This window comes from Prosopis cineraria, unplaced genomic scaffold, assembly GCF_029017545.1.
Source record: "Prosopis cineraria cultivar Desert tree isolate PC_DT_omini unplaced genomic scaffold, ASM2901754v1 PC14, whole genome shotgun sequence".
Classification (NCBI taxonomy): Eukaryota; Viridiplantae; Streptophyta; class Magnoliopsida; order Fabales; family Fabaceae; genus Prosopis; species Prosopis cineraria.
In genome coordinates this window covers 6,366,432-6,428,931 of record NW_026555345.1, presented here as the reverse complement: position 1 = coordinate 6,428,931, position 62,500 = coordinate 6,366,432, and the positions used below count along the sequence as shown (strand labels likewise).

The 62,500-nt window shown below is 29.5% G+C and overlaps 3 protein-coding genes and 2 long non-coding RNA genes across 11 annotated transcripts; 2 read left to right on the top strand and 3 right to left on the bottom strand.

Moving 5' to 3' along the window:
- The first annotated feature begins 26,285 nt into the window (after positions 1–26,285).
- On the top strand, positions 26,286–27,579 carry LOC129293278 (uncharacterized). The gene is made up of 4 exons (XR_008589128.1): positions 26,286–26,560; positions 26,731–26,921; positions 27,092–27,282; positions 27,453–27,579. It is a non-coding gene; the product is annotated as an uncharacterized LOC129293278 (long non-coding RNA).
- Positions 27,580–28,690: 1,111 nt separating this feature from the next.
- Positions 28,691–29,505, bottom strand: LOC129293277 (uncharacterized). The gene is made up of 2 exons (XR_008589127.1): positions 29,366–29,505; positions 28,691–29,266 (listed from the first exon to the last, which is right to left on the bottom strand). It is a non-coding gene; the product is annotated as an uncharacterized LOC129293277 (long non-coding RNA).
- A 928-nt stretch (positions 29,506–30,433) lies between these two features.
- On the top strand, positions 30,434–33,134 carry LOC129293259 (alpha-ketoglutarate-dependent dioxygenase abh1-like). 5 transcript variants are annotated; one of them, XM_054931125.1, is made up of 5 exons: positions 30,434–30,655; positions 30,827–30,869; positions 31,301–31,873; positions 32,045–32,389; positions 32,632–33,134. In XM_054931125.1, the coding sequence occupies exons 2-5, from the start codon at positions 30,840–30,842 to the stop codon at positions 32,905–32,907; spliced, it is 1,224 nt and encodes a 407-aa protein (XP_054787100.1). In that variant the 5' UTR covers positions 30,434–30,655; positions 30,827–30,839; the 3' UTR covers positions 32,908–33,134. The 5 variants fall into 5 exon arrangements, with proteins under 5 accessions (XP_054787100.1, XP_054787099.1, XP_054787101.1 ...); XM_054931124.1 differs by having other exon boundaries at positions 30,827–30,884; XM_054931126.1 differs by lacking the exon at positions 30,827–30,869.
- Positions 33,135–33,904: 770 nt separating this feature from the next.
- On the bottom strand, positions 33,905–41,605 carry LOC129293019 (proline-rich receptor-like protein kinase PERK8). Of its 3 annotated transcripts, XM_054930811.1 has the most exons (10): positions 39,928–41,605; positions 38,409–38,813; positions 37,858–37,944; positions 37,497–37,567; positions 37,127–37,203; positions 36,516–36,663; positions 35,417–35,449; positions 34,735–34,896; positions 34,353–34,608; positions 33,905–34,268 (listed from the first exon to the last, which is right to left on the bottom strand). In XM_054930811.1, the coding sequence occupies exons 1-9, from the start codon at positions 40,751–40,753 to the stop codon at positions 34,375–34,377; spliced, it is 2,043 nt and encodes a 680-aa protein (XP_054786786.1). In that variant the 5' UTR covers positions 40,754–41,605; the 3' UTR covers positions 33,905–34,268; positions 34,353–34,374. The 3 variants fall into 3 exon arrangements, with proteins under 3 accessions (XP_054786786.1, XP_054786788.1, XP_054786787.1); XM_054930813.1 differs by having other exon boundaries at positions 33,905–34,608; positions 38,409–38,738; XM_054930812.1 differs by lacking the exon at positions 35,417–35,449 and having other exon boundaries at positions 33,905–34,608; positions 39,928–41,601.
- Positions 41,606–49,849: 8,244 nt separating this feature from the next.
- LOC129293575 (glucan endo-1,3-beta-D-glucosidase ARB_01444-like) lies at positions 49,850–52,347 on the bottom strand. Its single transcript, XM_054931608.1, has one exon. The coding sequence runs from the start codon at positions 52,285–52,287 to the stop codon at positions 50,020–50,022; it is 2,268 nt and encodes a 755-aa protein (XP_054787583.1). The 5' UTR covers positions 52,288–52,347; the 3' UTR covers positions 49,850–50,019.
- Positions 52,348–62,500: the final 10,153 nt, after the last annotated feature.

Here is a 62,500-nt window from a genome sequence, read left to right as displayed (position 1 = left end):
AACTATGGTTCTGATAAAAAAAAAAAACTCAAACTCCTATTTGCTCATAATCAATTATTTGTATTAAAATCATGGTTTTCTTTAAGTTAATCAAACTAGCTTATCAGAATCAATTTTACTGTTTACTCATTTATTATATGTTAAATAATTTTTATCGTCTAGATATACCCCCCAACTGCATTCCCTTTTTTTTGTTTGCTTTTTTTTTTCTTTCACGCCCGATATTTTGAAGCATTTGCATATGTTGGATTCATTGCCTACCCAATTCACTCCACACTAATCTAAATCCTCACTTAGATAGGCTCTCTTTGAGGAGGTTTCGCATGCCCTTCTTTTATTCCTATTTGCACTGCCATCTTCGTCATTCACATGTTGTTTGCTTAAATCCATTGTCATCTTCATCATTCTTTATTTTCACCTTCCAGATACACCTGAACACTTTTGTTTGTTTGTTTGTTTTTTGTTTTTTGGTATATGTTTAAATTCATTATTGAGTATGAGTTGTATGTATTTCTTTTATGTCCAAAATAAAGAGACTAATTACACTAATTGCTGACAAGATAAAAGGAATAGAAAACCTATATATAATCCAACTTTCAATTATTTCACTGATCTTGATATTTTTGTGAGTTAGTGTGTAAATTTTAATATGATTTTTAAATATTATTTTCATAATTAATCATATATATATGTTAAATATTATATAAATATTAATTGGATCACTATTTTACATATTTTATCTGTTAAATAGAATTTAATAATTTTAATAATATTATATACAATTATATTAATATTCCCATCTTAAAAGACAATATCCTTTATGATAATTTGTATATCTAAAATTATTTTTGATTAAATTATTCAAACATCTTTAATCCTATCAAAATTAATTTTAAAAAAACAATATCTAAACATGATTTCATTATAATATAATTAATTATAATCAAAATCAATTATATTAATCACTTTTTTATAATCAATTATATCCAAATGAAATCTAAATGGGTCCTTAATCCTAGCCCTTCAATCTAATCCAATGTCCCGTGCTCTATCACATTATCTTATATTAAAATAATTCAAATTTAAAATGTAATTCTTTCTTTAGATATATTTTTTTATAAGGAAAAACAAAACTTTGAATTACTGTACTTTGCTCGAGTTTTGATATTAGTTTCTATACTTTTTTTTATGTTTTAAGTCCTTATATTTTTGTTTTTCATTGTTTTAGATATCTCTTCATAAACAAAGTGTAAAGACTTTGAAGGGATCTAAAATAATGAAAAATAAAAGTGTAGGAACCTAAAGTATAAAAAAAATGCAGGAACCAATAACAAAACTCGAGCAAAGTATAAAAACTTAAAGTTATGTTTTTTCTTTTTATAATAATGGTTTAAGTTGATCTTTTTTCATTTTCTAGCTTCAAAACATATTCTAAAACATTACTCTACAATTTTTGCAAGGGAACCTACAGTCTGGTTTATTCAAACCCTAGCATGACCTATTTAACAAAAACCTATAGAGTAAGCCAAATTGTAACTCTCTACAGTCTTACTTATTCGAATTCTAACTTAACTTATTTAAGCAGGGATTTATAGTTTAGCTTATTCAAACCCTAGCTTGACCTATTTAATAAAAACATCTTTAAAAAAATCTAAAGAAAAATTTTTTTGAGAAAGTTTTGAAAATAAAAAATATAAAAAAATCAGTTCAAATCATTATAATAAAAAATATTTCTAAAGTGATGAAATAAAATATGAAAGGATTATTTTTAAAAATTAAATTATTTTAACATGAGATGATGTGGCAAGACATGAGACATTAAATTGGATTGAAAGGCTAGGATTGAGACACTAAGGGTGCGCTTGTTACGCAAGACTGAGCAAGTGAAATTGGGTTTGAGATTGGGTAATATCAAGGTTTTATGTTTAGTAGGTGGGAATGACAAATTTATTACCAAACTCAATCCCATCTAAATGAGAATATCCAGTACCACCTTTCCTTAGTATTCAAAAATCAGTCCCAAGATTAAAAATTTTCAAACCAAATTTCCCTTCACACTGTGCACTCCCTCATCCGAGTCATCTCCTGCCTCCGCCTCTACCATTGATTGTGATGCCGACGTCTCCACCTCCGCTATCCACGGCAATGCTGTGCCCCTTGCCAGCGATGCTGTGCCCTAGGATTGAAAATAGTAGAGAGATTTGGGTTTGTAGATGTTGATTCGAGTTCGAGTTTAGCATTGTTGAGCGAAAATGATTATGAGATTATCCGAATCCATATGAATAAGATTTGACCATTGTGGAGAAGGTGGCTTTTGGATTTATTAATGTGAGAATAACAATTAAGTATTAAAATAATGATTTAATGATAATTAGGTCCATGCAAAAATTTGTCAGAAGATGAATTATAAATATTGTTTGAGACAAAAATTTCAGTTAGAAATTAAAAATTATATTTAAAACTTAAATAATTTATCCACAAATATGGCATTTGAATTTGAATTTATAATTTATTTTTCAAAAAAATGTTAGAAATCTAAGTCTTCGTAAATCCATGTTGTAAGATCTAGTTGTCATCATCTCTTTGTTAGTCCCCCTTGGGCAACATGCAAGGGGAATTTGGATATTTTTTATGGGGTGAAGAAAATAATGTGTTAAAATCACTCTTTTTATAGCAATAATGGAGGCAAAGATGGTGCATCTGGCGGGAAATCTAGGATAACGAGGAATAACGGAAAAGGTAGTTATTAAAAAAACTATCATGAGGAGATTATGGGGGAATGCAGAAATGACGACGCAATTGTTGGCCAGAACAAGGGAGGGGAATCAGGTGGAGGAATCAACTCCCCTTGTGTATCGCATAAGCATCATGAGGAGATCTTCTTAAATATAGTCAGCCCAGGAAAACACCAGCCCACTTCACCTCATATAGTTTGGGCACAAACTAAAGAATAATTGCCTCAAGCACAAAAACCCCGTGAGGAGTATCGTGTGGGCTTTGCCAGCAATGAAGATGATCAGAAGGCAATTGTGCCTGATACTAATTTATCCCCAATGACTAAAGTAATATTTGGGCTTCAAAATATTATTTTAAAAAGATCTTATACTAAAGTTCAAAGCACCATATACCCCAAGCGTAGGAAATTATTCTCAAGTGAGGTGTTCTTGAAAGTCCCAAGAGAGGAGGCCATTGAAGGAGTCTCCTTGAAGACCCAACGAAGTTGCAGAAGAGTCAAACGCCAAATTCATAGACATAGAGGGGAAGACGTGGTTCTTCAACCACGGAATAAAGTCAACTCTGCAATTAATGGGCGAGAGGAGGTTGTATTTCCTCCTAACTGGTTCATGTTCGGCAAAGGAAAGGAAAGGTTGGAAGATGGAGAAGATTACAACACCGGTGGTAGGGATGAACCCGCCACTGGTGCACAATGAAAATTCTATCATGGAACTGCTAAGGGTTGGGAGCTCCTTGAGCATTCAAAAATATAAAGGCAGAGTGTAGCAAACAAAAGCCCCAAATCGTGTTTCTCATGGAAACGAAGCAAAGGGATAGGTATGTTTGGAAGATTCAGAGGAAATGTGGCTTTGATGGGGAATGGATAGTAGAGCCAAGGGGATGTAGTAGGGGTCTCACTTTGTGGTGGAAGTTGTCAATGACTCTAAATATTTTGTCACCTTTGAATGTAATCCATACGTGCGTTTCTTTTACTACTATGGATACACTACACTACATTTATTTCATTTATGGTACTCTGAAGGAACGAGAGCGATTGCAAGTGTGGAAAATGGTTTCGGATATGTCCTATAACATTCAAGACTCATGGCTATGTCTGGGAGATTTTAATGATCTCGTCTCTCAGAGTGAAAAGGAAGGGAGCAGATTGTGAGCTGTAAAGAAAATGTTGGAACTTTCAGAACTTTATTGCTAACTATCTCCTTCTGGATCTGGGCTTTCATGTTTCTTGCTTTACTTGATGTAATAGGAGACAAGATGGGAATACGATTAGAGAAAGAATTGACAGGGCTCTGGGTAATGTGAATTTGCATGATGCTTTTCTAAAACTACAAGTTTTTCATCTGGATTCGTTTGGCTCTGACCATCATCTACTGCTTCAACTTATGTTATAAGATAGGTAAGAATTCAAAGTCTTTTAAGTTCGAAGAGATTTAGACTACTCGTCCAGAACTTTTGCAAATTGTCAATAATAGTTGGAGAGGGCAACCCAATTCAAACTATGATCCAATAAAACATTTCCTGACTAATTTGAATATTTCCAAGTCCTCACTTGTTAAACGGAGTTACAAATCTTTTCCAAATTACAAAAAAAAAAAAAAAAGATTGATCAGCTTCAACTCCAATTGGTCGATTGTAAACAAGGAACCTTAACAGCGGATGAAGTTCGCAGAGTTGAAGAAATTGGGATGAACATGGAAAGGCTTATGGATATAGAGGAGAGTTACTGGTAGTAGTCATCCTGTATTTCATGGCTACAAGCGAGAGATAAGAATAGTTAGTTTTTTCATCTAGCTGTTATAAGAAGACAATATAATAATATTCTAAGAATTAAGAATGAACAAGGAGGGTAGATCAATGATAATGCTGAAATAAAAAAACAGCTTCATGAATTTCTACCAGAATTTATTTACTGTGTCTGCTAATAGACCTATGGAAAACGCTCTTAGTTCTCATGAGTGTAAAATTGATACCAAGGCTTGATGGCTTCTTGGGTAAGTTCTATCACTTTACCTGGTCTGAAGTAGAAGAAAGTGTCTACTATAACATTTGAGAAATTTAATCATGATTAATTAATTTAATGAGTATAGTTAGTGAATTAATGAGGTGTGTGGTCAGAGGGGTTTAATTAGTGTTGTTGGTTTTGATTCAGTCCTAAATGTGGGTCCGGAGTGAAGTTGGGTCATTCGGGCAAGGAAAGATGAAGAAAAATCCCTTGTGCAACATACTGCAGTGTGTCAGCAATCCATCACAGTGCAGAAAGGCATAATTACATGCGTTGAGCCTCTTTATGCCACGCGCCATAGCGGGAGGCTATGTGCGCCACGACACATGGCTAAAAATTAGACTTTATCAGTTTGTGTTCTACGTGTAAAAATAGAAGAGAGGAAGATTAGGAAATGAAGAACATGACTTAGCTCTGCTAGGGCATGTGCATTGTGACCCTTAAAGATATTTTGAGGCTTCCTAACAATTGAGGTAAGTGTAATGACTTCCTTTCTTCCATTCTCTCTTATATTTATGAAGATTTGAGTTAGGGTTTGAGTTGGGAGATTGATTTTCAATCCATAGGAGTTATAAGTTTGAACCCATTAGTGAAAATGAATATAATAAAAGTTGTTTAAGGTATTTAAACCCTACATTAATAATTTTGTGTATGGTTAGTTGAGAGAAGCCATTAATATGTAAAAATTGCAATAAATGAGGTTGTTGGAGGTGTTTATGGCTCATTAATGGTGGTTTATTGATTCCTTAAAGTCAATATGAGTCAATAGAACCTAGTGAACCCATTGGGTATGAATGAGTAGTGTATTATGGGATTAATAGAGTGAAGAATATGGTTTAATATGGATAAATTCTCAAAAATGAGATGTTAATGATGACAAACTTATGAAATGTCTGTAGAGTGACCCTTTGGCACCATTCAAGCTTGGGAGCAGCTTTGGAAGTAATTAGTGTGAGAGAGAAATCTTTGACCTCTCAAAGGTTTAAGGTAACTGAGGGAAACCTATCTTGTATAGTTGCTTAAACTCACGTGGTATTAGTAGAGATGTTGGAATGGGGAACTTGCCTTGGCATCAACTGTTAGAATCGAGAGATAACCCTTATCCCATAGTTGATTCTAGATTGTCCCACTTGTTCTACAAAGGACTCAAACCTAATTAGTCTCTACCGATTCATGAGGAGGTTAGATTAAGGGTACGAAAGCCCATGATTACTAATATTAGGAAAAACTGGATTACACAAGTGAGTGAGTCGACCCTGACCCTGTAATATCCCTCTTTTCTAACCATGATTAACTCTAAATCTTTATTGATTAAGAGATTGGATTAAGGTAAAAACAAGTTTACCAAATTTGTAAATAAATAGTACAGTCGAAATCCCAAGTTTTTAAAACTAAAACCATTCCCACTAATCTTTAAAGGAACAAATTAGAGTTTATAGTTATGCGAAAGCATGAGATCATTTTGAGAATTAGTGCATTCTCAAAAGAATAAGAAAACAAAATGATTCAGTAAAAGTTTGGAGCATGTGCTGTGACTCATAAAACATGCACTGCAGCATGTTCGCCTTTATGCTATGTGCCGCGGCTTGTTGCACCATGCGTTGCGGTGCATTATACGTTCCATGACAGTAAACTTCTGTTGTCAATTTGACAGCTTTTGGGGCAACTTTTAATGCGCTCCATTTCTCCATCTGACGTCTGATTGACACGAACTAGGTGTCTACTGAAAGCTTTTTCTGAGCTCTAACTAATAACTTTAGTTTCATAATCAAATTATTTCACATTTAAAATTTAGACACTCTTTTCAAAACTTATACTTTTTAATAATTTTCACAATTTTACTACTCAACCTCTTAATCTCAAAAACATACAAGGGGAGTTTAAATCATCTATTTCATCAAATAACTTACGAACATCACATAATAAGCCCAACTCTTACTTGAATTAATATTTTAGCCTTATATCAGATATCACATTTCATAAACTCACTCCTTAGAGCCTAAAATACACTTACAATTTCATAAAACACATAATGCAATTAAGAGCCAAAATGAACTATTTCTAGTTGGCAATTCTAATTGTCACATACATATAAAGACTCAAAAATAAATAGGCCTACTAAATGGGATCGCAGTCTTAAGCCTCTAGTTATTTTCCTCTGTCTGATCCTTTTGAATTATTTCTTGTAATATTGAAGATAATGGGTGAGTACAACCGCTCAGCAACCAAAGTCTAACTACCGCATACTAATGCATGTCAATTAATTTGAATGTAAATGGCTAATTACAATAAGATTTTAACTCACAAATCATTCTCTGGAACATAAAATCCACATTTTCAAGCATAAATGTACTTGCTCAACAGATCATGATTAGTGAGCACCATTTCATAGAAGAGAATAACTAATCATATAGTTTATCAACATAATTTCTCATGGAACCAAGTTATACTCGTATTTATCAACATTAGGGTTATAATACATAAAACCATATGCCCTTTTTCACTATATACATGATTACACTTTCCTTATATTCTCCTTATTCCTCTGACATGAAATCGTGGCCTATAGTACACTACGATAGTCTATACTCCAAGGCTTCCATAGCCTAAACACTTGTGAGGGGATTACTCAACTAAGGTTTACCCAACTCACTTGTAAAATATGGTTTCTCTCATTTTCTCACACTATAAGGTGTCATACTCCCTAAACTAGCTTTCTCGTTGAACCAGTGGATAGCTAGCTAGGTTTGACTCCTCTCGTTGAACCAATAGGACAGTTCCTCATTCAACAAGTAGGATAATATGTATATAAACAATACGGGCAAGCCATCAAATTGAATGGTAGCCCTACCATGTGGATTTAATTTTTTACTCCCCTTTTTAGACAAACTCCCACCTCTCATGATCATGCAATGCATATATTATGCAATATTTTAAGGCATGCAATTACCCAATGTCAAGCATGCGCAAATACATCATCGTACACATCTCATACATAAAAATCACATTAACAAATACAATTCAATCATTAAACTCCTCATATTCATTGAAATCCTCAACTTTACTTTTCATTGAACTCCACAATACATAAATCATTGAACTTCTCTAATTCACAATCATTGTACCTCACACATTCACAATAATTGAACTTCATAATTTCAAAATCATTGAACTTATATCATACACATTCATAGAATTTTCAAAAACTATTTTCATTGAACTTTTCCTTTTATAAATCATTGAACTACCTTAGTTAACTAGCTTATAGTGGATTTTTCAAATAATTCATGCCATACTTGCATTTCAATCAATCCCACACATTTTTAGTATCAAATATAAATCAATAAACTAATTAACACATAAAAGTACAAGATAAAATTCCTCTAATTATCTCAAACTATTAAGAAGTTAAAGGTTTTCCCCTCTACTACTCACTCCCAAAGCTTCCAAGAAGCTTGAATGGTGCTAATAAGGTTGCTCTACAAGCATTCACAATATGATTCATCAATATCCATAGTTGAGCAAATTTTTACTATTAACTTAACACTTCTTCATACTTAAGATTCATTCTATACTCGCATAGAAATACTCGTAAGTTTTCTTATCTTCCTTTAACTCTTATTAATTAAATAATGAGAATGTGAAAAGTGAGTGAGCATTGTACATGACATGATTAGTGGGTCAGAGTTCACCTAGAGATAGGAGTAGAGAAAGTTCATATGATATTTCAGCTACCTTTTGGTACATAGGGGTATAGCCTTGTCCCATAATTTGTTGAGAAACTAGAACTTAGCTTTCTCTATCAGTTTATCAAGGATATTACCTAAGGATATACGACACCTCAGAGATTCCAAAGTAGGAAAAGTAGTAGTCCAAAAGTGAGTCATGTGATCTTTGGCTGGGTCACACCTCACAATTAGTGAGCTTGGTAGTCCAATCACACGGATGGAATCCTATTCGATATTATAGCTCATGGTTTCAATCGGAGGAAATAAGAAGGATATAAAGATAGTTGATCATTGCCTATGTGATTGTATGACGTGTCACCTGATTGAGTTGTGGCAAGTCGCATTAATATGTCGGGTTATGGTTACATGTCTAAGTGTCTTGTGACTAAATACCATATGATTAAATAAAAAAGAATTAATTGAGAAAGGATGTGTTGTGATCTATGTAAAACTATATGTTAAGGTATGATTTAAGGAAAATCCACTTTTCATACTTATGTGTTTATTTCAATTGATATACAACTACATAATGTAGGTTTATCTTGATTATTAAGTAGCTATACTCAACCCTTTTCTTTAACATTTTACAGGCTCTAACTCCAATGCAAAAAGGAATAAAGCTCAGGAGGCTTAAGAATTAGTGAATTCTTATCATACGCCTCTACGTTCAACCATTTCTTTTGTGTAATGGATTTACATTGCTAATTTTAGGTTGCATTTCGAGTACACTTGCACTATAGAAATTGTTTATGATGTCTGATTTATATTTTGGGCCTTAAGTAATTGAGTATGGTATGTTGTAATTGTTGATAAGGCTAAAATACTAGTACAAGTGTAGTAAAGTTGTTTTAAGCATGATGTGATTTATTTTAATGCAATGCAATGAAATTACCTCCCCCTTCTATTTTTGCTATCAAAGGGGTTGATGAGTGATTTTGTGCTATACTAGTATTTAAATATATGTAGTGTGTTGTATAGGTAATTTTAAGTCTAGTGAATATTGTCTGAGTATTAGAAATGGCTTTTGGCACTTATTTTGAAATTTAGATACCCTTTAGTATGTGAAAGTTGTAAATAGTGGTAAAATTGTATTTGGGTGTCCAACTTTTCGATGTAACTTATTTTGGAAGTAAAACCTGTGCCATTAGCTAGTATATGAAAAGAATTTTTTATAGATACCTGGATCATGTCATTCGGATGTCAAATGAAAAATTGAGGCACATCAAAAGTTGCCAGATTTTGCTATCAAATGATAGCAGACTTTGCTATCAAATAAATATTTGTTTTTAAAAAAATGTGTATATTTTTAGCAAATATTTTAAATTAAATTTCATACGTTGAGTTTTCCAGATATATAATTTTCTTTAAAGAAGACAAAAACTTAAGGGCATAATTGATTTGTGTTTTTAAAAATTATTTGTTTTTTAAAAATTTATAAAAAAATTTGTTTAGATAAGTATTTTAGATTTATATGTATTCAAAACTGTCATAAAAAAATAAAAACATCTTAGAAATATTTTCATTTTTTTCCTTTTATATTTAAAACACATTATGTTTGATTATTGTAAATTATTTTCGCTTATAACCAATACTATCACATGCCATTATCATTAACCACCTGGGCCCTTTTTTAATTTTAAAATTATTTTCATATTAACATAATTAAACATAACTTTTTCTTTTTCCTTTTTGAAAAACAATTCGTAAAGATTGGTTTACAAAATAGATTTTAAAAACAAAAAAATAGAACAAAACAAAACGAGCCCTAATATCTTCCCTTTTCTTTTTGGATATCAGAACTAAATCTCTTCTTCATTTCTTATAAAACCATACGCAAATTTTTCATACATTACAGGGTTTGAAAAATTAGCACGACCAATCATAATCATAATTTTGTGGCTTAACGTATGCCTTAATATACATTTTATTGTGAGAGATTTGATATAAATTTCGTTATATCAATAGCAAATGATAATTGTGATCTCTTTTTGAAAAAGAACAAACAAACAACAAAAAAATTATCGTTCCAAAAAGTCACACCCTTTTCTACCAGTGATCAAGGAAGAAAGTGAAACCATTGAATTTGTGCGACAGTGCGGGATCTCCAGGCATGGCTGATTCAGTGAGGTTAGTTCTCTCTCATAAGGCATGAGAATGAGAAATAGAGGAAAAAAAGAAGAATAAATATAATTAGAATAAGCAAAATTCATTTTGAAAATAATGAAAATAATAAGACTTCTTTTTATTAAAAAAAAAGACACTTCATATTTATTTATTTATTTATCAATTTTTTGATGTGAACTCTTCTAATTTTTTTAAACGTATTTTTCCTCTTCAGTTATAATTTTTACATAATTTTATCTTAAATTGTCATATAATTTGATATGAAAGAAATATTCCTTCTGTTAAAAAATATAAAATATTTTTTGAAGAGTTGGATATTAAAAAATATAAGACATTTATAATCTTTCGATGTGTAATCATTATTTTTTTTCAAAAGTATCCCTATTGATGAATGACTTTATATTTATTGTAAAGCATTTAATAAGGATAAATATAAAAAGATAAAGTTAATTTGAAAGTTGGTAACTATTTTATTAAGGGTAAAATTCTATTAAAAATGACTTACATTTTTGAACAAATAGAGTGCTTATGTTTTATTAAAAAAAGTTTAAATGAGTTGATCCCAAGACTTACTAAGATTAAAAAATGCCTTTGAATTAAAAAAAATACTTACAAAGATACTTACAAATTACCCACCAATATGGTTCTAGCATTTACAGTAGAATTTGAATGAAAAACTTTGTAGATGATAGGTCAAATCTTATTAATTAGACTAACTTTTATTAGTAATATAATTCTTATTACTATTAGATTCTAAAACACAAGTGACAAGGGTAAGGAAAATGTATACAATAAAACAATCTAATAAGTGAAAATTGAGGAAATGAAAAAATATGACATGTAAGTGTAAAATTAAAATTAAAAACTTTTGTTGCAATACAAAAGTTTAAAGAATTAAATTTAGTTGTTTAGGAGAAAATGTCATTGTAACAATGCTCCTCCCTTTATAAGCACAAGTTTTTATGTTCATCAATTCTGTGAATATTTTAAATATATTATTTTGTATAATAAAAATTATAAATTATTACAAATTAATATCCTATTTGGCATTTGTATATTTAAAAATATATTTCACTATCATAATTTAAATAATTTTTAATTTATTAAATTTATTTTTTAAAAAATATATCCAAACATAAATTTTATTATAATAATTGATTTTTATTAAATTAATTTTTATCAGATAAACTTTTGACAAATTGATATTATCTAACGGAAAACCAAATACGCACCGAGAACATCATTAAGGTTTTAAACTTATAACCACAACTTATCATGTGAGACTCCTGATGTAGTTTACATAGCATCAAGCGGCGGGACTTGCTTAAACAACAACATAAATTAAAGAATCTTTAGTAAAAGGGAAATTATTTTGTAAAATTTATAACCAAGCAAGATAATCCATTGCATTAGCACACAGAACATCTTATCATATAATATTGTAAAGGATGTCAAATTAATGTAGATCTACAGTTGAATCTATAATAATTTGACATTTTTTTTTAAAAAATTATATTTTAAGATTTATTTGTTTTCATTTCATAAATGAAAATATCATATGGGACCCTCACTAAATAAATGTGTGGGATCTATAGTTAAAAATAAGTGATATATATAAAATTTATAGTAAAAATAATAGGTACGAGATATATAATAACATCCCTGGTCCAAAAAGGAGATATATAATAAGATCTTATTCTTAGTCTTATCTTAATACATATATATCATAGTAAATTACAATCATTGTTTACTGTACATATACAGTAAAAATAATTTTACTGCAGATCTACAGCAAACAATGATTATACTGTTTTTTAAAATCAATTTTCTAAAAAGAATCACATTTTAAAAATCTTATTTTTATTTTTTATTTTAATTTCCTTTTAAATTTCACGTGAGCATGTAAATTTTTTAACACGTGGTTAAAATTAAATATGAATCATGTTAACTAATCAAAGATGGCGAGGGTGTTAACCTTTTTTTTTTTTTGGTTGCATCATTTTACTATATTATTTATATTTTGATCAGTTTGTTTTTTAAAAAATGGAAAAATATGGTTGAAAGTTTTTAAATGATTTTTTGTATTTTTTTTCTCCTACTTTTTTCTCTATTTAAATGTTATAATCTTATTTTTGTAGATTTTTAAAATAAACACAAAATATCTCCTTCCTCCTTTCTATTTTTCTCAAACTAAATAGAAGATCAATATCTTCAATGTATTACATGCAGTCCAACATCTTTAAAGACCTAAAATTGGCATAATTTGGTAAAGCGCGTGCGCACTCTCTCTCTATATATTTTTTAATGTTTCTTTCATTTTATAAAATTTTATATGATAATGTTTTGGAACATGTGAGATAAGAGGCAATCAACCAAAATCAATAGTGTCACAAAAGAAAAATATCAATAAGATATCTTTTATTGATAAGATAGTGTCAAACCAAAGCCGATAGTGTCACACAAATATCAATAAGATATAAATTTTATTTTTTTTAAACATCTAAAGCTTTTTTAATACACCAAACTAACTGTTGAAATTTAGATTGTTTCATTTTATTTTTTTTTATCATTGAAAATTTTAAGTTAGGGCTTCTTTCGTTTATTAAAAGAGAGACCTATTTCTTTCATGCATGTATTCTCTTATACATTAAAATCTACTGAGTCATTATATAATTGCATTTGTATATTTTAAATACTATAATCATCCTAAAATAATAAAATAATACATAGTTAGTAACAGATACTAAATAAATAGAAAAATAGTAAGATTATATTTAGCAAATTAAAAAAGTCATTATATTAATATACAATATATTAATGTTTTCAAAATTACAATTTGCATCCAGTGGGGCAAATTTTAGTTGGATATAATATTTGATAACATAATTTTTCAAAAAATAATGAAATTTATTATAAATAAGGTTGCTTGCAGCGTTTCAGCCGACAATATATCTACAAAGTTATTTTTTTTCATTTTTTTAAAATAAATAATGTTGAATTTTTCAAATCACATTTTCATTAAAATATATAACAGGATATTATATTTTAAAATAAAATAAGTATCAAGGTAATAAATTTTGAGGTTAACTAATAACTATATATAGTTTTTAATTTTGAGTAAGGCTTAGACATATATGTCACCTTATATGCTTAGTATATTTTTACTCAATCCAATGGAGATAAGTGAATTTTAATATATTAATAATATTAATAATAAGAGTTTATTATAAAATAAATAATCTATAAAAGATTTGCATGTCTTAATTTATTAAAAACAAGCATGTTAAGTATACAAAACTAAATATATTTTTTAAAATTTTTAATATGTAATCATATAATAAATTTTAAAATAAAATATTGACAAATTTTCCGTTTGCTTTGTCATGGTTAATTTTCTAGGGTATTTAATCAAGGACAATTTGGAAAAAATATTATTTGCTCCTATTCAAGGATTAATATGTGTAAAAAAGCTATTTCAAATGATTTAAATAACATTCAACTTCTAATATACTTTCTCTGTTAAAAAATATAAGATATTTTTAATTGAATCTCACCTCCAAATAAAATAATTACCTACTTTCCAACTAACCCTATCTTTTCATATTTATCTTTATTAAACACCTTATAATAAATATAAAATTATTATCAATAGGGGCACTTTTAAAAAAAATAATGATTACACTTCAAAAGACTAAAAATGTCTTACATTGTTAAATGTTCAATTTCTCAAAAAATAATTTATATTTTTGAACAAAGTGAGTAATAGATTAAAAAAGTTTAATAATACACTATTAACCATTAATGGTACTATTACATCCACGGTGTAACAGGATTTACAATTACATTAATTATTTTCTTTTAATTAAAGATGTATTCAAATAAATCCTTCTTACATCTGATTTGTATGTTTATTTTTATATATCTAATGTCAAACAATTCAATTTCATTGTTTTCATTGAAATTGCTGATAATAAATAATTTATCTAATGTCAAACAATTCAATTTCATTGTTTTCATTGAAATTGCTGATTTCATCTAAATTATTTATCATCGGTTAAGTTTAGTTAAAGAGAAATCTTGAAAGAAAGAGACATAAAATGGCGATTCCATTGAAATTTTCAGATGCTATACGGATCTAAATTAAATTTAAAAAAGAAAACAAAAGAATGGCCGAGTCCATGGAATCTAAACTGTAAAAAGAAAAAAAAAAAAAGGTAGATAGGATATCTTTATTTTAGGAAGAATGACATTTAAGGCTTCTCAATGAAATTTATTATAATAAGAGTCTATCAATTTTATATTAGATATTATCTTGTAAAAAGATGTATATGTTGTTGTTAAAAGTTAAACCTTAACTTGTTAAATTTTTTTAAAAATTTTAACAAAAAATATAAGTTAAGGTTCAACTTTTAACAACTATTATATATGTTTTTATAAGACAATATCTAATGCAAAATTAACAGACTTGTATTACAATAAATTTTCATAAGAGGACTTTAAATGACATTCTTCTTATACAACTATTTATTAATAGAGATTGGGTCTAGTAAAAAGAATTAATTCTTCATAATGTGGCTAACAAAGGTTTCAATTCATGCTACAAGATGTGCCCATATAGGATAAAATTTTTTTTAATAAGAAGATATTTATAAATGATAAAAAAATGCAGTTATTTAATTGAATCTAAATTTTACATTAATATTGAATATTGATGATCGTTTTGAGCTTGTCTTGGTGAGTATGGGAGACTGGCAGTTGCGTTCCAGATCAACCATTCTCCTGGCGCGCGCTTTTGGGTTGGACAATATATTCGGATACGCGTTCGATGCTCATCAATAGTGCTCATCATTGCTGGGGCTAATCTGGCCTTTCATTTCACCACAAAAGATCCCTGCAATTGATTTTAAATCAATTTTAAAATATTATATTTATGAAAATGAAAATTATAAAAAATCCTTACAAAGCTCATCGCCTTTTCACTGTTATACTATTCACTATCAGCGTATTTACTTTAATAGTCCCATCTGATGAGTGTATTCCACTGTATTTTCTCCTAAATACCCTTCCTGATGTGGGTCCCATTGTTTTTTTTTTGGTTTTGGAAAAATGTTAGCTGGCCTTCTCTCTCACCTTCCAAATCACTGTTATACTATTCACTATCAGCGTATTTACTTTAATAGTCCCATCTGATGAGTGTATTCCACTGTATTTTCTCCTAAATACCCTTCCTGATGTGGGTCCCATTGTTTTTTTTTTTTTGGTTTTGGAAAAATGTTAGCTGGCCTTCTCTCTCACCTTCCAAATCTTTCCTAGAGTCGGGAATAAAGGTCGAACTTGACAGGCCGCCTATTTAAGCCCGTTTTAATAAGAATTCGGGCTTAAAAATTTGACATTTTTTAGGATAACTGGGCTTCGAAGCTCGACCCTTTTAAGCCCTAGAAAACGGGCTCGGGCTCGGGCGGCCCGTGAAGCCCGTTTTACTATTTACAAAGTATTGTTTTCACCTCTTTTCAGATAATGTGCAAACATTGATTTGTATTTTGTACCAACAATTGATTAAATTGTTTTGTACCATTTTATAGTAATTTTTATATTTTATCTTGTGATATATGTATAGATATATATATTTGATAATAAAATAATTTAATTAATAATTATTGTAGGTGATGATGAAGAAGCTGCAGAAATAATTAATATTGAGCCTCCGCCTCTATCTTTCACAAATGGACCTACATCTGAGGGTTTTAATATTTTATTTATGGATGATAATGAGGGAGATCTTGATTAGGATTGATGATGATGTTTGCCTTAAACTTATTTGGACTTTTAAATTTTTTGTTTATTTTTTAGATTATGTGAGACTTTGGTTTGATATATGTTAAATTGTAAAATATTCTAAATAAATTCAAATGTTAAATTTTATTTTATTTTATTTTATTCTTATCCGGACTTACAGGCCCGGCCCTGGGCCCTATGAATAAGGGCCGGGTTTCAATTTTAGGATCAAATTGGGGTAATCGAATTTTAAGGCCTAAGCCCATAATGGCCGAGCCCATATGAGTTAGACCTGCCCGTTTACCAACTCTAATCCTTCCATCCCTCAGAAACAGTGACAGCTCTTTCACCCCCTTCTCCCTCAGCGCCACTACTGATCAACTATCTCCTTCATCATCGTCGCACCGTGTCTCCGTCTTCACTTCCAATTGGTGGTCGAGCTTCTTCTTTCCCTTCCAAAGAACATCCTCTTTGACTTTGTCTCTCTCACAGTGTGACCACATCTTCTTCGTCTTCCATTCCCATGTAGTCACCATTTCTTCTTCATATCAATTTCCTCCACCGTCACCACCTCAAAACCCCAAAGTTTCTCTCTCCAGACACATTCTCTCTCTACTCATGTCATACCAACAAGCTCTTGAAGAAAACCTAGACGCAGTGACTGAATCGGGACCTTCTAATGTTCTGGAGGTTTATCTATTTGGTTTTATTTTTGTTCACCTTGTGTTGTTGTTAAGCTGTGTGTTCTGTTTACATAACGTTTGGACTGAAATTAAAAAAATGCATTTTTGATTCCTTTTAATCAGTTTTTCAAGATAGATTTTGGTAATTTTACATATTAGGCTTTGGTAGTCTTGATATATTACTTGTTACAGGTTGCATCGTACTTTGCAACTTTTGTTGTGCAATCAGAGTTTTCTGAGAGATGTAGTTTTTTTTTTTTTTAAACCATAAGGAGATGGAGTTTAAGAGATTTGCTGGAAGATGCTGCAGCTTGGAGGGCTTAATTTTTTGATAAAAATATATATTAGCCATGATGTTAAGCTTAATGTATTTAAATAAAAATTATTTTGGTTTTTTTTTGGAAATTCATGTACACTTTTTTTTTTAAATAATTCATGTAAATTTTTTATGTTTGTGATAATCTTTTACTTTACACAAGCAAAATGCACATGCCACATTAATTTTTACATGCGGATTTAATTCATTTAATAAAAGTAGTTATAATTTTGTCTTTCTTGGGACAGTGTTCATTGATTAGATAAGTTGTTATTCAAATGAAGTTTAAACAAAGTTTGGTGATTAGATAAGTTAGTCTAGTGTTATTTTCTGTAATATTATTTCTTTATTGATAATTTATTTTTTAATTTTCCTCCTTTATATTTAAAGAACTTATTTTGCTTTTAATTCCTTCATTTTCATTAGCATTGTAAGTGCCATATGATATAGATATTTATGGTGATAATTATTCTATCTTTATTTGTAAGATACTTGTGATTGAATACAAGCGTATGCAGTGCTGGTATTATTGTATTCCTGATGAATATTGTAATGAGTTTGGGTGATCCTCCTGCCTTTTTTTTTGACAATATTTTGGGTGATAATTTTTCACTGGCTCAAATTCGATCCTGTCAATTCAAATGAAATTTCAAAAATCCCTTCACAAAACTTGCATTTTTACTGTTCTTAACAATTATTTCACCTCCTATTAAAAAATAGTGTTTTATTCACCTTTTTTAAAAATTACCACAAATGTCTTAAATAATTTTTATTATGCTTTATATCTAGAATAAAAACCAACATGACATCACTATTACGTTAACTATATACATCTTCATATTAAATATATATTACAATGAACTCTATGCTATAATAAAGTGTAATGTGTAATTTATGTAATATTCATTCATTTTATGACTCAATATCATAACACATTAAATCAAAATTCACAAAAATAATTAAAAGTAACCTCAACAAAGACTATCATTTTCAATATTATCCAACAATATCTTTAAAAGATTGAGTTAATTTTATGATTATTGTAATAAGAATAACTCAAATACATTTAATCATTTTTATAGGCAGAATATGGTTTATATATTTAATTAATGTAGCCAATATTTTTATTTAATTTATTTTATCAGTATTTAACTTAAAAGTTATCAATTTTCTTAAAAAAAATAATGTCTCCACTAATTATTTTTTACAATTATTATTTTGGTGCCAATCCCCTCTGCTTTTGTGTTGCATGACAGGTTGTTAATTACATGCCATCTTTTATAATGCAAAAACTTATTACAGCCCCATAATTATATAAAAATTAGTTCAAGATATTGTGCTTTATATAAGTCATTTTTATCAATTTTATCAATACTAATAAAAAATAAAAAAAATAAAAGTGTATAAAATTTTAAATATGCTCTCATATAACAACTCTTAAAAATAATGTCATGTTACTTTTTATTTATGATGAAGGATAATTTTAAAAATATTTTTTAAATGTTACTTGAAGAGCGGCACTGTGAGTTCAAAATGGAATCAAATGAATCTTTTAAATTATAGCTTACAAATGAGACCAGTGAAATGCTGTACTATCATCTATGTCACAATTGTATTCATAAATTACATTTACTGCAAAAAATAAGAATCAATAGAAAATATCTGTATATAGTATCCATTATATGATTGCTGTTGTTCATCAATTAAAGTTTATCTGATTTATTGAATTTCTTAAATAATAAAAATTTTATTTGGGCAATTAAAATTTTTAATTTTAATGACAAAATGATTTCCTACTATTGCAATATACTCACCTTTAAAAATATTCTCTAAGATTGTAATGTTTTATTTAAAGGTCGTTGCACGGGACCCTATTGCCAGTTTTAATATTAAAATCTGGATTGCCTCCAATTCTGGTTAGAGGATGAGCACTATAGTAATTAGTAACCCATCACTTCTGTTGATTTGGATAGTTCAGACTCCAAATTTAAGTTATCACCTCTAACAAGATTTGGATACTTGATATTTAAGTTTTTATTTTTATTTTGTATTTATTAAAATAAAAATGTATAAAAAATATTAATTTTTTAATCAATTTATTTATTATCAATCTAGTTAGATTTAATTTAAGTGGTCTATTTAATAGTATTTTTTTTATAAATTTTATAAATTGATTATTTATATTTACTCTAAATAATATAAATATAATCTGAACAGGCGAATTTAATATTATACTTTTTTTTATAATTTTTATGAATGAACTATCCGGATGTATTTTGGCAGTCCACATTTAACATTAATTTTTTTTATCATTTTTTAAAATTTTTATTTTCATAAGTATAATTTTTTAAATATTTAAAAATTAATTTAAAATCAACGGCAGAGATCTTTTGCAGTGAAATGAAGGGTCAAGATTAGCCCCAGCAACGACGCGTGCTCACTGCGTGTCCTAATGTATGGTCGACTTGGAATGCTACTTTCCCATCTTTACAAATGCAATGTTTGGATAATCAAATTAATCAATTCTAAAGATTAAAATTATAGTTTTATAAAAATATATTCAAACACCTCTTTTATATGTCAAAATTAATTTTAAATGTAAAACTATTATTTTTTTAAAAATATCTAAACACTTATTATATATGACAAAATTCATTATAAATCCAAGCAATGAGTTTTTAAAAAATATTTGAACACCCCTATACATTTCAAAATCAATTATGAATCCAAAAATATAATTTATAAAATAGTTTATATGATTTTTAAAATTTTTTTTAGGAAAGTGTAATTGAAAAGTAAGAAATAATAGTTTATGAGATAACTGTTATTTTAAATTTATAATTAATTTTGACATGCATAGGAGTGTTTTGATGTTTTTAAGAAAATCATAATTTTTAATTTATAATTGTTTTTGGCATGTATAATGAGTGTTTGAATATTTTAAGAAAAAAATAATTTTGAATTCATAATTAATTTTAACAAAACCATAGTTTTACATTATTTTTAATTCTATTTTTCAATTTTTTTTTAAATCTACTTTTCAATTCTGATTAAAATTAATTTTGTGAATCATCAATTTTATAAATCAATATACCACATGATATAATCAAATTATGTTCAAAATCAATTATGTTAATCAATTTTTCATAACAAAAATTCAAACGGCCCAGGCTCAACCCAATTAATATCAATATTAATGTAAAATTTGTTAGGAATAGAGAATCATATTTTCTTATAATTTCTGAACATAGATTTTTTTTTTTCCAAATCTCATAAAATGTAAATATAAGAGATCTACTTAATTAATAATAAATAATTTTAAAATGATCAATAAATTTAATTAATAAAAATAATTATAATTTTTAAAATATTATAATTATTTTTTCAGCTATTATTATAGTAAAGAGTTTGCAAATTAGATAAACAAATAATAGTATTTGGATTGATGAATTTAGATTTATATTTTTTTTAAATCCTCATATTAAAATTTTTTAGTTGGATAATCTAAAAATTTTAAAATAATAAAAGAAATGAGTGGAGATTTAAAACGAAAACAAAATATTAAGATTAAGAAATTTATCTTCATTTTTTAATCAAAAAAATGAGAAGAAAAAAAGATAAAAGAATGGAATACATGAAATTTCAAATAACTAACTTGAATTTCATTGGACGTTAAAATTTTTATTTTCTTTTTTTTGTACTATTTTATTTTATTATATATATTAGTTTATTGAGAAGTTTAGATAATTTGAATTTCAAAAACTCATCAAGTAAAAACATATTTTTAAACTTAAAGAGTACTTATATAAATATTTACAGACTTAGAATGTGATTGTATTACTTAAAAAATATTTTAAATTTTCATTGTTAATGTTGTGGCTATTTTTTATCTAAAAGTTTATTGTTATTTATTTCTACTTATTGATAGAACTTCATTTCACATAAATAAGTATTAAGTGTTTATATAATTTTATTTTATAAATATTATTTTTTTGAAAAAAAATATAACCATTAATCCTTATAATTTTATGAAGCTTTATTTTTAATTTTTATAATTTTTTTAATATTTTCAATAATCAGTCATTATAATTTTATTAAATTTTATTTTTAACTTTAGTGATTTAAAACATTAAAAAATTATAAAAATTAAAAATAAAATCTGATAAAATTATAAGAAGTGATGATTGTTTTTTTTTATTTTTTTGGTATAAAATCATCAAATTAATATTCATTTAAAATTAATTTTTTAAAATTTTGTGCGGAATAAAATATAATTATAATAAAAAGCAGATTGTTAATTCAAATATTATTTTGCTACAAATAAAAATTTGAGAATGTAGAAAGAGGCAGCTTCCTAAGATGAAACGCGAACCTTCCGGCTATGATGGAGTACGGCATGGTCATCTGCCTCTCTATAAATAGGAGATTAACTAAACGGCGACTGCAGATTTGAGGCGACAAAACCCCAGCCAACTCGAGACGAGAAGTGGTTGTGGGTGGAAGACGGCATTGTTGTAGGTGGAAGACGGCGTGGTCGTGGGTGGAAGACGGCGATTGCAGACCTGAGACGTGAGGACCCACTAACTTGAGGCGCGAGGGAGACGCTGTGGTAGTGGTTGGGAGACGGCGATTGCAGCTCTGAGACGTGAGGACCTACGAACTTGAGACGCGAGGTAGACGCTGTAGTTGTGAGTGGGAGATGGCGTTGTCGTGAGTGGAAGACGGCTCTGTTGTGGGTGGAAGACGGCGATTGCCGATCTGAGACGTGAGGACGGGAGGACCGAGACGCTGTGGTTGTGGGTAGCGGCGATTGCAGATCCGAGACGTGAGGGAGACGGTGTCATTGTGGGTGGAAGGCAACGATTGCAGAGCTGAGACAGTTGCCGTACAAAGTTTGATTCGATTCCATTCGATTTAAACTAATCAAATCCGGTATAAATACAGTTATCATACAAACTGGGACAAAGTTTGATGCGCACACCAATTTTAATCCCGTTTAGACGCTACTCGTATTTATACCTCATTTTATGGCTCTCAAATAAGCTGGTTTTAAATTTTGAAAAAAAAAGATAAATATATTTCTTTTGTGAAAAAATGTAAAGTATTTGTTCAAAAATGTAAAACATTTTTTGAAGAGTTATATGTTTAAAAATATAAATCTTTTGATGTGTAATTATTATTTTATTAAAAGTAACCTTATTGATAATGACTTTATATTTATTATAAAATATTTAATAAAAATAAATATAAAAATAACTATTTTTTTGAGGGGTGAAATTCAATTAAAAATGTTTTATATTTTTAAACGGAGGGAGTAATGTTCATCATTTTATCAACTTTTGCTTTTAATTTTAATAATTTTTTTAGTGTATAAAATTAAAAATACTGAAAAATAAAAATTTTAAAAATAAAGATCACTCAATTTTTTTTAAATTATAGAGATTAAAAAGAATTAAAAAAAATAAGGATTAACAATAAAACTCTTGAAAGAACTAATAATTATATTTTTCAAAACAAAATCAGAAAAGCCAGTTTTGGATAGCCCTTTTTTTTTTTTTTTTTTTTTTCCATTAAATCGAAAGAAACAAATTTTTATCCATTGATTATGTCGTTTGGTCGTGAATCCATTTATTGATCCCTTTTTAAGTATTATTTGGTTTGGATATTAAATTCTTGTTGGTCCTAACGTATTTATTTATCTATAATAAACTTTATTTTTATATAACATGAAAAAATTATTGTTTCCATAAATAGCTTTTTTTAATAAAAATTAGGAAAAGATTAAACTAATACATTTATAATAAGCCCTCCCAACAAACAAGCAACTACGTTTGATTTGGATAAAGGGAAAAAAAAATAAACAGGAGAAAAAATAGAAAGAAAATTTTTAAAAAATAATAAGTTTTTATTCTATTTTTAAATGTGTTTTTTTAATTTTCCTTACTTTACATTTTTTTCCCTTTAAACGAAGAGTAAAAGTTTACAAAGAACTTAAGGACATGATTGTTTAAAAAATATTTGTTTCTTAAAAATTTATAAAAATTTGTTTATATAAGTATTTTAGATTTATATATATATATATATATATTCAAATCTCATAAAAAAAAGCATCCTAAAAATATTTTTATTTTTTTCCGTTTATATTTAAAACACGCTATCTTTAATTATTGTAAATTATTTTCACTTATAACCAACTACCATCACATGTCATTATCATAAACCACTTGGCCATTTTTTTAATTTTAAAATTATTTTCATATTAATATAATCAAACATACTTTTTCTTTTTTCTTTTTGAAAAACAATTCGTAAAGATCGATTTACGAAATAGATTTTAAAAACAAAAAAATAGAACAAAACAAAACGAGCCCTAATATCTTCGTTTTTCTTTTTGGATATCAGAACTAAATCTCTTCTTCATTTCTTATAAAACCATACGCAAATTTTTCATACATTACAGGGTTTGAAAAATTAGCACGACCAATCATAATCATAATTTCGTGGCTTAACGTATGCCTTAATATACATTTTATTGTGAGAGATTTGATATAAATTTCGTTATTTCAATAGCAAATGATAATTGTGATCTCTTTTTTAAAAAGAACAAAAAAACAAAACAAAACAAATCAAAACAAAATTGTCGTCCCAAAAAGTCACACCCTCTTTAACTTGTGATCTACAGGAAGAAAGTCAAACCATTGAATTTGTGCGACAGTGGGATCTCCAGGCATGGCTGATTCAGTGAGGTTAGTTCTCTCTCATAAGGCATGAAAACAAGAAATATAGGGAAAAAAAGAGTGAATGAATATAATTAGAATAACCAAAATTCACTTCAAAAAATAATGAAAATAATAAGACTTCTTTTTATTTTAAAAAAAGACACTCCTAATTTATTTATTTATTTATTTGCAATTATTTGATGTAAACTCTTCTAATTTTTTTAAACGTATTTTTCCTCTTCAGTTGTTATAAGGATTCTCATTTCTCAATTAAGTTATCCGTTGTTATGATGCAAAAAGAGCTTTGACCCTTCCTGATTTGTTACCTTCTAAATTAAGCATTGCACAATAATGTCATTGATCTATTAACCCACAAGTATTTTTGTGTCTGACCCCGAATAAGTAAATCATTTGTGTCTTTGACCCTTCCTGATTTTTTTCTTTCTAAGTCGTCCTAACTAAGCTCTCCTTGGTCTTCACACTTTCAAACTCCAGTAGAACGGTTTTTGTAATATTGATATAGTCTGGTTAAAGTTTATGTTTCAATTTAATGATATAATTACAGCGTTTCTAATTAGTTTAATGGTTTGCAGCTCATTCCCCGGGCATGCTATATTTGCATGTCTGATTCCAATAATGGGGGCGGTTGTTCAGATGCACTTCCCAAATTCATCACCTGTTGATGAATATCCTGCAAATATGTGGATTTTTATAGTTTGCTTGCTCATCTATGGCTCTGCATCTTTATACGACATCAGGTGTAAGATGCTAAACATAGCCAATCCTACTTGCCTGAAACTCTCTATCAAGGTAGCTATCATCTCAGGAGCTTTGGCATATGCTTCACTTATATCAGTATTGGTTCCACGTGTTCTTGAACCAATTGTCTTCATTATCTGTTTGCTGTCGCTATTCCTATATTTTACCCACAACACTATGAAACAAATTTGTGAAAATCTGTATAACGAGTGGGCGGGAAATGAAGGCAATGAGAACCCACGTCCAACACCTAATTTACCTGTTTAGCTACCTTCTTTTTCTTCGGGCCTCAGCCGTAGATTCTATTGCTACTTATGCCCTAGAACTTAAGTCATTTTCCCAGTATTTATTTATTATATCATGATCTTGACCGTGACGAGAGCAGAGAATCTCTGCACGGAGGATTGCCTGTGGTGTCCTTTTCTGTTGGAGATTCAGCAGAATTTCTGTAAGGGGATGAGAGGGATGTGAAGAAAGCTGACAAGGTTGTTTCAGATTCGGGAGGCGTATTGATATTTGGTGGTGAATCTCGACTTGTATATCATGTTGTGTCTTATATCATTCCAAATTCAGCTCCAAGGAAATTGTTGGAAGCTATTGGGCTTCGTCCTGGTCGCCTGAATCTTACATTCAGACAATATTATAGCCTCAATCTTATAGTTGAACATATAAACGGTTTATAGCTGTTTAATGTTTTCTGTACTTAACCCTGTAGTCTCTAGGAGATTTCTGGTCGAGTACGTACAGTTTGAAGCTTTGATTACCGGCCCTATCTTTTTGGTGTTGATTAATATAGAATATGTCTACTAGTTGTAGTACAGTTGAATTCTGGTTGCTATAGATTTTATGTTGAATTGATGCTGATTCAAGTTGAGTCGTTTTGACAGTTTGAAGCTGTGATTAACAACCTGGTCTTTTGGTTATTAAAGTACTAATAACCACTATTAATCATAGTTGATCTTGTTGGACTTTCGAACCACAGAATGAACATGTAAAGAAGTTACAAACTAACCCAACCTGTCAACAAAATAGATGTATATGATGCACATAAAGGCTTCAAATGAGTTAGATTATTTAATTTCCACATCGTTGACTTTTTTTAGACGTCTAAATAAACTTAATTTGACTCCATCTGCAATTAGAATTGAAATTAATGTTCATCGTGAATACATTGTAGCTGGATGGATCTGCTGAACTATTGAGAGCAGAGGAGGGTTTGACTCAAGGAAATTGTTAAAACTCTAATATACTTCTACATATAATATTAAAACCCGCCTGAAAGTTGATCTTGCACAGGTTAGTGTGTTCATTTTACATGAAACTTCTCTTTAATGTGCCAATTGACTATAATATGATATAAGTTTACAGAGATGAAAAATTATGAGAGATAGACAATTATTATTATTTTTATTAATACATATAAAATTTTAAGCATAAGGGATTTTACTTTTAAAATGTCAGATATAAAAGTTGTAAATTCTATTGTATCTAATGAATCTCTCATAAATGACTTCGCCGCATTAGCAGATTAATTCCACCTAGAATCCTGAAAACTAGGAGAATTACAGGCAGGATGAGTGACGATTATCAGATTGCACAATTTGCTTGGATTATGTGGCTGATTTGGAAGGAAAGGAATGGCTTATTTTTTAGCAGAAGCAACCAAATCCCGTAAAGGTTATAAACTGTTCCAGAATTTTGGCAGGTAAAGAGTTAAGGTGAATTGTGATGGATCTTTTGTTTTAGCCACTAAATTTTATACGTATTATTATTAATACATATAAAATTTTAAGCATAAGGGATTTTACTTTTAAAATGTCGGATATAAAAGTTGCAAATTCTATTGTATCTAATGAATCTCTCATAAATGACTTCGCCGCATTAGCAGATTAATTCCACCTAGAATCCTGAAAACTAGGAGAATTACAGGCAGGATGAGTGACGATTATCAGATTGCACAATTTGCTTGGATTATGTGGCTGATTTGGAAGGAAAGGAATGGCTTATTTTTTAGCAGAAGCAACCAAATCCCGTAAAGGTTATAAACTGTTCCAGAATTTTGGCAGGTAAAGAGTTAAGGTGAATTGTGATGGATCTTTTGTTTTAGCCACTAAATTTTATACGTATTATTATTAATACATATAAAATTTTAAGCATAAGGGATTTTACTTTTAAAATGTCGGATATAAAAGTTGCAAATTCTATTGTATCTAATGAATCTCTCATAAATGACTTCGCCGCATTAGCAGATTAATTCCACCTAGAATCCTGAAAACTAGGAGAATTACAGGCAGGATGAGTGACGATTATCAGATTGCACAATTTGCTTGGATTATGTGGCTGATTTGGAAGGAAAGGAATGGCTTATTTTTTAGCAGAAGCAACCAAATCCCGTAAAGGTTATAAACTGTTCCAGAATTTTGGCAGGTAAAGAGTTAAGGTGAATTGTGATGGATCTTTTGTTTTAGCCACTAAATTTTATACGTATTATTATTAATACATATAAAATTTTAAGCATAAGGGATTTTACTTTTAATATGTCGGATATACAAGTTGCAAATTCTATTGTATCTAATGAATCTCTCATAAATGACTTCGCCGCATTAGCAGATTAATTCCACCTAGAATCCTGAAAACTAGGAGAATTACAGGCAGGATGAGTGACGATTATCAGATTGCACAATTTGCTTGGATTATGTGGCTGATTTGGAAGGAAAGGAATGGCTTATTTTTTAGCAGAAGCTACCAAATCCCGTAAAGGTTATAAACTGTTCCAGAATTTTGGCAGGCAAAGAGTTAAGGTGAATTGTGATGGATCTTGTGTTTTAGCCACTAACACTGCTGCTATTGGTTTGATTTGCAGGAATACAGAAGGTAAGATGCTATAGGGATTTGGTGATATGGTGCCTGTTGATTCACCATTTGTGACTGAAGTTTTAGCAGGAAGGAAAGCAAAATATGAAGGATGCAGATATTGAGACTGATTGTGCTGATATTTTCTGGTGCTACAAGAAGTAGTCAGCAGATTGGAGGGGGCAGATGGGAAATGAAGGAAGCCTTGGATATGTTAGCTAATTGTTCAGGTTTGGAAATTACTCTTTCATCTAGAAAGGGTAATGGAGCAGCTGATTGGATAGTTGTGTCTTGTTGAAAGGGTTATGTCCTTTTGGATGGGTATTGTTACCAACACCCCCTTGGGTTTGTTAGTATTTTAACAATGATATGAGGCTGTTTTCTTCTTTTGTGGATAAAGAAGGCGGAATGGAAGTTGAGAGATGTGGTGTGGGGTGAAGTTTTGTTTCTGCTGCTGATGGCAGTGGCTTTTGCTGTGTTTTCTTGTTCTGTTGTTCTCTTTCGGATTTTGTGTTGCTTTGTTTTACTTCCTTTTACTGTTCTGTTGTTCTTTTTCTTTTTGGGTCAGGTCATGTTTGCGTGTTAGTTGTATTGTAGACCCTCTGTTTTTTATTCATAGAAGAAATTGATATTTCAGTTTGATTTTTTATAAAAACAAAATCATATTTTTTTAAATAAGCATTTATTATATATTTTTTAAATTATCCCTCATAATTTTATCATTCACAGTCATAAAAAATAATTAATAAAAATTTAATTAACATAATTAATAAAGAGTATTTTAATTTAATTTTTTTTATTTTCAAACATAATTGATATAATTGATTAGTTTTTTTAAACTATGTGATACCGTTTTTTCTTCTACAAATAAAAACGATGATTTTTTTCTTTTTGGCTTCCGGTATTGTTAGTGTGAGTATTTTGTTTTGTTGATGAAAAAAAACTGACTTTTTTGTTTGTAAAAAAATATTAGGCACCAATTTTCAGAATGGAAGTTTCAAAAACTAATATGATTGCCGCAGTTAAAGCACTTCAATACTCCCATTTCCTCCCAGTTCATCATTGATTTTACGCTTCAATTTGCTGCAGGAGTACATCCATACAGAACAGATTCGAAGAAAATTCCAAATGCTCAAAGCACAATCAGAATTTGATGCCAAGATGGTGAGGAATTACCTCCAATGATTCAGATAGACACTTCCTCTTCCCTTCAATTAAGCTTCCAAGTTCATTGAGATTCTTCCGGAATTAATGACAGTCGTGCAAATACAATGCCTATATCAGCCCCAACAATTCCGAAATCGAAAGTGTGATGAAAGAGCCACACCCTTGTGCACGCAACCAAAATCAGAATTTCAGCACCTTTTCACTTCATTTTCCCAATCATACAGAGCTCAAATCTGTTGCAATCAACAGCCCAAAAGAAGGGGGGAAAAACAGAGAGAGAGTTGAATCCCGATTCCCTTAAACGCCACCACATTGACACTAAATGGCGGTGATTTACCTCAAAACGAAGCACTCGATGTTTCCTCAATTTCAACTTCAAATCACCAAAACCGACGATGAGCAGTCTGCCAATAACATTCAGATTAATAAAATTGCTCCATCGGAGATTCCAATTGATTAGAATTGAAAAGGAGAAGAAGTAGAACAATATTAATGAAATTTACCAGGTATTTTGAGGCCATCTCGGCATTCAGGCATGAAGGAGGAAGTAGGCAGACGTGGATGAAGTTCTCGCGTTCTTCTCAACTACTCTTCGGTTTTCAGATGATAGATTGGAGAAAGACAAGCTCCAAAGCAGCTGATTTATTTCAGATAAAGACCTAAACATTCAAATAAAAAAAAAAAAAAAAAACAGATCAAAACAAGTTGCAAACCGAGAGAAAGTTAGTTAGTTTTAATAATTAATTATTAATTTTTTGCTAAATTGGCAGTTACTGTATTTTTTTAAAAAATTAATTAATGCTAAATTGCTCCATCACCTACCCCTATTAAAGTCAGAAAAATGAGCCAACCTTATAAATCAAACCATTTAAACCCAACTAAAACTTGACTTGAATTTTGGAGTTTTAAAATAAATTATTTATTTATAAGGGCCAACTTTAATAACTTAAGGGTTTAAATAGACTGATCTTATAGAGTTGAGGGCTAATCAATTTAGGCCCATTTATTTATTTATATTTTAAAATATTATTTATTATGATAATATTATTAATATTTTTAATCATATTTTAAATATTTAGTTGTAATAGTAATTTTTTTAGAATTAAAATTTACAAAATACTTTGATTTGTTTAATTCTTTTTAATAAAATTTGATTTGTTTAATTTTGGACAATGATATATTTAAATAAAAAAATAATTGTTTGATCTAATTTAAATTTTAAACAATAATTTGATTCATGTTATATATGTGTATTAATATTTTTAAATTATATTTTTTGATAATAGATTATTTTTATATTTATATAATTTTATATCATATGATTTGAATTAAAAATTTACAAATTTTAATGTTTTATCATTTAAATAAAAAAAATTTTACATAATAAAAATAGTTTTCATATTAAAAATTAAGATGTTATTTATGTGATTTAAGATTGAAGTAAAATTTTATATTATAATAAAATAAATAAATTATTTTTAATTTAAAAAATAAAAAAATGATTTAAAGCCTGTAAGCCAGACCTTAAACTTGTTATAGTTAGAGTCAGATTTAAGATATAAGCCCTTGAAGAAAAAGTTGAGCTTAAACTGGCTGACTTTTTAGGCCGAGCCTGTCAAGGGCCGGCTCTGTATGGCCGTGTCAGCCCGGCTCTACCCCCGGTCGACTGTCGTAGGCTCGTGTCGTCTTATTTCTGTCATCGATAACGCAGATTAGCTGAGTCACCGCAACGCCGCACCACATCAACCGTCGCCAGAACAGATAGCGACGAAGCCGTCACTTCAAACGCTTCGGTATCACTGCCTCTCACGTTTAATCGTTTTCGTGTGCCGAGAGGGCGCTTTGCTTATCATATGTATCTTCGATCACCAAATGATGAATACTAACATTCTGCCATTTTTGTTTCTTTACCGGCCGTCGTCGTTGGGTCGCTACGTTTTCCGCCAAATTTCTTTCCATTTTAGGCATTTGGAAATTATGAGCAAAAGCTGGGACAGAACCGAACCTGTTAGTGAGGACTCTGTAAGCTAGATTACTCTAGCTGTTTTGGAATTATATCATTAGAATTGCATAATCTATTTTTCTAGTTAGTTGTTCTAAGATTTTATCTCCTAGAGCATACTAGTTATTGTGAAATATCTTGTTTGAGTTGGATTTTTTTTTTTTGGTTTATTCTTATGATCTGGCCTTGGTCATAGTAGTCATTTACTGGATTTGTATTTATTTCTTCTCTTGAACTCTTTACTCTTGATAAGTTGTTCTACGAACTAATCTCTCAGAATATCCTAGTTTAAGTGAAACCACCTTCAAATGAGACTCTTTTTTCGGACAACAAAGATCGCATCTCAACTAGTACTTTCACTATTTTAAACTCAGCTTGTCGTCTACATCATATAATTTTGAACAACTGAAACAATTTTACTGCATTTAAAATGCAGGATAGTTTTGCATGCCATGGGCCGCAATTTTCTGGTGATACTGGAGGCGGTACAAGTGTCCAAGGACCTCAAAAGAAACAATGTCAGAGAGAATATATAATGATGGTTGGCACCATGCCAGTACCATTCCCAAGCAATACATGTTCTGAATCTGGGTTTATGTCAAACTCTGTTCATTCTGCACAAACAAACATGCGCTCAATGCAAACGAATGTGGATGAAAACATGAAGCCTTGTTTTAGTCCAAGTTCTGTAAGTCATAGTTTGAACCCTGCCAAGGGATTTCCAGCATCAAACATTATAAGATATCAAGACAAATCACGTTTTCCTAATCAGAACAGTGTTGTTGGTAATGTTAAGAGGCCTCACTCTGCTCACAGGAAGTCGAACAATGGCCTAGCTGTTTACAAGGTTGATCGCCCAGATATTAAACCATTTGATATCTGTCGTTGTAGAAGACATATTTCTGCAAACACAGAAAGCTGCACTAAGATGCAGGAGGGAGTAACAGAAAAGATGATACTGAGGCCCGGGATGGTTCTCTTGAAACATTACTTATCCCACAACAATCAGGTAATTATTATTATTATTATTTCATATTTCCTTGCTTCGCTTGCACCATACTCATTCAATAGGTCGCATAAATTTGAAGTTTTTCGTGGATATTACAATGTCAAAAGGAATTAGGCAGATCCTGTAGTGCTCTTATCCCAATATTTTGTGATATTCACTTTATTGTTTTAGGTGGAATTAGTTAGGATTTGTCGTGAACTTGGTCTGGGACCAGGGGGATTCTACCGGCCAGGTTACAAAGACGGAGCAAAACTCCGATTGCAGATGATGTGTCTTGGTCTGGACTGGGATCCTCAAACTAGAAAATATGGAAATATACGATCAATGGACCATTGTGAACCCCCAAATATTCCTTCTGAATTCAGGGACTTGGCCGGTCTGGCTGTTGAAGAAGCACAGAATCTAAGTAAGAAGATGTTCAAAGTAAACAATGTGGAAGATGTATTACCTTCAATGTCTCCAGACATATGCATAGTCAATTTTTATACTGCCTATGGAAGGCTTGGCCTTCATCAGGTCAGCTCTTCCAAACTTTGCATCATCCAACTTCTTCTATTACTATTTTTGGATTTTGTTTGTATTTTCTATGCAATGCTACTTGGACAGTGGAACATACTTGGACACTACGTCTAATGTATTTTGAAACATGACTTGATATTTTAGTTTATTCCAGAAAGAGTATGGAATTTTTGTTCTTGGGAGTTATGTTTGCAAAAATGAGGAGACATTAGCTTACATTTTGAAACAACAACATGCAGGACCGTGACGAAAGCAGAGAATCTCTGCATGGAGGATTGCCTGTGGTGTCCTTTTCTGTTGGAGATTCAGCAGAATTTCTGTACGGGGATGAGAGGGATGTGAAGAAAGCTGAGAAGGTTGTTTTAGATTCAGGAGACGTATTGATATTTGGTGGTGAATCTCGACTTGTTTATCATGGTGTGTCGTATATCATTCCAAATTCCGCTCCAAGAAAATTGTTGGAAGCTACTGGGCTTCGTCCTGGTCGCCTGAATCTTACATTCAGACAATATTAAAGCCACAATATTACATTACAGCTGTACATAGAAACTGTTTATAGCTGTTTAATGTTTTATTTACTTAACCCTGTAGTCTCTAGGAGATTTCTGGTCGAGTACGTATAGTTTGAAGCTGTTATTATCGGCTTTATCATTTTTGTGTCGATCAATATAGAATGTCTACTAATTGTAGTACAGTTGAATTTTGGTTGCTATAGATTTTATGTTGAATTGGTGCTGATTTATTTCAAGTTGAGTCGTTTTGACAGTTTGAAGCTGTGATTAACAACCTGGTCTATTGGTGATTAAAGTACTAATAACGACTAACTAACTATTAATCATAGTTCTGTTGGATTAGAAAATCGGTGGGCTGATCATTTGATTTGTTGGACTTTTGAACCACGGAATGAACATGTCAAGAAGTTACACACTAACCCAACCTGTCAACAAAGTAGACGCAATGATGCACATAATCACTTCAAATGAGTTAGATTATTTAGGGTGTTTGTTTTTTATTTTTAAAAGTTATTTTTTATTTTTTAAAACAGAAAATAAAATTTGTGTGTATAAGGATTTTTCATTTCATTGTTTTTAAAATTGTTTTCATTTTTTGTTTTTAAAAACAAAAATATAGAAACAACTTTAATTTATTTTTCTTCTTTTTAAAATACATTACATTTGATAATTAAAAATTTTAATTATTTTAATTAATTTTTATTATTAACCACCATCATTAGCCATTTAAAACTATCACTGACTCATTTTTTAATTTTTAATTATGAAGCTATATTTTAATTGACATGACAAAATGAATTTTTATTTTTATTTTAAAAATTGTAATATAAAAAAAGTTTTGAAAACAAAAAATGAGAACGTGATTTTTTGGTTGGCGTCTAAATAAGCTTCATTTGACTCATCTGCAATTAGAATTGAAATCAATGGTCATTATGAATACATTTTAGTTGGATGGGTCTACAGAATTATTGAGAGCAGAGAAGGGTCTGGCTCAAGAAAATTGTTAAAACTCAGCATACTACTACATAAAATATCAACGTTGTGCCTCATTTTCACATCATAAAGCAAGAATAAAAGGCACTACATTTTCACATTGATAGATAAATCTAGGTTATGTGGGGAAAAATCGTTTCAAGTTATACAGAATAAGAGCTTTACAGTGAGGAAAATCATGTATGAAAAGGGGGGGAAAGGATAAGACGAGAGATTCTGTGATATTTACAGTAAAAACGCCGCAGGACAAGGCCTTGCACAAATTGAAGTGAGGGCTCCACCACAGTCAAGAACAAACGCTGCAGCTTCTCCAGAAAAAGTTAAGAGGCATGCCTCCTGGGTGCATCAAAATTTCTCCAACCGTTGCAAGCCTTAAGTGGTATTTTGCAAGTAGGTTATCTTAATTTCCTTGACAATAAAAAAGCCTATATATAAATGATTAGATGGTTATATACTTTGAAAAGAATTTATATCTTTCTATTTTGGGAGATCATGGTGTTGTAAGCCCTCCTGGTCCCTGCTTCTCCAGCTATTCTGAGAATCATTGAAGAAACTGGAACTGAAATCTTGACTGGCCCCACCGAAAACCATCCTTTGAAACATTCTGACTTGTGCAGACGGTGGTGAAGGATTAAAGATTGTACTCTGGCCAGGTTTCATTCCATTAGAGAGATCTGAAGACTCATCTATTGAATCCAAAGCCCTTGCGACCTAGGAAATGACGTGCAAAAGGAAGCATGCGCATTTAATATATCTAAAGAAGAGGTACATTAAATGGAATGTTCTGAGGGTAGAAGATTACACAGTTCTTGTCTTCTAGATTTTTTAACCATTTACCTGACTCATTCGCGGTCTTTTTGAAGCAGAGTAACGCACGCAGGCGGCTGCAGCCTCTATCATCCGAAACATTTCATTTCTATTATAGTTCCTCTCGAGTCGCGGATCTACCAGTATATCATAGTCTTCAGTGTCAAGCACTTGATTCAATAGAGGTCGAGCCTAAAGAAAATAGGTTAGCTTATTACTGAAACGAACATTTTAATGTTGAGATTCTGTTCCCTTTACTTCTCCCTCTTACAATGATATCTCAAATGAAAATGCTAGTAAAATTAGATTGATATCTACAAGTAATTTCACGACACAACTGCTACAAATTTTCCAATATCATCACAAATCAGGAATAATGGGTCCTGTATGCCACAATAATATCAAGAGCAATAATATTTGAGATATATTATATAACATGAATAGAATAGAAGGAAATATATAAATCTTGTATAGACATATAACATCTAATTTACTCCCTCCAGTCCTAAATGTATGCTAGATAACTGCAGAGATTAGATAAATCAGATGAGTTAGTTATTTGTAAAAAAAAAAAAAAAAGTGTTGGTTTTTCTAAAATGCCTCATTTAATCATTTACATTTGAAATTATCCTATTGACAGAAACCCCTTTAACATGTGTAGTCAACAGGGAAAAATTATAAATTTGGAAAACAAAATAGATTGAGATCTTACATTTAGGACCAAAGCAATCTTCTCAACTAGCACCTACATTTAAAAGCGAAGGGAGTAATAGATATAGAACTCCGGTTCTTTTTATATTACATCAAATTACCCCTAAATAGTATGAGACCTAGCTTCACACAGTATTGTGTGTAAGACATAAGCTGTAAAAAGAATGTTTGACCTTGAACTTAGTTAATATTATCTACAAATTATATAGCAAATACATATATTCACAATCACTCAATTTTCAAAGTCATACATAACTTCATAAGAATGTTCTCCCAACAATCTAAGAGAAAATATATTAACTTAACATAATATAAAAATATTAAGCATCATGTTCTTTTTTCTAAATGAAGAGCTGAAATTGATCAATAACACAAGTGCTTTAATAAATTGATAAAACACACATACTCCACCCTTACCTAACTCTATAAATATATAATAATGTATTTCCTTTATACTGGTGCCTTCCGTCCCCAAAACCATACATTTCAAATTCCAATACGTACTAGTGCATGGTGGCCATATGTATACATATTATGCATTATATATATATATATATATATATATTATATTTATACACAATAGTGCAAATCCTTTGCCTCCATCTATCCATCAGTGGATATCAGTGATCAGTCTCTATGATCACTTGTGGTCAACATTTTAATCTTTATCATCCCCAATTCTTAGATAGAAGTATTTAAAAAAAAAAAAATTGGGTTGAAAAAGCTAAACTAGTACAAGATCTAGCGCTATATATCCATGTCCCAAGTCCTATGTGCTTTCGTTTGAAGAGATATGCACATTACAATCATATATATATATATATACATATATATATAGTTAAAATAGAGGGTACTTTGTCATCAAATTACGTGCAATTGTTTTTCAAAAATTTTTATATGCCCATGTAATATAGCACACATAGGGCCTATTAAGATTAAAAAAATAAAAAGAAAAAAGTATCCATTGACCTTTGCATAGAAGCTTAATCTTTTGAGCTCAATTGGTTTTTGATAGTTTACAATTACATGTGTAAGATCAAAAACAGCAATAATAAAAAAGCATAGCAATGTTTACGCTTATATAGTTTTATGTAACTCACCCATTCAACCAGGCTCTCATCACCAGTGGGCTGAGATGTGTCTACAGGCTTACGACCTGTAACTAGCTCTAAAAGCACGACCCCAAATGAATAAACATCTGACTTTTCAGTCAGTTTACCACTTGTTGCATATTCTGGTGCCATGTACCTGGTATTCAGATAAACTGACCATCAGAAAAGGGAACAGGATATACTTGTACACCATTTTCGACCAAAATGACTTGAAGCTCTACCTTTCATAATGGAAATGAACATGATGAGACGACCCAGATCCGAATAACTAACAGGACAACACCACATGGTGGACCATAGACCAATACAACACAGCCGCAAAGAGGAACAACTCCAAATCACAAATAAAATTTTCGAATTAGGACTCAAACAAAGCACTATAAGAGATGATAACTCCATTTCCAGACCATGCACAACTATTTGCTCTTCCAGTTATAGGATGGTGAGACAACAAGTAATAGCTAATAATAGAAGTGACACATGTATTACAATAAGAATAAACATGAACAAATTGTAAGATTTAAAAGCATAATCATATTATTTATTACGATGCACTCAATTAAATGACTCGCACTTAACCATAAAGGTGGTTTACCTACCCAAAGGTCCCCATCACCCGTGTGGTTACATGAGTATATGAATCCATTGCTAATTTTGCAAGCCCAAAGTCAGAAACCTGATGATTAGACCCCCAAAAAAGAATATGTGAGTCTCATTAAGAAGAAAACAGGATAAATTTGGTGGGCAATGTATTGTAAATACACTGGATAAATCATCCCTAATATTATACTGCTTTGATACAAACAGCTGTTGAAGTTAACAATTAAATGAATGTAAATCACAGTGACTAGTGTCAGAATATAAATAGTTAACACTGCTTTGATACAAGCAGCTGTTGAAGTCAACAATTAAATGAATGTTAATCACAGTGACTAGTATCAGAATATAAATAGTACGAGAGTGGCTTACTTGAGCTTCAAAGTTGTTATCAAGAAGGATATTTGATGACTTGATGTCTCGGTGAATAATGCGTGGATGGCCTGAAAAGTCAATCAAACAAAATAAAAAAGAGAAGGTTGACGATAAAAGCCAAAGTTAGGAAGATACGGAAAATAAGATGGTGTAAAATGAAAAGAAGGAAACTTGTGTGATGTTGCCATCTTCATTGCAGTCGGAAAATTTTTTCAGTTATTACTGTTGTTGTTGTACTTAACTAAATATTATATAGGTCTGTCAGTTACACTGTATATGGCATTTTAAATTCTCACGCTTGAAGTTAACTTTAAAACATGGAATGTGAACTGAATAAAACTAGGTAGAAGAAATATACAGTCTTCATGTAGGTAAGCTATTCCACGTGCCGCACCAGTTGCAACCTTCACTCTTATAGCCCAATCCATAACTGGACTGTTCTGACCTGCAAAATTTCAAACAAACAAGTCAAGTTCCAGTTTCAGATGAAGATAGATGAGGAACTGATTGTGGTTTGAACCAGAAGCATGAATCTATGACAGCATATTTACTGGATCTTTTTGAACAATATGCTTTGAATTTGAAAATTGAACTTGTGAATAAATTCATACAATCAGTTTGTGTGCTATTAACACCAAATTGAGTATCAATAAGATAAAGGATGCATTATGTTTTAAGTGTTTCCTTAACTTTAGCTCAAACTTAAGCAGATAACAACAATTATAATAGAGTTCATTATCATTCGTTATAAAGCAAGTGAATAAACTTCATAATGATAATTTTTCAATGGTTTGCATCAAGAAGATATCAAACCTATGAGCCATTCTTTTGAAGTTCTGAATCTGTGTTGAACTAATTAACATTTTTGTTTTTATTTATTCAAATCATTTAATCAGATATACATCTTACCATGGAGATGGTAATGAAGATTATTGTTAGGAACATAGTCATAGACAAGCAATCTCTGGTGCTCAGATATACAGTAGCCCACCAAGGAAACAAGGTGGCGATGATGTACTCGGCTAATAGTTTCAACCTCTGCTCTAAACTCACGCTCCCCTTGCCCACCTCCATCTTTGAGCTGTTTCACAGCTACCTCTCTTCCATCTGTGAGAAAGCCTTTGTAGACACAACCAAATCCACCTTCACCCAACAGATTTTCTTCTGAAAAACCCTTCGTTGCCTGGACAAGTTCTTCATATGTGAACCATGATCTTGAACCACTTAGTCCACCTGGATCTGATGGTGAATGGACGAAATCACTACCAGAGTCATTATAAGAAAGGGAAGACTGTTGCCTTAAGAATGTTGTACCTGGAAGAAAACAAATCAACATCGAAAAAAATTGATATAGCACTCACACATTCATTCATTGCTCAATTTATATAGTTGCAAATATAAAGGAAACAATCTACCAAAAGCTTCCAGTACATAAAAATTTAACATCTTTCTAGCTTTAATATCATATAAAACATAAATACCATCAATATTGAATATAAAAACTCTAACCAGCATTATTCATAAATCATGAAAAATATAACTCATTTCTATGATCCCATGCATTCTAATCATTACATAAAAGGTGTCATAACTATGAGAACCAAGACAACCACAGGCAACATAAACAAAGTAAATAAAAGATATAGCAAGATTAGTCAAGCTTCACCACCTTTATTGCCTAAAATTAGTAACAAAAGTATGCAAAATGAAATTATATAAAATTTACAAGAATGTCACAAAACTTCAAAATCCAAATAGCCAGGTTAACATTTAAATCATGAAGGAAAAGAAAGAAAATATTAGTCGCCATGATTTGCTTAATCTTTGATCTGACTATGAGATAAAAAGGGAATGGAATAAGAATTATCTGTGTAAAACAACAGCTAAGACCCGCTAGATCAAATTGAACATAATTTTGGGCCACAGAGATGAGTGATGAGTTTATGCCTTTTAGAGACAACTATAAACATCCTAAACTAAATTTGCCCCTTTCAATCATCAAATTGGTTATATTTCTGTCTATATAGCAAATAGAGTACAGTACAACAACAATTAAAGTACAACTCTCATGCAAGAAATGCTCTAACATTCATCATCCTAAAAGAAGTTGATAATTAACTGGCAATGGTTATCAATAAGTAGACTTTTGATACAGAGTAAGTGACTTCCACAATTTCATTTTGGTATTTTAGATTTAAAGGAAAAAAATGATAACAAGATAATGGGGGATTCTATGATGCACTGCTGAGAGTATAAAGCTATGAGAATCCTAATTTTTACTCCCAAACTATCCACTGCTCAAGTTTATGTAGAACCGAGGAATCCTTTATATTTGTTTGAATAAAACATATTTGAGGTTAACAACAGAGAGCATAGAGAAACCAAGACAGCATATATTCCTCGTAGCTGGCAGTGCACAGTGCAATACCTGAGTTATGAGATGAGGCATAAGGAGAAGGCATATTATAGCCAACTTTCAATCTTGCTTCCTTCCTCTTCCGCTTCCATACAAACCACATGGCCATAACAAGAAGGCTGAGGACAGCAAAGCCAAATATAATGCCAATAACTGAGACTAGTCCAGTATTTGACCCTCCTGACTGTGAAGATGTGTTATTTGGCGACTGTGTTGAAAGAGAGGGTCTAGTTGCATGGGGCTTGTTAGCTGCAGATGCATTGGTTGGAGGAGCATGCAAAGAATTTGGAGGAGGGACTGAAGGCTTTTTGGAAGGAGGGGTAGAATTTGTGGGGGGAGGAGATTTAGAAGCTGATGGATGTGGTGCAGGTGAGGGATGCGAAGGAGTACTCTCTGGAGGCTTTACCCGTGATGGAGAAGGATTAACAGGGGATGGTGGTGTTGAGTGATTGGCTGGAGGAGGAAGAATTGGAGAAATAGCCGAGGGGGGAGGATTTTCTGCAGGAGGAGGTGAAGGATCTGGTGGTGAAGCAGCCAATGGGGGTGGTGGAGATAAAGTAGGAGGGGTTGGTGAGGTTGCATTTGGAGCAGGGGCTGTGGGAGCTGAGGGTGGAGGAGATGCAGGTGGGGAATCCGGTGGAGGAGAAAGAGATGGAGAAGGAGGAGGGGTTGAAGGCACTGCCTGGGGAGGAGGTGTAGCTGAAGGCTTAGGAGATGAAGCAGGACGGGTCTTAGAAGAATTTGTGGAAGGCGAAGAAGGTGGAGGTGTTGTAATATTCGGAGAAGTTGGTGGCACTGCAGAAGGCGAAGAATTGGGAGAGGGAGAAGCCAACGCCATTACCGCTGTACAAATCTTCACTCAAACAAATTTCCAGAACACTTCCATAATTACGTTCCAAAATCACACACTCAAATCTCCAAAAGTCCAATCTTTTTTTTTCAGAAACAGTACAGAATCCGCCAAACATGAAAATTCAAATATCAATTCCAAATTCAGGTTCACATAAACCCTTTCACTACAAATTTATAAACTCCCTTATGAATCAATATTGAAAGACTCACTTCCAAAGATACCGGACAAAGTCAACACCAAAACCCTCTGAGAAAAAAAGAGAACCCCTCGGAATCCTCCAGTACCTGAAGATCCTCAAATAAATGCAAAATTCACCATAAGAGCAAGAGCATCAACCGAGTTCAGGATACAAACAAAAGATCCAGCTTCCAGCATTATGTAGTTCTTTCCTCGCATGTTCCACTTGAGAAGCATGCCTCAGATCGGCAATAAGAATCCACACACATCAAATAAAGAAACGACCCCGAAAGGAAAAAAAAAACAATTGGTGCACCAAGCAGAGAGGGGAACTTTATAAGAATTAAAGCTCAGAGAAAAACTTATTCAATGGAATATGGCACCAGAACAGAAGCGATCAGAAAACACCCCAAAATTGAGGCAGAGAAAAACGTGGAGGCGGCTTTAGAATAAAACCTGTGCTCCACTCTCAGTCTTCTTCCACAGCACATGCAGTGATGGACGGAGAGAGTAAAAGGACGGTCCCAAGGGGAAGAATCATCAGCCACATGAATCTGTTTACTGTTCCAGAAAGGAAAGAAAAGTGACGGTCATCACTTCATCAGCCGAACAAAAAATAAGGGTACATGTCTAACTGTCGCTCTGGAATTTATGCTGACTACATAGATATGAAGATTTAATCAAGTGTGTTAGTTGGAATCAAGGAGAGTTTTCACACTACAATGATTACATTTTATCTTTAAACTAATATTTTCCGTTTGAGAAGGGTCTGTGATGACTCCAAACATTTTTCTTAAAAGAAAAAAGATAATTATTTAAGAAACTCTTATTTATTTATTTATGATTAGTTACCTTCAGCTAAAAAAATATAATATTTTTAATTGAATTATATATCTAATGAGTTAACTGATTATTTTTAAATTGATATTATCTTTTTATACTCACTCCATCCCTATATTTAAAGTGTTTTTTAAAAACATATTTTATCATGTTATGATATTTTTAAATAATTAAATAATTTTATCCCTTGTCTTAAAAAAAGACAAGAAATATTAATTATGTGCTTTACCTACCATCACTATAATATTAATATTAATTCACATATTAAAGGTAAAATTAAAAATATATATTTTAATTTAACATAATTTCAACTAAATAACAAGCTTTTATTAATATAAGAAATTTGATTAGAAAAACATTACATACAAAGACGAAGGGGGTGTTTGCTAAAATTTTCTCACTTAAAGATGAAAGAATGAATAGTTTGGGGCAAAAAAAAATATTCCCTCTGTTTAAAATGTAAAACATTTTTTGAGAAGCTGAATGTTAAAAAATTTAAGATATTTTTAATTTTTTAAGGTATAATCATCACCTTTTTTTAAAAAATATCTCTGTTAATAATGACTTTATATTTATTATAGGGTGTTTTATAGAGATAAATATGAAAAGATAGAGTTAGTTTAAAAGTAGGTAACCACTTTTTTGGGAGATGAGATTTTGTTAAAAATACCTTACATTTTTTAACAGAGAGAGTCTTAAATTCATGCTCAAAAAGTAAAAAAGCCTAATATTTTTTAAAATCTAATCTCAAAAAAATGCCTTATATTTATATTTTTTTAATAGAAGAAGTAAATAATTATTCCTTTTTTTTTTTGAAAAAGTAGTATGTAATCTTTGAAAAAGTGCTAATTTACCTATAAATGTTAGTTCCAGTAAAAGAAAATATGGTCACCTATAAGGTCACAATTTGAGTTAGTATCAACACAAAAGAAATATTTTAAGGGGAAGAACAACGTAAAAGAACTATTTTAAGAGAAATTTCTCGATTGGATTTACCAACGTTCAAATTTAACCCTAGGGATACTTATATAAAAGAAATTGTTGCCTTATTTTACATATTTATATACTCCCTTCATTAAAAAATGTAAAGTATTTTTAACCAAATTTCACTCTTCAATAAAGTAGTTATTTATCTTCAAACTAATTTTATCTTTTTATATTTATCCCTATTAAATATCTTACAATAAATATAAAGTTATTTATCAATAGCGGTAAAAAAAGACAATGATTATATCTCAAAAGATTAAAAAATATTTATTTTTTAACATCTCACTTTTTAAAAATATTTTATATTTTTAAACAAAAAAAGTAAATATTTAAATTGAAGGGTTCGGTGAAATGAATCAGCCTAAAAATTCTGATAGAAGTAGTCAATATTAACGACAAAACTTCAGTCAAATTAATTATAGCAGCTCATTATGTAAGGAGCCTTACATAGAAAATATGGTGCTTCTTCTTTCATCTTCTTTTTTTTAATATTTGATTTTTGGTTGACACTCATAAGAATATGCAGAAGTTTTACGTAAATAAATTAAATGTTATATATAAAATAGAACAAATAGATAAATGCATAAAAAAAGATAAAGGGATTCCACGCATGTCACATTTTGTTATTATATAATATAATAAAGATGTAAAGCACAGAATATATGGATGAGAGATAGAATGGAATGTTGCACTGAACTGGCTGTGATTATGAATTTTTGTCGGCATTAAATAATTCTATTAAATGCTAATAAACCAAAGAATTGAAATTAAAGTCGCTTTACAATTCTCCTTCATCTGTTGGCCGAGAAAAATTCTTCTTCATCTTAAATATCCAACCTCCATCATAACAAATTTTCAAGTCCTCTATTTTCTTCAGCAACTAATAATTTTTAATATTATGGATTAGTTCATATTAGAGCATTTTCACTTGCTATTTAATTCACCCACCGTCGGTTATAATCCTTTAATTTTTGACCAAAAAATAGTTTTATTTAAAAATATAATTTCATGAAATAAGAATAATATCTTTATGATTTAAAATGACTTATTTTTTAATAATTCATCAAAGGCATAAAACCGGATTGACATGCTGTGTAATAATTTTTTAAATAGATTTGATAATAAAAATTACAAGATTCAAGTCAATAACCGATTTTAAAATCAATAAATTATTAAATTCGCTGTTAAATATCGGAGTGTACTCCATGCAATAAAGGAAAAATACTGAATTCTTTTAAATACAAAAGAAAAATTCTTTTGATTTCAGTTAACCAGAACAACAAAAATTATAGTCTGAAAACATGTGTGTGTTATGAAACCAAAAACAAAAAAACAAAAAAATAATGTCCCCAACAAAAAGAGTTCAATATTAGTGAGTCCATGAACTTATAAAATTTGTTGGTAGTTAATTATTTCAAAAGCTAGACCCTCAAGAGTTTGACGAAAAGATTAGCGTGACGTGACAAATCAATCGTTGAATTAGGTGGTTAAACACTTGATTATAGAAGTTGAATTATTTCCCCCATTTTTTGTTCCTATGTTTGAATTTGGACCTTCCCTAAAACCGCTCCCACGTGACGTCACTCTTTTTACAGAAACAAAAATCCCTAAAATATACGACAAGGACTAACCACAAAATGACCTAATTTTCCTTGAAGTCTCAAGATGATTTTTTGACATCAATATTTTTATGAAATGACCCTTTTATTCTTAGTTAATTTTTTTTTGAAAAAAAAAATTTCTTCAAAGTTAGGTAGGCACAGGATCTTCGACGGCCATTGGTTAAAGAACTACTAGGGAAAAAATGACTTGAGATTAAATAACTACTTTATTTTAATAAATAATAATATTTTTTGTAAGTATAAGAGGTTGGTTCCACTGACAATACAAAATATCTCTCCCAAAATATTGAAAATAAATAGTATACATTTCTTAAATTAAAATACTAATACGTATACAAATGTTAGAATTTGAACCTCTTAAGAAATAACAATTTTAATTATATAAAATAATATCAAAACCTTTAATAATGATAATTATTATCTTGAAATTTAATCACTAATTGTATATCAATAACTACTTCACTTTAAAATATAAGCACTTTTGATTAAAGTAAAATGTAGTGATTTCCCTTCCATTTTATTAAAATTACAAAAAAATTTCCTCTATTTTCAAAAGCTACACTCTAATACAATTTTTAACAGGGTTAAGAATATTTTGTTAAAGATTATAAAATATTTAATTATGTGTAATTATGTTAAAAATGTTAAAATTATTATTTTTCCGTTATGATCTAATTGTTTACACTCTCCCAATTTTAAAAAACTTTAAATAATTAAGTATGTTAATATTAAAATAAATAGTTAAAAATTTTGCGTTAAAATAAATGGAATTTTGATGAAAAAAAACATAATTATATTGAGTAACTGTATGTTTGAACATTATTTTTATCAAATTATGTATTTAAATTTTTAAAAAAATTATTATGTAAATTCATTTACATAACTAAAAAATTAAAATATAAATAAAAAAGTAAAAAATTATATGCATTAACTTTTTTGGATAATTTAAATATTTTAGATAATATTTACATTTATAAAGGGATATTTTTGTCCAACATATTGGGGGAAATATGTATATTTTGCATTGGAGGAAGTAAATCATTGACAAAAATTAAATGCAAGGCAGTTTTAGCCTGCCCCACATAAATTAAACCCACAGAGAACTAACCCATGAGTTGGCTAATTAGCCCACTTATATTTTTTAAAAAAATAGATAGCAAATAAATAAATGAGTTTGAGTTTAAAATAAAGCATTCAAAGTAAGCGTGCATGTAATTGTAATATATTCTCTCCATTTAAAAATGTAAGGTATTTTTTAAAAAGTTAGATATTAAAAAATATAAGACACTTTTAGTATTTTGAGGTGTAATCATTATCTTTTTTCAAAAGTGCCCCTATTAATAATAATTTTATATTTATTATAGATATTTAATAGGGATAAATATGAAAAAATAGTAGGTAACTATTTTATTAGAGGGTAAGATTTAATTAAAAATATCTTACATTTTTGAATAGGAAGTAAGTACTTGATACTTGTACCTTTTTTTAATTTAAGATTAAATTATGGCAAAAAAAACAATAAAAACGCACAGCTCACCTTATATTTTTAAGTAGTGATATAATATAATCTAAATGGGATTAAAACAAGATTGAATAAAATATTTTATTATTCTATACTTCATTCATATAATAGCTTATTTAGATTATTTTATTTGCAAAATTGTGCTACCAAAACTAGCAAATAAAAAAAGTTTAGTTGTCATTTTTATTTAAAAGATTAAACATATTTATGAAGTGCTAAATATATATTATATTATCATCTTAATTTGAATATAAAAGGAAAAAAAATAGATATAGAGATTAGAACGTTAAGGTGGTATGAACTAAATGTATTATGAGTAGTAATTTAATAGTCAAAGTTTAAATTATCATATTTGTTTTAAAAAAAGAAATGGTATTTTAAAGTTGGACGTCAATTTTGAAGCAAAAATGCCAAAAAAGATGAAGAAAAAAAAAGGGATAGATAGAGTATTTTTATTAATTCATATATGTATACGATTGATTAGTCATGTAAATAGATTAAAAAATAAAAAAGATTACAAAATTAAATTAGTTTATATTTAAGTGGTGATGTAAGCATGGTTTGATTAAAAATAATTTTATTGTTGTTTGAATAATTAATCTTTAGGGGAAATATATGATTTTTTACCATAAAAAAATAAAATGAGATAAATTTATAATTTTTAAAATTTAAAAAATTCATAAAAAAACTTTCTTTTTTCACTAGCAAGTTGGCCAGCCAACCATTGTAGGTTATGTCAACCCAGGCCACTAAACTTGTAACTCGTCCCGTGGGTTGGTCCTTATTATCAACTCTAATTTTTAATATCATTAGGAACATTCTATTAAAGATTCTAAAATATTTAATTTTTTATTTGTAATTATGTTCAAAATGTTAAAATTATTACTTTTCCCTTGTGATTTAATTGTTTAGACTCTCCCTATTTTTTTAAAAAAACTTTAAATAATTAAGTATATTAATATTAAAATAAATAGTTAAAAATTTTGTGTTAAAATAAAATGAAATTTGATGAAAAATAAACATAATTATATTGAGTAATTTATTATATCAAATTATTATTTCATTAAATTATTTTTAACTGTAATTTTGAAGATTATTTTTTTCAATTTATGTATTTATTTTTTAAATTATTAAATAAATTCATTCGCTTAACTAAAAAATTTAAAATATAAATAAAAAAGTTAAAAAATATATGAATTAATTTTTTGGATAATTTAAATAATTTTTAGACAACATTTAAATTTAAAGAGGGAGTATTTTGGCTTAACATATGTGACTTAACAGTCAACTAATGTTTGGGTGGATCAAAATAAAATTTTAAAAATAGTGGGAGTATTTGTGTTTTGTAAGTATTCATATTAGGAAAGGTTTATATATATTTCAAAAATAGGAAAGGGTACCCTTTTCGTTAAAAAATATAAGGTATTTTTTAAGAGTTAGTTGTGTTTCAAGGTATAATTATTATCATTTTTTAAAAAGTGCTCCTAATGAATAAATTACTTTATATTTATTTTAGAATAAAATTTTCTATTAAATAAGGATAAATATGAAAAGATTGTATTAATTTAAAGACAAGTAATTACTTTATTAAGGATTGAGATTCAATTAAAAATGCCTCATATTTTTTAAAAGAGTGAGTATTTATTATTAAGATAAAATAGAAGGGATCTCGAGTATTTTATTCTTTTTTTTTTGTATGAAAGAGTATTTTATTCTTTTAATTATATAAGATGATGACAAAAAACCTCATTAGTTATAATTATTCGACCTGGGTTTTAAAGATAATAGTTGTTAGTAGTGCTGAAATTTTTGTTGACATTTTATATAATTTAAGTTATTATATTTGTGGGGTAGTTATTGATCTACATATTACTATAAAGGTTTCTTTTTTGTCTGAACATGTTACTATAAAATTGAAAAATTTAATTATATGAATTTCAAGATAACAATTATACTAAAGGTTCTGTTGTCTTTTTATATACTTAAAGTCATTATTTTTTAAAAAAAAATTGAAGCAGTCATTGTTTTACAAATCACTCATTCCCAATAATTCTTCGGTGGGGAGGGATGTTTTTAACGTGCATAAGGGCAATAAGATTATTTTACAAAAAAAATTAATTTCAAAAAATAATCAAGAGATTATAGAGGAATTAGATCATTTTTTTTATCATATATCTATTTTGAGGGGTTTTTTTTTTGTGATTTGATAGGCAGGAAGGCCGACTTTTAAAATATCTGATATTTTAGCCTTCCTTATATCATTACATTCATTTGCTTTATTGAAACGTTATTCATTTCAATATGGCAAATGAGCACATTTTATTCGAGTTTTTATATTGCTATATCTTTATTAGAATGAGATAAACATGACAAAAATTAATTTAAAATTCTTTAAAATTGAGTTTGAGAGTGAGATAAACTTAACTAAAATTGATATTTACGATCATGCTAATGGTGTGGATTGAGTGAAAAAAGGCCTGACTGTTTGAACCATGTAAATAGGAAAAAAAAATCATATTAAGAGTTCTATCACCTATTAAATCAAATAATATCCAAATTAGACTCAATAACAAATTATACAAAACTTCATAAACTTTAACTTATATGAAGCTACTAACTAAATACCGTCTTTAACTTTTCTTTTGTCCCCCTTGGCCCAAACAATCCTATGTAAAACTGGCTTCAATCATATGGCACAGTCTATGCCATGCTAACAAAGGCAACAAATTTTCATTCTGATAAAACACAGTCGCGTGGCATATAAATATAAATTATAAAATAATTTTGGCCAAAAAAATCTAAATTATAATTGTGGTGCTAAGAATTAATTATTCTGACCTTAAATAGGATTTAAAATCCTCACTAAATTCCCAGCCATAAAAGCTGGAAATATATAATTTATGCAATCTTTGTTGGGCTATTCTCGTTGGCTTTTAGAAAATTTCAGTCAGCCTCACTTGATACGTGGCAAGCTAGCTGGACTACATAACTACATAATGGTCAAGAATATATGGATAAACAATGGAGTTAATTTGCTCGAAATTTACAAGTTGAAGAAATATATATATATATATATATATATACACAAATGAACCTTTATCTCTCTTTGTTTTTTTTTTGGTACCTACGGCCCAAGGCCCAAAATGAACGTTAAATGCGTTTCATCATTTGCTTGAGTCAGTCGCAATAACTTGGGTCAAGAATATAATAATAATAATAACCAAAAAAAAAAAAAAGAGTCAAGTTGCTGAGCTGAATTTTGGTGTCTATGCCTAAAATGCTTTAGAAAGTTTCCATAATCTATTCGATTGTTTGAAATAGCGTAATTGTTGAACAATATCAAACACAGGAAAATTAAAAAAAAAAGGTAAAAATACTTGTTTGTGTGTTGCATTAATTTAGTTAATTAGTTGGTGGGAAAATAATTCCCCTAGACAATCATCAAGATCTTAAATTATTTGGATGAAATCAAAAGATTCAGAAGATGGTTGGCCAAAAAAAAAAAACAATTAGATTAAGAAGATGATGTAAAACTGAGACGAGATCCAAACTCTCACAGATTATTTTGTCTGCAGTTTCTCTCCATTGTGACCGAAGCGATTACTATATGGATCAAGATTATTAAATTAAATTTAGACAATTTAGATTAAATATTATAATAATAAAACTTTTGATCTTTAAGTTTGTTTTAATTATCAATTTGATTTCTAAAATTTAATTTTCATTAATCAGGTCTCTAAATTTTTAGAATCACACACAGTTAGCTCTTATAATATTATTTTTCCTTCAAACCAAAAGAATTATTTGTGCATGGTTTTAAAAACTTTAGAAACTTGAGTAATGAAGATTAAATTTTAGGGACTAAATTGATAACTGGGGTAAATATAGGGATCAAAAGTTTTATTACTCTTACTTTAACATTTTATAAAAATATTTCAAAAATAAAAAAATGTCAGTATTTTACAATATTAATCACTCATTATGTTGAACAACGGAAGAAAGGAGCACAAGCATATTAACATTGAATTGAAGTTACGTACATCATGAAAAGCGTGAAACACACACAGAGGCAAATTAACACGCACATTATATATGATACTAACTTAATAACAGTAATGATCAAACCAGGAGTATCTTTCACGACCCAACTTGTCATCTTCATCTTGATCACCTCTGCTATGAACCCACCATAACAGATTGGAGAATGAGTTGCCATCATCAAAACCTTTCAAGCTTTTGATCTTCTTTAACGCACTTTCATTATCATAAACACCTTCCATGGCATATACGAACCCTTTCCACGCTTCTGCAACACCTTTCTTGTTTCTCAAACCAGGCAACGTCCATTCAACAAGCTCCTTCACAAATCCCACATCAGAGAACAGCACCTCAGTGATGGGCAACAACGGCAAAACCTGAATCCCTAGCCTGCATTCTCTCCATTCAGGAGGAGCAAACCAGAGCCCACTGTCTCTCTTGTTGGCCCACACAACACCAACAAGCCTGTTCTCTTTCCCAAACTCTTCCTCGTACAACATCCTATCTGTCTCTTTCTTCAAGTGCCACCATGTTTGTGCTGCATGAATTTCAAGAGCCGTAAGTGTTGCTCCAATGGCTACCAGGTTGGTGTCACCATATGCTAGACCCATTAAAGCTGCTGAATAATATGCATTCACAGCTTCACTTGTGCTCTCTTGGTTTCTTCCATCTGCAAATTCAACTAAGCCTCCAGCCCAAGAGTGTAACTTGTAGAGATCAAAGCACCTTAGGCGTGGATGGTTTGAGTTTGATCTTCGTCCCAAGTTCATGAAATCTGCCATTAGTGAATAAGCTTGTGGCTTGTACTTCCTTCCCCAGGCTGGATCAATCTTTGCAAGAACTGCTATTCCGTATAGAAAATACCCCAGATGGTAATGATGATCATTGTAAATTCCAAAACCAAAATCTGCACCTGCATCTTTAGAACCTTGTTTTGTGATAATTCCTTTCCATTTTGTGTCATATAAAAAGCCATTTTCATCAAAAGTTCCATCCAACCATGGCTGAATAGTCTCTTTCAAGAACTGGGTTACTACAGGAATGGCTTCTAGAAAATTCACCTCTTCAGCTATCAAACCTAACCTTGCTGCTCTTGCTATTGATTTCCCAGAAAAGTAGCACGATGATGATGTTGTTGTTGTTGCACTTCTTGATGGGTTATTCAAAGCATCAGTATCTTCAGAAAGTGCTGAGACAATCTCATCATAGGAATTTTCCTTGATGCCTCTGATTGAATGCCAAGTTATCGGAACAGGCTTTGTTTTTAATACCCATGAGTCTCCAACAACTCCAACAAGCTCACCATCGATGCTTTTGTACTTGAAATCATTTAGAACAGTGATTTTACAGTCGTTAGCAGATAGAAGTTGAAGATGAAGAGGGTGGGCCAGCATTAACAGATCTCCCCAACCTCTCTTTTCCCATTTATATTCCAAAGAGAATGGCTTCGTGAATGTTGCATCCCCAGATACAGGGTAACAAAAGCAGAACTGATTGAGGATCCATTCAAGTTTTGCATTCGAATCTGGCAATAGAGCTATCCTTATTATTCCCGAAAACTGATCTTCAGATGTAATCTCAGAGGGGTTATGGTTCAAAGTAATTGATGAGGAGGTGTATATAAGCCATGTTTGGCCATTGCTGAGCTGAAGGGTATATTTAGTGAGGGAGCCGTTGGAAGAAAGCGAAAGGATGGAATGAACTGTGGAGATCGAAATTAATGTTGGATTTGTCACATTTACAGTCAAAAAGGGACTTCCTCTAACCAGGAAGAATCGCATATTGGAAGAGGGAAATTCCAAAGTGACACCGAGATCGCTGAAGGAAGAGATTACATGTGTTTTCGGGGAATGATGATCATGTTGATCAATTTTCTCTGAGGCGGAGATGGTGAGATCTGCGGTGAAAAGCTGAGATATAGAAGTAGAGGTGGAGGAGCGAGATGGGTAGGAGAGAGAGAGGGAGGAGAGATTGGGTTTAATAAGGTAGGGATGAATGTACTCAGGTTGGACATTGTTGAGGACGAAGTTCTGGAAGAAAGAGTTTGTAGGAAGTGGGGCTGAAAGAAGGCTTGGAATGAAGAACTTGGAAGGGTCTGGGACAACTGTGGACTGCACTTGAGGGAAAAGAAAAGGACTCGGCGGTGGCGGCGGTGACGGAGGAGGCGGTGGCGGAGGTGGGGGAGGAGGAGGTGGCGGCGGTGGAGGAGGAGGAGGGGGTGGCGGGGGTGGTGGCGGTGGTGGCGGTGGAGGAGGAGGAGGGGGCGGCGGGTCCTTTATGATAAGGGGTCCAAGGATTTCTTTTCTTATTTTTTTTCCAAGCCTCTTCAACATGTTGGTAGTTAAGTTAGGTAGAAGGGGGTGGATTATTTGGGTTCGTTGGGTATGTTTGGAATGAGATTTTGACAGTTAAGTTATGTTGAAGAGAAGAGATGAGGGGCTACGTTGGTTATAGTTATATTATATTCCATGGAAGAGTAAACTGATGCAAAAAGAAAGGTATGAAATATTCCGACAGTAGTTTTAAAAGAAAAGCAATTGTAATATGAGGAAACAATTTTAAAGAGAATTTTGGATGTATTATATACAATCACTTTCTAAAAAAATTGACAGTCCTTATTATGAATCACTTTACGTGAAAATATATATGGTTAATCACTTTATTTCAATTTTACGCTTCTAGAGTACAAAAAGTTATACACAAGAGAAAGTGTTTTTAAGTATAATGTACTAGTATTTAATAAGGGCAAACTAAAAACTTCATTTTTTAGACAATATCAATAATTTAATTATGTTTCATTGATTTCAACTATTTTGATGAGATAATTAGAAGTATATTGTATATAGAAGTAGAATGAATAGAATAGATCTAAAAAGGGTCAAATTGTTATATCATTTATGGACATTAATAATATGGTATACTCTTTCAATTTTTTTTTTATAGGTATCATTCTATTAAAAATAATCATATTCAAGGTATGGTTGAGAATTCTCTCTATTTTTATTATAAGAGAAACTATTGTATACTTCATTTTTTATAAGCAAAATACAAAATTCAATAATTATTTACTATATTTTCTCAAATTGCCCCTCATAAGTTGATAGTATATTATTACATTAGAGAAAAAAATAAACATTTATCATATTCAAGGGTTTTAGTCTAAACATTTTAATTTTAAATATAATTATTAGAATCAACCAATTTTATTAAACTATACTTATGAGTTAATTGTTTTTCTGTTATAATTAAAAATGGTTGAAGTATAAAATAGCGTTTAATTTCTTTATTATTAGTTGAACTACATGTTTCAATTATATTCCTCTCATCATATTTATAAGGCATTTCTCACATATTTAACTAGAATAAAAAAAAATCTTAAAATTTATTAACTTTATTAAAAAATTAGTAATTTATTAATTTTATCTTTATTAAATATATAAATTTTAATAATATATTTTCTCTCTCTAGTGTTTAATGGAGGCTAAATAGCAAAATTTAATAAAATAACTTATAAATAGAATAAAAAATTCTCTCTCTCTATCTTATAATTAGCTAGAATTAGAGGAAGCATTTTATTTTTCTTTTCAATTTTTTTATTTTCCATTAATATGATGGATCGGAGGAGACAATCGAGAAAGCTTTTGTGAAATTGAATGTTTTTTTCCCAATGAAATTGAATGTTGTGTGAAAGCCGAAAGGAAGATTTTGTGTTTCAAAGGGGAAAAAAATTCAATTGATGAAACATTTTCGTTAATATGATGTTATTGTGTGTAGCAAATTATTTATATTAATAATTTAAATTTTAAGTGGATGGATTTTATTTAAGAAAATCGATCTAAGTGCTTTTTTTCTTTGAAGAAAAATATTTTACTTTCTTCTCACAAATTAAAAAAATACTTTCATAAATAGGAATTGAATCTAATGAAATCAATATGATGAACCTGGTAAAGATTATCATATTTAATACCGACTGTATCTCAAATATAATTGTTTTGAATAGAACATCACTTATGGCATATTTGCATAACCAAAAAAAAAAAAAAGTTCTCATTACTACTATTTTTTGCTTGGTTTTTTAGAAGGTAATTCTAACACATTATTTAATCATAAATAAAATGAATGTTTTTAATAAAACAAAAATGTTAGCTTCTATAAACTCAGTCAGAAAATGGGAATAGGAAACTAGGAATAACAAATTGATTGAAAGGAATCTTGGAAGAGGGATGTATGTTCGATCAATCCAAGAAAGAAACATAGGTTTCTGAACGTTGGTGTCCAAGAAAGGCATGACATTATTCCTTCCCTTTTTGAGAGATGCTACGAGATTCCATGGTATAGACAAAAAGAAAAAGATAAAATTAAGATGCAGAAAAATGAATTAATGTATAATCTTTTCCTTTCTTTTAGTTTACATAAAGTTAATTTCAAATTATTTGATCTTAATTATAAAATGACCATAGTTTACAATTAAGATAATTAAGACAATTTGAATTACAAAATTGACATCCTCATCAAAAGCTAAAAGAAGTTTTGCATCTAAAGTTAGATACTTTCTTCATTATTACTCTTTTCCTTGAAGTTGTTCTATTCTATAATGAGTACTAATAAGATAAGAATATGCTTGGACTCAGGGTTTATTTTGTTTGTTTCTTTTGTATTTTTTGTATTGCTTTCTGGAGGTTGTACTGTTAGGTTTCACTTGTTTTGATAGATTGTATTTCTACATGTTTTTTTCCCCTTGGTTTCCTCATTAGTGTGTGTAATTGATTTTTTTTTGGTGATTAATAAAATGGGATTCCTTTTTATGAAAGCAAAAATCTATTTCTTCTATATTTTCAACACTTCGATATTTTCAAAATTCATCTTTAGATTTTTTTTATATTTTAAATAATTATCTTAATTTTCTTAATACTGAAAAAAATCAAATATAATATAATTATTAAAAGCATCTACGACTAGTTTTACCGAAAAAACATTGAATACTATTATCGGAAAAATAAACACTGAAAATTATAAAGATCAGTACTAAAAATATAGATGATAAATAATGAAAATATTAAAAGTTTTGAAAAATTTACTAAAAAAATTTCAATTCCACCCAATGATTTTTTAAAATTTTAGAGTCTGAACTGTAATTAATTATTTTAAATAAGAGTAACTTTCAAAAGTCATTTTATTCTTCAACCATCTTAATGATTTAAATCCCTTTTATTATTCTGCTTAGATAAATTAGGAGAGACGGATTGGGGGAAGAGGTGTTCTTTCCCCCCATACATCACATAATGTTTAGTAAAATTTTTATTTTTTCCTTTGAAAAATAGTTTAAAATAGATTTTGGCCTTTCTACTTTTTATCTTATTTTCAGTTTGAACCTCCAACCATGAAACTCTGGATCCATCCTTGTAAATTAGAAATTTCATATATATATAAGACTGAAATGAAGTTTATAATAACTTTAATTTATTACGTTTCCTATTCTTTCAAAATTTATCAACTCAAATTATCTTCTTTCTTTCTTTTTTGAAAAACACAAATCGGTGGCTTTCAGAAATTTCAGAAGTGATAAGTCATGTTCATGATTTTTTTTATATAGAAATATTTATGATTTGTTAATTGTGTGACTTGTTATAGATCTTATTTCTATATTAATTTAATTATGTGCAATGCTGTTATTTTTTGTATTATTAATAATACAGCTAAAATGTTTGTCCAAAAGCTTCATCAAGTGCTAAGTTACATTTTCGTGATAATGCTTCAAACAAAAATTAAATTTTTGAAAAGAATAAATATATCATGAAGATTAAAGTTTCAGAAATGATATCCCTACTCTTGAATGAATGCACGTTATCACGTCAAGAAAAATAAATAATACCTTCCAATACTTATTAAAATAATCCCAAATCCACTCTTTTATAAAATATCCCCGACGTTAAGTAAAAATAATTGCATGTTGTTTTTTTTTTTAAACGAGAAAGCCTTATATATACAACTTGAGTTTCCTTAAAAAACATAGAATTTTGATGTCGAATTTACGAGGATCTGACTATAATCTCTTGAACAAACTCACCATCGAAAATTCTTTTTCAATTATATTCTGTCTTCAGTTAAAAGACATTTTATTTTAATTTAAGTATATAAAGATCAAAGATCCCAATATATAGTGTCTATCATTTTTACTAGTCAATAATAATTAAAATTATTGAAGTTCTTTTTCATTATTAGTACCTTTGTTACTCTTATCTTTTCTCTGTCTCTCATTCTTGTTTCTCACCAATTGAAAAATGGAGACAAACCTGTTACTTATAATCTCTTGTGTCATATTTCATCTCATCTTTCTTTCACTTTTAAAATTTTCTATTATTCAAACAAAATATTTTAAATGCATAAATTTTAAATTTAAATCTATTAATTCAAACACTGCTTTGTTTTTTTTTTTTGGAAAAAAATTGACGTCCCTTTGAATGTATGATATAATCATTGTTTTGTTCAACACATAATTTTAGACCGTCTAGAAATATGCCGAACTAATAATAAAATTTTTTTAAAAAATATTGTACATAATGAAGTTCAACGGCATACTGAAATAACACCGTCTAGAAATATACCAAACTCATAAGTTATGACCATTGACTTTGAGGAAAATGACAAATACAAGCTAAACAATAAAAGTAAAACTAAATACAAATAGGGACCTTTAATTTTCATATGATGCGTTGATATCTAATCTTCATCATGATTCGTGAGGACATATCATATATTGTTTATTGATATTTTTTTATTAGAGATAATTTTATTCAAAGTATAATAGCTAAGATTTGAATCTTGGTTTATTATGTTATCAAGAAATAATCACTTTCGCCAGACCAATTCTTGTTAGTTATCATTTTTGTTTAATTAATATTATAATGTACTTTTAATTGAGTTATGTTCTCCAATGACTAATAACGTTAGTTAATTTTATTTTAAATTATATATTTTTTCATATTTACTTTTATAGTTATTAGGGTGTCTTAATTAAAAAAATCTTATTAATTATATCCCTAATTAAAGATATTTTAAAAAAATTTATTAATTACATATTAAAATGCTCAAAATATATGTCTTATCTTTTTTAACATGATACTTTGAGAAAAATGACTTATAATATTTAATGGAGAGGAGCATTGATGCACATAAAATTTAAACGTTTCGTAAGTGTACAATTAAATGTAGTAAAGTAGATCAAGGTTGCCCTACAAGGTTTTAAAGTAAAAGGGATTGGGCAAAAAATGAAATTCCTTTTCATCTTAGTTAAATTAACCAATCAATGAGTGAAATTTTTATAAATTTGAATCAAAGCAATAAAAATAACTCGAAGGTAAGATAAGCAATTAAAGAATAGCCTATAAATTAAAATCCCCTTTATACTTTGTAATTCAACTTGTCCTAATTATCTAATATAATTTAAACTTTAGAATCAAGACTCTTGATTAGATTCAAGTGTATGTCGATTCAAAAATTCATAATCTAATTCTAACTTATGATATGATATTTCATGTAAGTCATGATTCAATTATGTACAAGCCTCACAAAGATTACCTAGAGCTCTTCATCACATATCTATCTCATGTGCAAATAAATTATATAAATTCTAATTTTAGATTGCTTAATAAATGGTCTAATTGTAATCCCATCCTTTTAAAGTCAAATTCTAAAACCCAAACGCATGCTAGAGTTGGCCATCCAATAATATGAGGAAAATAAATTCACATTAAGCACTAAAGCATCCATTAAACATCAACAATCAAGAAGAAATCTATTTATAAAGCATAAAGGTTCATAAATACTCTAAGGTCACATTTGGTTACTAGAAAAAAATAGAATGGAATAGATTAAAAAATAAAAATAAAAATAAAATAATCAAAAGAAATAGTGGATCACATTCATAAATGAATAGAGTAATTTAATTTATGAGATTGAAAATCATAATTTATTAAATTTTTAGAGGGTGTGGTGATTCTTACATTTGTAATATATATTAATGAATTTTATCATGTTTACCTTGAGGGGGAAAGATGAATTAGTTTATTTTTATGTTGATTTTTTCAATCCATTCCATTTCATTCCTTTATAATAACCAAATGGAACCTAAGATTTAGAAATAACTAGCAACACATTGGCTCCAATTATGCAGAAAAATTCAATAACAACACAAAGAATCAAAGATGTAGAGTGGAAGAGAAGAATTTCTATAAAATTTACTCAAGAACCACACAAATCGCTCTCCAATCTTCAAAAAGGCTTCAATGACCTTAGTTGAAGCTCCAAATCACCTCTTAGACCATAGAGACAAATGAGAACATCGAACCCCCTAAAACCTTAACTTCCCATGATTTAAATGCATCAAAAAAGTGATGTTGTGTATTTTATTGTGCAATGTCACTATGGCCCTAATGCCCTATATTTTTCTATTGCACTGTGGCACATGGCAGGTGCCATGACAGGTCCTTCAAAACTTTAATTTTTATATTAGTTGTTCTTCTTTTTTTTTTTTTCTCTCAAATCCTTTTTCTCTTTTATCTGGAATCTCCTAAAACACAGGCAACGCTTATTTTATCTCAAAACACTTACAAATTATAATAATTAAATGAGAATGACCTATTTACAAAACATGACAAACTAAAAAAAAATAAGTGAAAAAATTGGTCAAAATAAAGGAGATGAATCTTTAATTTGCTAATAAAATTCATTCAAAACACATGAAAATTAGAGTCATTGAAAGTTCATATTCAGAGGTGTGCTCTAATATTTACAAGTAAAATTTAAATGATAATACCAATAGTGTTAGTCCAAGTAGAATGTGTTCTAGCCGTTTAAGAATAAGGTCTCATATTCATATACGTGTGAATGCAAAAAAAAAAAAAAAGAAAAGGCTTTAGAAAAGTTACTCTCAATTGAACTTGCCAATGCACGAATATGATCCAATTAAAAAGTTATATAAAAAATTAAATGAAGATATATGCAATTTTAATTTATTAGGAGTCAATTAATAAGAGCTATAAACATGTTCACAAATCGCAAGCGTCCTTTGGTATTGACAACCTTCAAATGAGACGTCGCCAATGCCGAAAAATTCACTTTACAATGATGCGTTGATGCTGGTGCCTTGCCATGTCGGCGACACCACCGTTGAAAAATTGGCTGATAACAACACTGTTGCTAAGAGTTCACGGCATCTTATTGCGTCAACGCACTTTTGGTGGAATACATAGTATTTAATTCGTGACAGAGACAGGAGTTGGAATGGTCTTATAGAAAATGACAAGAAATTATTTATTTAATTATTTTTATAATAGCACAGTCATTAAAATTTCTTACATGAATGATCTTTATTTTAATGTAAGTCCGTTTTGTCAATATAAAAATATTTTTATCATAATTGTCAAACTCTCAAATTGACTCTGCAAGTTTGAATCCGTTTGAATTTTAATTAGGTATAATAAATTATAAAAATAATGGATTAAGTGACAGATTTTAATCATAATTGATTATGTTATAATGTAATATGTTTGGCTACTGTTTTTCTAAAATTAATTTTAACAGAATTAAAGATATTTGGATAATTTAATCAGAATTAATTTTTAACTATATAAATTATTATATAATTTAATTTTTAAATATTAAATATTAATTTTTTGAATATACAAAGTTTAAATTTTATTAAGAAAAAAAGAAAAAAGAAGAGAGTTTAATTTTATTTTTATTAAATTATTTGCTTTCTTTGTAATTTTTTTTTGAGCCTTTCTTTGTAATTTTCTCCAACATTTTTGACAAACTTCTGGCAAAAAGCTGGTGGGAGGAGATTATGGAAAAACACGCGTTTTGTCTTTTTAATCAATTTATGTGTTTTTGTGCTGTTTGGGTGATTTTGTTCAAAAAATTAATTCTGGACTAAAAACGCGCGTTTCTCTGCTATCCAAACATACGCTTTAGCGTTTCTAACTTATAAAATCAAGTCAATTTACTCATCAATTTGTACTAAATACGAGCTCTAAACTTAGTTAAACTCATGAGTTTACCTTCAAGTTTACCATTTTTATATTTCTAACTTATAAAATTATATCAACTAATTTATAAATTCGGACTAAATGCAAACTTGATTAAACTTGTTAAGTTTGTCAATTTTTTTTTTGAGTTGAACTAATTAAGTATATATTACAAAAAATTTCAGTTCATAAAAATTATAAGACCTGATTTAAAGGAAAAAAACTTTAAATGCAAAAAATTAATATTAATAAAAAAGAAAAAAATAAAAAATAAGTTCCCCTATTTTAAAATTTTTTATGTCTTGTATATGATAATTTATTAATGTAAATGAGTTTAATTTTAATGATTTATATTTTTAATATATTTAAATTAAATTACAATCATATTTTAATGGCTATAGTTAATAGAGGTAAACTTTTATGAGTTTAAGATTCGAGTTTATTATACGAGTTTACATTCCTATCATTAGTTTACTTAAACTTATGAGTTTAACAACCTTGCTTATTACGGTTAAATATTATTACCATGTTGATTTTTTTTTTGTCATTGGTTATCAATTAAAAGAAATAAATAGTAGATTTGATGAACAGTCAACAAAGCATCCTAGATTGAATACATCTTTGAATTCTAATAATGCATTTAAATAATTAAATGTTCATGATATCTACAATCTTATTGAAAAATTCTACTCTTAACATATTTTTCTAACCAAGAAAAGACTTTTATTAGGGAAAATATCATTTAAGGACTCCTAGAGAGTTTTTATATCAAAGAAGGATTTTAAAAAAATTAAAATTTCATTGCACCCCTTAGATACCTATCTACAAATAAGATTTTGCAAGAAAATACTTAATTACCCCTAAGATTTTATGGACAACATTCATTGGATTTTGTAAGTAATTATATGTAATTAATAACAAATTATTCAAAAATGAACAAATCACGAAAACTAATAGAGCAAGGTTTAATTATATAAGTGTTGATCCTACATAAATAAACATCCATTTGAATTTTAACAAGTAATCTTATATAATTAACAACAATCTATTTAAAATTAACAAGTAACTATAACTAATAGCATATGTTTAATTGTACATGTGTTGGCCTGAATAAATAAGTATTTGTTCGATTTTTAATAACTATACGTAATTAACAACAACTCATTCGAAATTAACAAGTGACTCTTTAACTGATAGCACAAATTTAATTATACAAATTTCAGTACTACATAAACAAGTATCCATTTAGATTTTGACAACTAATTATACATAATTAACAATAACCCATTAAATTATTAAACTTTAGGGCTAATTAGGCCTTTTCTCATAAAAATTTTATTTCTAAATAGGTACCAAGGAAGTGTAGTGAAAATTTATATTTTTAAGGTCCTTCGTGATATAAAAACTCAACTAGGGTCCTTAGATGATATTTTTCCTTTTCCTTTTCACATTTATAATATCTATTATTTTATTTGATATAATATTAATAACTTATTAATATTTAAGGAACAAACTATAAAAAAAATTGAACAAGTTTATATTTAAAAATTGATAACTTGTTTTTTGAATATTAACAAGTCATTTTAAAATAATTATTGTTTGGATATTAATGACTTATTTAAAATTAATAACAACTAATGGAAAGACTTGAAAACTAAATTTATAAGGCACATCTAACTACTTAACTGGACTAAAGGAGACGTGGTTAAATCAATAATTTTATTCAAAAATAAAATAAACTTTCAATTCTACCTTTATTTAAATAAATTTTTTTAAAAATTTATATTATATTCTCTTTCATAGTTAATAAATTTACATAGAGGTAATATTAAAAAAACATAATTAATATCTTATCAAATGTCTAACATCAAGAATCAACAAATTTTTTTAGAATAGGCTTTATAATAAAAATTGAAGGCGTTATAACTTTTTATTGATTTACTAGTTCAGTGGTTTCTTATTATGTTTTGAGAACCAAGGGATAATGGATTTAAATCTCTCTTAGCCCTTTTGAATAATTGAACATTGTTGTTGGTGCTAGATGTAACATCCTCAACTTTAAATTAGATTAATTAAGCTCAAATAGACTAATTAAGTGTATTAGTGAGGTGTGTGGCTAGAGAGGCCTAACAGACGTGCTTGGTCTCGATTTCAATTCTAAATGTGAGTTTGAAGGAGAATCAGGTCATCTGAAAATGGAAGAGAAAGAATTTTTAAGGAAAGGATTCTATGCCATGTGCCGCAGCTTGTGAATGGGTCACCGCAGTGCATGCGTGACAACAAGCCTGGAAGAAGCTCTTTGTGCCACGCGCCACGACACATTTCTACTAAAATAAGTCATGAATTTGATACATTAGAGAAGAGAAGAAATGAAGAAATGGGAGTATTTTGTAAGTTTTATGCCTTGTGACGTGAAATTCTTTGAGGACAATATTGGTAAATTTTTGTATCATGTTTGTTGAGAGTTCAATGACTTTGTAACTTTAGAAGTAACATGAATATTTGTTTATGAGAAGTTCAA

Bases quoted from the DNA above. Each gene is read 5' to 3' on its own strand.
- LOC129293575 (XM_054931608.1), bottom strand. From the start codon at position 52,287: ATGTTGAAGAGGCTTGGAAAAAAAATAAGAAAAGAAATCCTTGGACCC.
- LOC129293259 (XM_054931122.1), top strand. From the start codon at position 30,735: ATGATGAATACTAACATTCTGCCATTTTTGTTTCTTTACCGGCCGTCG. The intron at 30,885-31,300 runs GTAAGCTAGATT...TTTAAAATGCAG, and splicing joins AACCTGTTAGTGAGGACTCT to GATAGTTTTGCATGCCATGG. The intron at 32,390-32,631 runs GTCAGCTCTTCC...AACAACATGCAG, and splicing joins GAAGGCTTGGCCTTCATCAG to GACCGTGACGAAAGCAGAGA.
- LOC129293019 (XM_054930811.1), bottom strand. From the start codon at position 40,753: ATGGCGTTGGCTTCTCCCTCTCCCAATTCTTCGCCTTCTGCAGTGCCA. The intron at 37,945-38,408 runs GTAAGATGTATA...GAAATTTTGCAG, and splicing joins TCTTCATTACCATCTCCATG to GTCAGAACAGTCCAGTTATG. The intron at 36,664-37,126 runs GTAGGTAAACCA...TCTGAATACCAG, and splicing joins CGGGTGATGGGGACCTTTGG to GTACATGGCACCAGAATATG.